Genomic DNA, 57,819 nt, shown 5'->3' on the forward strand with positions numbered 1-57,819 from the left:
AATAGGAATATTTCAATGGAGGACCCAAACTCCCAAGTCCACATAATTCTGGAAGAACCACCTCACCTAACTTGCCTGTTTTACCTTAACCTGTTCATGATTATTTCAACTAAAAAGAAAAATGTCTCTGTTCAAAGTCACTTGAAGATTGTGTGGTTAAAGAGGGAAAGATTGAATGGTAGACTGGTTTTGTGTTAACAAGTAATGAGACAAATAGAGAAATATAAAATCTGCCAGCAGTTGACTCAGGTCAAATGCCACTCAGTTACTTCTTTTGTTCAGATATTCCTCAAGGAGGAAGTTACATGACAGGAAAGAGTTGAGAACTAAGAATTGAGGACACAGAGAAATCCCACTGTGTTCCAGCCCTGTTATGTGCAAAGCCCTTTGTGTGAAGCTGCTTTCAGCTGAAGAAGAATAGAAGAGTACTCTTCATATTAGGCTGATGTCATTAGGAACCCTGAAGGCAGATGGGAAGGGACAATGGGCTGGTCCTAACTGCTCTGTCTCTGCAGAGCTTAGCTTGGAGAGGAGATGGAAAGGGGCGGGGACCTCTAAGGGCTCACTCGGTCACCCAGACTCTTAAAAGAGCATCAAATTTGGCATTGGCTACTCCAAATATGATGCCTACAAAGATTGCTTGACAAATAGATGCTCAATAAGTGTTTGTTTAATGGGTGGATGAAACAAGCTTCCATTCGAATGTCCTGGAAAACTGTGCAGGGAAGGATTCAGAGGCAGCCTCAGAGATCAGCAAGAATGGATGGTGTGACTGCTGACTGGTGTCTGCCATGATGTGAAATAAGGAAGCACAGCCTGAAGACGGAGTCAGAATTTGTATCTTCTTAATGCAGTGGAAATGTCATCTTACATCACAGACTGTGTCCCTCAAACCTACATATGGAAATGGCAAAGAAAAAAGAGCAGAAAGGGAATCGTTGATGAGGATAAAAAGCACTAGAAAAATCGGAAGAGTGGAGGGAAGAGTGTCAACACAGAAAAGAAGGAAAATGGCATAGGCTGCCAAATCCTGGCCTAGCTTTCAGTGGGAATATGCAGAATTTCACACGAGCCTTCCGTTTTTATCAACCAGATTAAAAGGATTTGAGGAACCACAGTGTTCTTATTTTGGGGTCAGACCACAAACAATGCTGGTGAAAACAGTCCCAGAGGGGAAGGAGATGACAAGGCAACTCTCAAAACATCAAGTTAGCAATCAACTGTTCAGGAAAGAAAATGTTGTCACTGTGTTAACTGATACCTCCTGGATTTTCCAGAACCAAGTTTATTCTAGAGTGTATAAAAGTTATTGTTCCCTGATCCGTTCATTTGGTGACCATTTGGCTGGTTTCCTGGCTCCCTGCTAAAAATAAGAAATGGATTGGTCCCTGCAAACACAGCCAGAATTTCCTGCCCGTGTCAGACCACAGGTGAAATGCAGAGGTCGGAAACATCTGGACCAGCTCCAAACCCACACAGAACTGAAGCTCAGACATGAATCATGGTTTGGCTCAGAAAGTTGCACGTGCTCAAACTGAGAAAGAAAGCAGACGTGGGACTTCCCTCTTACCTCTTTCTGGGGGAAGTGAAATCTCTCTTCTGCACAGAGATGCCAGCCTTTGTAGAAAAGTTTCCTTTTTCTTCTATAGACCAAAGTTGCGTTTGTAGGCCCTGGAGAGCAGCGATCTGGAGAGTTTCCGCGATTGCATATGCATTTCAGCACAGGCAAAAGCAGAGGAAGTTGCTGGTGAGCAGAGTAAAGCAAGAAAGGAATGGGTGAACCCCTGTCGTCCAAGTCTCATGGCCACTTCCTCCCACCTGACCACCATGAGCAGCTATTCTTGAAGGTAGCATGCAAATTCAGGCTGTATTGGAATTCCCATCTTTTACACTTCTCTTTTCATTGTTTCCCCGTGAACAGAAAAGAGAACTTCCTCGAACACGGCAAAGAGTCATAGGCTTTAGATCATTACAGGTATATAGAGATTCCAAAAAAAAAATCAGTATCTTTTGTTTCTTAAATGAGTCCTTGTTGCTTATTTTCCTGAGTACAAAAGCAACAATTATTCAATACCCATCCCTGTGTTTGGAACTCAGTAGATTCTCACTAAAAATGTGCCAAATATGTGAAGCTATGCTCATTTTTGAAAACTCAAAAAACACAGAAAAGTAAGAAGGAAATTTTTACATAATCTATAAAACTTACCAGCAAGATATCATCTCTGTCAATGGGTTAATGTATTATCTCTCAAATGGTATCTATGTACATAGTGGAGGTCACACTGAAAGTCTGTTATGCTTTTATCACTTCACTTTACGGCATAAGAATGTCTTTTTTTTTTTAAGTGTATTCATTTATTTTGAGAGAGAGAGTATGAGCAGGGGAGGGGCAGAGAGGGAGAGGGAGAGAGAGAGGGAGAATCCCAAGCAGGCTCAGCATGCTCAGCATAGAGCCAGATGCAGTGCTCAATCCCTGTGAGATCATGACCTGAACCAAAATTAAGAGTTGGACGCTCAGCCGACTGAGCCACCTAGGCACCCCCGGCACAAGAATTTCTTATGTTACTGAAAGTTTTTGAAAATAGGATGATGATGGCTGTAAAATATTTTGTGATAGGGATGCAATCTAATTTCACTCTTATCAGCTCTTTTAGCTATTTTCCACTTTCTGCTATGGTAGAAATGAAGAAGACAGTTCAAACACATGATGGCTGGGTGTTCAGAGATATAGGAACACCTGAATAGAGAATTATCTATATTCACCTTGCTTGTATTCTCATCGCAGAAGAGTGAAAACTCAACAGGATCTATCACCGGGCAAACAGAACGTAACAAATTGTCAGCGTGTCTCCAAAACCGTGTAACATGTGAGGGTTTTCTCATGATGATGAACTAGCTCCATGACAGTCTGGAGAGGAGTGTGTGGGAATTTCAACAGACTTACCAGAAATGCTTGAGGGCACTCAGCTCTAATTTTTCTAGTCCTAGGATCTCCCTACTGAGCTACAAATTTATAACTAATTCATTTATAAATTAGCCAGGACATCCCATGAACAAGCTTTCTTCTCTGACCAAATATAAACCAGACACTCATTCATACATTAATCCCTCTTGGATATAAGTAAATTCCTCCAAGTATGATAACCTAGGCATGAATAAACCCAGAGCATCACCAAGGTTTTAATAATAACTAGTGAAGTTCAACCCGTGAACCTAGACCACTGGCCTCATTCTATCTGAAGACACCTGTCACTGCATCAGCGGCAATATTATGGTCATTCATTTCCCTGAAACCTTTCCCAGGACATGTACAGGTGATAGTGTAGTGATACCTGTAAACTGAAATATGACATTTTCTTTTTTTCTTTTTTCCCAATACTTTTAAAATTGATTTATTTTTATTTTGAGAGAGAATGAGAGAGAGAGAGAGAGAGAGAGCAAGAGGCAGAGGGGTAGAGGGAGAGAGAGAGAGAGAGAGAAAGATTGAGAATCTCAAGCAGGCTCTATGCTCAGTGCAGAGCCCAACTCATCACTCGATCCCACAGCCTTGGGATCATGACCTGAGCAGAAATCAAGAGTCAGACACTCAACCAACAGCCACCCAGGTGCCCTGAAACATGATGTTTTCAACCTCAGCACTGCATCTGGTTTGTGATATGATTTTGGGGGCCACGAGGGTACAATTGTGAGCTTCCTTAGTTCCCTTGGATCCTTTGGCTACCACTGAATGTGCTAAGAGGCACCTTACTGGTCTCAAAGAAGTAATGGAGCTGGGCTTCGATTAATCCTGCTACCAGATCAGTGGGTCTGGAAACACTGTTCCAAAGTATAGAGTCTAACAGACATAGTATTAGCACACAAAAGGAAATTCATGAAATTATGTTCTCCTAATGATAGAATGAATGAATTGTTGCTTTAAAAAATGAGTAATAAAAAAAAAAAAATTAAAAAAAAAATGAGTAATAAAGAGCCACATTCTTTTTTATGCACCTATACTGAGCACATGAACTTAACAGCAGAACAAAAAAGTAAAACTATAACAACAGGTACCAACTTATTGCTAACGATACACACACAGAGGATGTAGAAGTGTGTAAATACATACACATATGTTTCTTGGCCACTGTCTGCTTTTGATAGGTCAAAATCTAGATTATAGTATAGATTTTCTCTTTGTTTTAACATTTCTACCTGAAAGGAAACAACACAGTGTGGGGACCACTTGCCTTCACTCTGAATGCTGAGGACGATGCAGACTGAGGTTCACGGAATCCGCTTCAGGTCCCTTCAGCTCTGCTTCAGGAAATAGCACCTCCAAAGCCTATACTATTAGGCTTGTAACAGTAGAACTCCACAGTCCTTGTGTCCAAGATTTTCAGTCTTTTCTTGTGTGTGAATTGCCTTTACCCTCAGGTGAATGGGAAACCCAGCCCTCAGCCTTGACCTACAGCTACTTGCCTAGGTAAGGCGGAGGCAGTGTGTCTCAGCAAGGATGATGCTACCATTCACCTCTGCATTTACAGTAAAAGGAAACTAGTATTGGAGTCCCAGGGGAGAGCAGTTCAGGAAACTAAAACATCAAGAGAGTGAACAAAAAGCAAAACGAGAGCTTTCTTTCAAAGCCGGAAATCTCCCATGGAGGAAGCACTAAGACATGCGGTCACACTTTTTCTGAGAACCCACCGTGGCTGCAGAGTAATCAGCCTGGGGCTGGGGGCTGTGGGGGGCAGTGAGGGTGGTTAACTGGTAAGGATAAAGCTAGGACAACCTGATCTTCTCAAAGTCCTGATGGACCTTAGTATTCCATTTGATTCTCATTTCCCCATTTTGCAATTAGATCAGCCCAAAGAGGAACTGGTGGCTTTAAGGGAGCTGCTGTATGTGTTTTGTTTCAGCAACTGCCTTCTTTCCCATCTGTTCGGTTTGCACCAAGCTCGCTGGCCGCTCCTTAGGGCTGGCGTGTGGCCGGGGCTTCTGAGCCATGAACAGCCTCAGGGGTGCTATCCTCTTGTGGGCACTGGTGGCATGGGCTAAAACGGATAAGTCTCTGGGTGAGACAGATGAGACCAGATTTCAAAAATGCAAGAATACCTTAAAACTACCTGTTCTGGAAGTCTTACCGGGAGGTGGCTGGGATAACCTGCGGAATGTGGACATGGGACGGGTGATGGACCTGACTTACAGGAGCTGCAGGACCACGGAGGATGGACAGTACATCATCCCCGACCAAGTCATCAGCATCGCCCAGAAACAGACCAATCTGGAGATGAACTCCGAAGTCCTGGAGTCCTGGGTGAATTACCAGAGCAGCACCTCCTACTCCATCAACCTGGAGATCTCCCTTTATTCCAAGGTCAACGGCAAGTTCTCCTCTGATTTCCAGAAGATGAAGACCCTTCAAGTGAAAGACCAAGCCATAACCACCCGGGTGCAGGTGAGAAACCTGATCTACACAGTCAAAATCAACCCGGCTTCAGAACTCAGCTGGGACTTTAAGAAGGAGCTCATGGACATCTGTGACCGCCTGGAGAACAACCAGACACGGATGGCCACCTACCTGGCAGAACTGCTGGTCCTCAACTACGGCACCCACGTCATCACCAGCATGGATGCTGGGGCTGCTCTCATCCAGGAGGACCACATCAGAGCCTCGTTCCTGCAGGACAGCCTGAGCAGCCGTACTGCCCTGACCGCGTCCGCCGGTGCTGCCTTCCAGAACATCGTGAACTTCAAATTTGAGGAGAACTACACTTCGCAGAACACCCTCACCAAGAGCTACCTCTCCAACCGAACCAACTCCATGGTGCAGAGCATTGGAGGGCTTCCTTTTTACCCAGGCATCACCCTCCAGGCCTGGCAGCAGGGCATCACTAACCACCTGGTGGCCATCGACCGTGCCGGCCTGCCTCTGCATTTCTTCATCACCCCCAACATGCTGCCCGAGTTGCCGGGGCCGCTCGTGAAGAAGCTGTCGAGGACGGTGGAGGCTGCCGTGAGACACTATTACACATTCAACACCTACCCTGGGTGCACAGATGTCAATTCACCCAACTTCAATTTCCAGGCCAACACTGATGATGGCTCTTGCGAGGGAAAAATGACCAATTTCTCCTTCGGAGGAGTTTATCAAGAATGCACCCAGCTCTCTGGGAAGGAGTTTGTCCAACTCTGCCAAAACCTGGAGCAGAAGAATCCGCTCACTGGTGATTTCTCATGCCCCTCTGGCTACTCCCCAGTCCACCTGCTGTCCCAGATCCATGAGGAGGGTTACAACCACCTGGAGTGTCTGAGGAAGTGCACCCTCCTCATCTTCTGCAAGACTGTGTGCGAAGATGTGTTCCGGGTGGCAAAGGCTGAATTTAGGGCTTTTTGGTGTGTGGCCAGTGGGCAGATACCGGAAAACTCAGGACTGCTTTTCGGGGGCCTCTTCAGTGGTAAGAGCATAAACCCTTTGACGAATGCACAGTCGTGCCCTGCTGGCTATTTTCCACTGAGACTTTTTGAAAATCTCAAGGTATGTGCCTCTCAGGACTATGAGTTGGGCTATAGGTTTTCAGTCCCCTTTGGCGGGTTCTTCAGCTGTGCAGTGGGGAACCCCTTGGTGAATGCTGCCATATCCGGAGATTTAGAGTCACCTTCTCTAAGAAAGTGTCCCGGGGGCTTCAGCCAACATCTCGCCCTCATCAGTGATGGGTGCCAAGTGTCCTACTGTGTCAAGGCTGGGCTGTTCACAGGAGGGTCTCTGCCCCCTGCCAGACTCCCACCTTACACCAGGCCACCCCTCATGAGTCAGGCTGCCACCAACACTGTCATGGTGACCAATAGCGAGACTGCAAGCTCCTGGATTAAGGATTCCCAGACCCACCAGTGGAGGCTGGGGGAGCCGTTAGAGCTACGCAGGGCCATGAGGGTCATCCATGGGGACAGCAGCGGTCTGTCGGGAGGGGCGGCAGCTGGGGTCACAGTGGCAGTCACTGCTGCCCTGGCAGCCACCGTCACCCTGGCCATCTACGGCACCCGGAAATACAAGAAGAGGGGATACCAGGCATTGGAGGACGAGACGCAGAGTTTGGCTGCGGGCACGGCAGCACCTGGAGATGTCCCCGACCGAGAGCAGGAGCAGAGTCCAGCCTAAATTTCTCCCAGGAAACATTTCTCTCATCTCTGGCCAGAACCACAAGCATGCCTCTCCTTCCTTCTTTCTCCACTTCTGCCTGAGGACTGCAGCAGCAGGTGCAACAAAAGGCAGGTATAACTTTGTGACTTCCTTAGGGCCCTGGGCCAGGAAATGAACAGAGAGCTCTGTGGACAGGGGTTGGGGTGGGGGAGGAGAGCACATGTGACTTTTTAAGCAAAAGTCATCAGGGGTAGGGGCTAAAACACAAAGAGCGTGTCTTTTCTCTGTGTGCATCATGGATTATCTTCATCTGAATATATGTGAAAAGAGAGGAGGGAGCATGTTAATATTTGGATTCGGAGACCCTGCGTTTAATCTGAGGTCAGCCACAGTTTCCAATTCACGAGCTATAAGAATTTCTGCCTGTACGTGTTACCCTCCCTCTGTTCTGTTTTGGTTTTTTTGTTTTGTTTTTAATCTGTCTGGATTTCATGCTCCTGGAGGCTGAATGATCCCCTGGAAGACCCAGGAGGTCCCATGTGACCTCTCATTTTCAGCATAGAGGGCTCTGTACTGATGGACTGGGTCCTTACAACTGTATCTAAACAGAAAGATGTTGTCTCTCCTAAGTCCATGTTTTCCAACTTTCCAACCACAATTCAGGCTTACTCTGACCAGACCACTCTTGGCCTTCATACTAGTGTCATGAAGTCCTCAAAAACAGATTTTAACTTATAATCTTCTATTAGGAGGTCAAGGGAGAAGGGATGGTTTGGAGAAAAGGCATGAAGAAAGAAAGGGTGAAAATTGGAAAAGATCCTGGTGCTCAGGGTAACTGGAATTCTTACCCATAACCACCTACCTGGCTTATGGAGCTGCAGATTTGGGTAACACAAGCATTCCATTTTCTCAGTCTCTGTTACCAGAGTACCGTCCTTTCTTTTTCCATGAGTGGTCCTTCCCCTTCCTGTCCTTGTATCACGGGTACACATCCCCAAATACACACGTGCACATACCTCCACAACCCCCCTCCCCTGGCCTCCTAGCACACACACACACCCCAAACACAACCCCACTCCCAAGTCCCCCAAACACACACACCCCAAACACACACAGAGCCATAGACACACACACACACACACACACACACACACACACACCACATTCCAACAAAAAGTCTGCATTTCTCTAGGGGTGGGAGATAAGGAAAAATGCAAAAAAGTCACAGTAAGCCCACACCCAAGTATTATTTCCTCCCTAAAACCAAAACAGAGTAGAAACTACCAATTATGTATCCTACCTTTGTTTTTTGTTTTTTGTTTTTCCAGCAGAAAAGGGACTGATATGATCAAATCCCTGTTTTTAAATGAAGCAAAAAAAGGCACCCAGCACCCTCTGTGACACATGTATTTCAGTCCCAGGCTGACTTCCCTCAGGCATCTAGAGGGATGCATGCCTGTTACCTGGCATTTGGGGCTTTGCCCAATTTTAATACCAATCTTACTGAATTATAATGAATAGGGTGAGTCTATTAATACTTCTCCGCAACATCTTTTTTTCTAATTTTCTTTTTTATTAAGTAAACTCTACCCTCAATGTGGGACTCCAACTCATGATGCTGAGACCAAGGGTCACGTGCTCTACTGACAGAGCCAGCCCCTTCTCCACAACCTTTTTAATAGTTACACAACTCTTCACCAAATCCAATGTCATTAATGAGCTCATTTCCATGAAGGATAATCTGTCCTCACCTCAACATTCACAGTCGAGAGCTTAGGTTCACATAAGTCCTGAGGAGCCTGAAGATCCCAGCCTGTGGGAAGATGGGAAGGAGGTTCCTTGTCTGCCTCCCACTGTGAATACCAAGCGAATCACAGAAGGTGAGCCCTGCCCCCCCACCCCCCACCGCCAGGCACTGACACTGATTTCTACATCCTCTTCTCTGAACCCTGCCTCTTAAGCATTAAAATATTCTCTTAAACCTCTGGGTGTTTTGTGGGTAAATTTCAGCTGAGCTAACCACTTTTCTGCAAATTCCCCATGAACCCCTTGAAGATTACGGAGCCTGAGAGACAACGGTCCAGCTACAGGCTGCCAGACTTTGCGCTAACTGCCCTTGGAAATAAAAGTTCTTCACAAACTTCTGTTTCTCACAGAGTTGCACATAACCATGCATTAAAAATGTGGACCTAGGGGCGCCTGGGTGGCTCAGTTGGTTGAGAGACTGACTTTGGCTCGGGTCATCATCTCATGGTTTGTGAGTTCGAGCCCCGCGTCGGGCTCTGTGCTGACAGCTCAGAGCCTGGAGCCCACTTCGGATTCTGTGTCTCCCTCTCTCTCTGCCCCTCCTTCACTCATGCTCTGTCTCTCAGAAATAAGTAAACATTAAAAAAATTTTTTTTTTTTTAATGTGGACCTAAGGAACACTGTCCGGCTGCTCATCCACAGGAAATGAGAATGCAGGGCTTTGCAGTTTGCAATCATCCTTTTGCCAAGTCAGCACCTGGAGAGGGGAGTTCACAGGCTCTGTTTTCCTGATCTGTGAGCTCAGACTGGGCGCTGCGGGAAGGCTCACCCCGGCTTCCACCCAAACCACACTCCCCAGACTCTCAGAAATAGAGACACATGTGGGTGACAAAGGCAGCTTTGTGTTTGCATTTTGTGTTTGTGTCTGTGTGAGCATCAGGATGATTAATACTACACATGTATTTGACACACAACAGCCTGTCAACTATTGAAACCTATGCTATATTGGGTGGAGGGCACTGTAAAAAGCAAACATTCATGTTTTTTAAGCCGGTCTTTCCCCCACAGATTCGCTTGCATTTCCCCTGCCATGCGGTCTCTTTCTTGAGAGGAACAGTCAGGTCAGGTCCCTTGGTCAAATGTGTGGGTGGAAAACATATGGGGGGGGGGGGCTGCCGAGAAAGAAGGGAATCCCCTGCCCCCATCAGTGGAAGGACTTGTGGTTGCTCCCAGACTCGGAGAGGTGCCCCAAATGCCTCATAGGCGCCCTGACCTACAAAAAGCAGAAGGGGAACAGCAATTTGTGGTTGTTCATTTGCCATTTATTGTTCTGCACATACACCTCATGAGCACCAGGTGGCGATGTCCTCTCACAGAGCAACACCAAGGACTTCACAACACATCGGTTAGTTTTTACATTAGGGCATTCACCTTCCCTCTCCCAGAAAACCCCCACGCAAATGCCAGTGACCACGGACAAGGATAGGGGACAGGCCCCCTCCTGTACCACGCGGGGTCTCCTCCCTCCCCTCTCATGCACACGACAGTGCAATACCAGGATAAGTACTTTTGACCAAGTGTAAAACCACAGAGAAAGTCCAAGTTCTACAAAAGGGCAAGAGAAAGGGTATGAAACACAAAGGCACGCACAACCACATATACACAATTGACCTCTGAGGGACAGGCATCTGACAGAGTTTGTCTGCAATCCCATTTGTCGTCCCTGGGGACTCAGGAAGGGGAAAACCAGGCAGCTGGTGGTCCGGCCATGACAGGCAAGGCATGGGGTTCCCTGTGCAACCCAGGGAACAGAGCAGGAACAACACTGGTGGGGAAACGTCCCGTGTCCCAGGGATCGGTGCTCAGTACCTCCGCTGGCAGGGTGCTCACTGTGCCTGAGACTGTGCCTTTCTAGGCTGGCACAAAGGGCAAAGGGCTGCCTCCCCCCTGCCCCCCGCCTTGCTTGGCACAGCGTGAAAAGGAAATTCAAGATCCTTCTGCCCAGAAAGTCCCACCGAAGGGCAGCACAAGGAGGAGGTACCCCCTGCTGAGCATCCGCAGGGAGGAAAAGAACGAGGGGTACAGACACGGTCGGCATCCTAGGGGTAAGGTCTTGAAGGCATTAAGACTTACCCTCGAAGTGGTATTACCCCTGGCACACCGCCTGCCTGCCTATCCATTCTCTGAGTCCCTTCCTTCTTTTCTCGGCTGTCCCCTTCCCCACCCATACCTTCTGCCCGAGGCAGGGAAATCAGCCTGTCCCCGCTGCCATGGCCAGTTGTCAAACCTCATTTGCCTTCTTTCCCCACCTCCTGCTCCACAGCTGTGTGTTTCTACCCACTGACCCTCGGTCTGTTTCCTCATCCCTGTGGGTGAGAAGCTCAGCAGACACTTGACCCAGGTGCTGAAGGGCAGAGATGGTACTAGGGGTGCAGTGAGGCTCTTCGATGACCTCTGGGACAGGGTGGCCTGGCAAAGGGCACGGTGGGGGGGAGGGGGGGTAGGATATTAAATGCCTCAGCCATGTCTCTTCCGTTGAGTTCAAGTGTTTCCTCCCGACTGGCAGGAAACTGTGCCCTGTGGTGCAGTGGACTCAGGCCCAATCTCCTGGTCCGCTGGTGAGAGAAGATGGTGGCCGGCTGACCTGAGAGCGGAGTTGTCAGGAAGGATTCCTCTCGTCAGAGCTCCCTCTGCTGGAGCCAGTCAGCAACCCGACAGCCATTCAGAGAATAAGGAAAGGCCCAGCACCAGCACCTCCCAAGGAAATGGGCGACACTCAGGTGCATCCACTGGCCACACCAATGTCAAAATGGCTTCAGGCAAACAGCCAGCAGCCATGGAGCCAGCTCTCAGGAAAGCCTGGCTTCAGGTTCTAACTTAAGTACCATTTTTGAAGGTTCTTTTGTTTCCATTTTTCTAGCATCAAAAACCTTCCAAATATTATGAAATATATATGGATATATATACGTCAAACCCCCAAAACATGAGGTATATAAATTCAAATTAGTATCCAGAGGAACTTCCCCCAAACACATAGTTCAAAGAACCCACTTTCAAAGGGGGAATTGGGTTTCCTTTCTTGATCCCCCTTCTCTCCTCCCTGACCCCCAATTCATTCCTTAAGGGAAGTGAAAAGCAAGAGGAATATTGGGGAGGGGACAGACAGAGTCTTGGGACACAACCCAAATGCAGGTTGGACTGGACCATGATGTGGTCCCAACCCTGTTGGGAATGAGCTAAAAAGTCTGCCTCCATGCTCTAGGTCAATCTGTAATAGATGAGGGGCCCAGCCCCCTCTGGGCTCTGATTAGCAAACGTGCATGGAGACAGATCGAAGCCCTCATAGAAACATGACCGGATAGACTGGTTTAGATACGGTCTTGAAAGAGATATAAAAAGGGGTCAGTCCAGTCCTCACCTGACACATCTCCCCAAGCACTGTTCCCTGGGGGCATCTAGAAAGATGCATGATTGTTACCATTTGGGTCCAAGTTTACTGTGGAAATGGGTTGGCAAAGGGTGAAGAAAGTCAAGGAACCGCAGCCTGGCTGTTTGAGCCCCATCAGAGCTGGAGTTTGACAGTTTGCAAAACAGAATGGGAGAACAGGATGGGACTGTCCACCAACCTGGCCCAGTGGTGCACACTCGCGCGCACACACACACACATATGCGCATACATAGATGGCACAGAACCCAGCCTGGGCTCTACTCACAGTGACTTGATGAAACTCATGGAATCTTTGAGCTGGTCTGGGATGAGTTGGGAAGAAGGCTATGGGCTCCTCTCCCTGAGGACAGTTCAGATGCTAAGTGGGATGCAGACTCTGGTCTGATCAGAGAGGGGCTGGAAACATCATGGGATGCCAACCCAGAGAGGAATCCCAGAGTCCGTCCATCCGCACAAGAGAACCAGATGCCTCTTTGGACAGGTCGAAGATGTGAGGAGGGAGGGCCCAGAGAGGCCAAAGACCATTCTGAGAGCCGAGTGTGCTCCCCGAAGCCTTTGCTTCTCTGACCCTCTTGGTGAGAAGTGCTTCCTCGCTGAACACCGAGGCATCGACATCTGATGTCACAGCAATTTAGCGGTTCACCCCTTTGCCCCCCAATCTTGCACAGTGAGAGCTCCTCACCTCCAGAGGAGGAGAGAAAAGCAGAAACTCCGCTCTCAAAGCAGAGTGGAAGCAGCAAGAAGCCAGCTGAGGCATTGAACCTCAGGCTTCACAAGGCCAAGGTATGGAGTGCCCACGCTCTGTCCATACCCTAAGTGTGCTGACCGTGCCCCTACTCAGGGGGGCGGGGGGGGGGGGGTTCTTGCCTACCCAGCACCGAAAACTCCATGGGAACAGACCGAGGATGGCCCTCATCCCATGTCCCCTTTGTGGTGGGTGAGGTTTATGAATGACATCACCTTATTCATCTCCCTCCCCGCTGTGGCCAGGAGGGATGGGGAATGGGGATAGGACAGAGCGGGAAATGAGGGGATTGGGAGGGCATGGCACCAACTTCCACCTCAATTCTCCCACTTCCTGCCCTGTGGTCCCCGCGGCCCCTCCTGGCTCAAAGACCCTCCAGCTCAGTCCTTCTCCTGGGTAGTGCTGTCCTCGGAAATGCCCTGGGCAGCCAGCTCAGCCAGCACATTATCCAGGTAATTGGCATCTGGGTAGCCGTGACCCGTGAGATTAGAGCCAAACTCTGTCTTGTGGTGGACCTCGTTCCAGATGACGGTGTCTGACTCGCCGGTGGTGCTGGAGGTACCGATGGCAAAGATGAGGCGGCGATCCCAGGCCACAAGCAGCAGCTTCAGCACCTGAGCGAGGGGAGGCAGGAGACCAAAGGCAGCCATTCAGTGTTGGTCAGAAACTATGTCTTGATGGTAGGGTCTTCCCAAGGGTCCATGTCTTCTGGCGTCATGATGCCCCCAGCGGCACAGTGAATAGAAAGAATTTGGGGGTGGAGTCAGGGAGCCGCAAGGTAAAGTCTTGGGTCTGTCACCAACTGTGTGACCTTGGGCATATTCTGTCCCCTCTCTGGGCCTTAATTTCCTTACTTACAAAATGGCAACGCTCTGATCTGCTAAATGGTACGAGGGCTTTCATAGCAGTGCCTGGCACCCACACCTCAACAGATGTTAGCTACAGCAGCCTGGCTAAAAGACAGGATCTAGGAATTCGAGGCACTCGCGATCCCAGAGCTTCTGAAGCGTGTCCCCCATTCCCTCCACCGCCCGAATGCAGCATTAGTGCACCCTCAGCTAGTGGTGTGGCAGAGCTCTCCGGTGACATGGTTGAAGTGGGGTGACCTCTGCCAGGCCATTTCACATTCATTTACTCACCTGGTCCTCATAACCACACACGGAGGCAGATCTGGCGGGGGCTACTATTGTCTCTATTTCATAGGTGAGGCCCAGAGAGGTGTTCGGGCTTGAAGAGTGTTCTCATTCAGCTAAATTTTTAAAAAATGGCTGCGGAGCAAGACAAGGGCCTAACACCCTACCCAGCATGAAGACGGCCGATAAAAGTGACCTGGATTCAAAAAAGAATGGCCGTCGACACGCTGTGGGCTGGAGGTGGGGAACTGTAAGAGTGGTAATACCGGGGCGCCTGGGTGGCGCAGTCGGTTAAGCGTCCGACTTCAGCCAGGTCACGATCTCGCGGTCCGTGAGTTCGAGCCCCGCGTCAGGCTCTGGGCTGATGGCTCAGAGCCTGGAGTCTGTTTCCGATTCTGTGCCTCCCTCTCTCTCTGCCCCTCCCCCGTTCATGCTCTGTGTCTCTCTGTCCCAAAAATAAATAAACGTTGGAAAAAAAAAAAATTAAAAAAAATAAATGAATAAAAAAAATAAAAAAAAAAAAGAGTGGTAATACCAACATGAAGTAATGCACATGGTAGAGATGCGATCGACCCTCCCCCGAGGGTTTACTTACTACATAGCAAGCACTGGGTCACGTACCAGTGACAACAACTCGACAAGACAGGTATTCTCCTTATCTCCTTTCTACACACGAAGAAACTCAGAAGATAAAGACTTGCCCTGTTCGTCCAGCTAGTACATGGCAGAGGGCCTAGACTTCAGGACTGCCTGAACTTACAGTCCGTGGTCTGAGTTACTACTCTGTTGACTCTCAGATGTGGATCCATTCAGAATTCATGGGGGAAGATGCTTCTGAACTGTCGGAGAGGAGGGGGGAGATACAGCTGACCCTGAACAACACGAGTTTGAACTGTGCAGGTGCACTACACGTGGTCTTTTTTTTACAGTATAATATAAAATATAATATATATAATACATAAAAATATAAAATATAAATATTTTCACAGTATGATACTTATGATTTTCCTAATAATATTTTCTTTTGCCTAGCTTACTTTATTGTAAGAATACAGTATATCATACACACAACATACAAAATACGTGTTAACTGGCTGCCTATGTTATTGGCAAGGCTTCTGGTCAACAGTAGACTGTTAGTGGTTAAGTTTTGGGGAAGTCAAAGTTATATGTGGATATCAGCTTTGGGAGGATAGAGGTCAGCACCTCTAACCCCTGAGTTGTTTAAGGGCCAGCTGTCCATTAATAGAAAAGGACATGTAGACACAGTACATGAATATGAGCCAAGGCATGTGTAATTATAACAACAGCTGTCACCATGCTGGGCATTTTACAAATGCTACTTTCACTTAATTCTTAACAACATCCTGTCCACACAGATAGAAATTATAACCACTGTTATATGGATCCAGAAACTAAGACCTCAGAATGTTCATCTTTATGCCAGTCCCCACATCTGGTAAATTGCTAAAGTAGGACTCGAACCCAGGCCAGTTTGTCTCCAAAGCCCAGGCTCTTATTACCTCACTGTGCAAGAGCCCAAGGTTAAGGTCCCAGACCAGCAGATGTGAAGGATAAAGGTGAGGAATTAGTGAGAGGGGAAGGTTCAGACCCCCACCATAGTAGGTCTTGAATGCCAAGCTGAGAAGATCGTACTTTGTAAAGAAGGAAGGGAAAGATATCAGAACAATTTTTTGGGTTTTTTTCTACCTTATTTCTTTTCAACAAAAAAGTTTGGTGGTAGAAACTGTACTTTAAGATACTTAACCTGGTGGCAGGTAAAAGATGAAAGTATTTATGGGGCCCCTGGTGGCTCAGCGGGTTAAGCATCAGACTCTTGATGTCAGCTCAGGTCAAGATCTCATGGTTTGTGAGATCAGGCCCCGTGTCGGGCTCTGTGCTGACAGGGTAAAGGCTGCTCGGGATTCTCTCTCTTTCCCTTTCTCTCTGCCCCTCCCCCTGCTCATGCTCTTTCTCTCTCTCAAAATAAACAGATAAACTTAAAAAAAAAAATGTATTTACTAGGTGGGTATGGCAGGATTAGAAAAGGAGTCACGTGGTTTGGCGGGCAGTTCACTGGGAAACAAGCCAGTGGGGTGGTGGCTCAGAGAGAGAGTCCAAGGAGACTACTGTGTCCAATATGGGTCCCAGGGATTCTGGGTATGTCATTAACAAGAGGAGGGAGGCCTGGAAGAGAGGGGGAGCAGCTCTTGGCAAGAAGATTCAAGTTTTAGCAGTAGGACTTCACAGCAGACATGTTTAGCCAGCGGTTGGGACTGTAGAGCTGGGGCTCAGGCACAGAAATATGGCTTGCTCAGGGCTCAGGATCAGGACTGGTCCTGACTTCTAATCTGAGGACCCTGCACTGGGTACATCTTCACCATGTGGTTGATTTTCTCATTGTTCCGCATGATCTGCTTCCTCCTCTGTAACAGAACACCCATGCCCTTTGCCATGTGACCCAAGGGGCTGCCGTGTAGGCAGTTCATGACCCCGTTCCTTGTGTGGTGTTCATGACTTGCTGGGGCCTGTGAAAGGTGAGTAGGAGCGACAAGCTTCCAGCAGCAGCTGTAGTGGGTTCGCACTATTCCACTCGGATTCTCTCTTGCTCCTCTGCTCCCTTCCAGGAGAAGGGCAGAGACCACAGAAAGGCTGCTCCTTCAGCCTGGATTCCAGGACACGGAGCCCCACGGAGCAGACAGAGTGGACTCATAGCAGCCAAACAAGCCATAGCCACTGGCATGCACAGTGCATGAGAGTCAGCATTTGTTGATGTCAGCCTCTGAGACCAAGGTTGTTACCCAGCAGGACCTAGAGAAAGCTAGCTAAAACCCACTTCCGGTCCAGCACTGCACCCCACAAAAAGGGGCATGACACCCCCTTAGATCAATGGTTCTTTTCCTTTTTGAGATAAGGGAAGGTTTGGAAATCCAATCGTTTTCTGGCCTTAGCCACAGAAAAATGAACATAAAGATTTTCATTCTAATTTTACAATTCATAGAACCACTGAGGCTTGAACCATGAATCACTGGGGATCCAGAAACCCAATGATTTTTCCCTCTGTCTTTTGGGAAAGTCATAGAATACAGAAGTACATTAAAAGAAAAGAAAAAAGGTAATCTCCCACAGATTAGGATCCCTGCCCTGGAGCAGTGCCTCTGAAGCTTTAATGTACTGTCAGATCACCTGGGATCTTGTTAAAATGAAGGAGTTTCTAAGGTTCTGCATTTTTTAAAAAAGTGTATTTACCCATTTTAAGAGAGACAGAGAGAGTGCAAGTGGGGGAGGGGTAGAGAGAGAGAGACAGACAGACAGAGAATCCCAAGAAGGCTCCATTCTGTCAGTGCAGAGCCCAATGCGGGGCTTGAACCCACGAAGTCATGAAATCATGACCTGAGCCGAAGCCGGATGCTTAACCAACTGAGCCACCCAGGTGCCCCGAGGTTTGGGCTTCAGTGGTTCTACAAATTGTAAAATTAGAATAAAATCTTTATGTTCATTTTTCTGTGGCTAAGGCCAGAAAATGATTGGATTTTCAAAACCTTCCCTGATCTCAACACCAAGCTTCTAGGTGTTGTCACTGGTGCTGGTCCCAGGACCATCTGCTAAGCAGCAAAGGCCCCTGGGAAAGGATCCTAAAATAGATAAATTATTGCCAGTGCTATCCAGGAGAGGAAAAAGCCCTGCCCCAACTATCCTGCAAAAGAAAACATTCTAATCGTCCCCACCTTAACCTACAGTTGACTCAAATATGACCTTGTTACCATGTGCGTCTGTGGTAAAAAGAGACTCAGCTCTTTAGCCTGTGCACAGCAGGAAGCAAAACTTGGGGCCCTGACACAGAAGCAAATCCTACCCCCAAGCCCCCCAAACCCCCGTTCTTACTTTTCTCCCTTTCTCGCTGTCTGGAAGGTAACAATGTCTTGGGAAGCCACGGGCGCTGAAACTCTTCCCAGGATTCGGGTGTTCCGGCCCCTGAAAGCAGAAAGGAAGTCAGCGAAGGGCATTTTTCAAGATGTTTTTAATGAAGGGGTGCAGACCATGCGTGACTAATTCAAATAATGATGACAATAATAACGGTCAAAGCGTCTGGACAGAGAACAGATCCCAAAGCAGTGATAGCAGTGGTTTCCCGCCTGTTTTGGAGTCATTAGACCTGCGTTTGGACCCAGAGCGGCCACCTCCCGATGTGTCAGCTGGGGCCCTCTCTTGGGGTGTGGGTTCCCCCATCCATCGAATGGGGAGAGTGTGAAGGCTAAAGTGAGCTTGGCACCGCAGTGCATAGTAAGAGCTCAGTAAACGTTCATCATCATCATCACCGGGGGGGGGGGGGGGGGGGGGGGAGGGGGGGGCTCTGGCCACGGGCTCTTTTGTTTTACAAAAGAGGAAAACTTCAGCCTAGAGAGGTTACAGGGCTTCTCCAATGTCAATGGCTTTGCCAAAATTTAAGCCCAGGCTTCCTGAGGCACATGATGAACTTTTTCCCTCTAAAGTACTCAGAATAACAAAAGTGCCTCTGAGCCAGGAGCCTTGGAGTCATCTTTATCCATTCATCCACTGATGTGCATGTAGGGTCTTGGCTATTGTGAATAATGCTGCAGTGAACTCGGGGGTGCACTGATACCCCAATTCAGCAAGCAAGCAGGGACAGAAACTGATGCAGAATTTAGCCAGAAGCCAGGCTTCCTAATCAGGATCCACAGGCCCCCATGAGAAGCTCATGAAAAGTGAGGGATTTTTCTCCCAGAACCAATGCATCTATCCCCCACCCCAACCCCTTCCCACCCCAAACAGAAATGTTTGTCTATAATTTCTGAGCATCCCTGACCCCCTGAGGGTCTGTGGAGCCATTTAAAAAATCCCTTCTAGATGAAGCCAATCTAATATTGATAATTCCATGCAGCTCCTAGCACAAGCTCTCACACAAATGGTAACTGTGCTGTGGCTGAAAAAAATGAGTCAAGGAGTGAATGAGTGCATGAATGAATGAAGAAACTATAAGAAAACACAGACTTTTCATTTTTTTTCTTATAGTGGATGGTGGTTCCAGACTGATTTTTTAGAAGTTTATTTATTTATTTTGAGAGAGAGAGAGGGAGAGCAGGGGAGGGTCAGAGAGAGAGAGAAAATCCCAAGCAGACCCTGCATGTCAGTGCAGAGCCTGATGCAGGGCTCAAACTCTGGAACTGCGAGATCATGACCTGAGCTGAAACCAAGAGTCAGACACTTAACTAACTGAACTTACCCAGGCACCCATCCTTCCCAAACTGAGTTTTAAATCCTGTGATTTAAAAAGATTTTTAATAGCATGGCTCAAGATCATCTATCCTTTCCAAATTGAACATCTTAAGCGCAATACAGGAGAAGGGAAATATACCCCTGGGCTGAGAGAGGTAACAACGTCTTCTTGGAGATGCAGGACGTGACAGTTCTGAATTTCATAGTCCCATGAAATCAAAGCACATTTACAACACGCTCACGGCCACAGCTGTTTGTAAGCCAGACTGCCCAACTCCAGAGATGATTCCCAGCACGGCTCTGCCTGCGCCTCACCCTCCTGGGACTTGCCCGTCTGCAACACAGACACCCGCCTGGCGCTGACTCCAGGAGGCTGTCTGCTCCCTGCACGTCGCCAAGTGGAGCAGTCACGACTCTGCCTCCTCTAGATTGGAGACTCGTTCTCTGAAGTGAAGGCAGAACTCCAAGTTCTCGATTCCTCTTGGAAACCCCAAGCCCTTGTGGTCTCTGGAGTCTCCAGGGACAGGGACGGACACAGCACTGAGGGGTCCTGCTACTGACTCGCAAGGGGTGGTCTACAGAGTGGCTGCACTGACTGCAGAGAGATGCGTTTCCCTTGGTGTAAGCTTGAGTTTTCCTGGACGATCCGTGATCCATGGCGTCTACACAGGCAGCAAGCGGCCCCTCAACACCACCCCTCCCACCCCCTCAACCCCCGTGCTGGCTCTCCATTCTTTAGTCCCAGAGGCTGGGAAAAGAATCTCCTGCAAAATGGTTGCCCCGCCCTGATCTTTGCCCTACTTCTCACCAGGGATCAGACACCGGCTGTCTCTCCCGACTCCCCGACTCCCATATTGTCAGTCTTGTCCCTACCATCCCAACTGGCTGCCTCCAGTCATTCCAGAAGGTCGCAGCTGCCCCCACCTCCAACCACATCTCCCTCTCCCTCATCCTCCGCACCCTCCTTGTTCAGGCCCCATGACCAGAATGGTCTCCTAACTGGTCTATCAGGTCACCCCTCACTCCTCCGCCAGGCTGACCTTCCCAAAGTGCAGTCCCAACTACACAACTTCCCAAAATGCTGGTCGCGTCCAGCAGTGAGCTGGACAAACAAAGCCTGACAAATAAAGCTGCAGCCCTCACCATGCTGGCGTCCTTCCATGGCCTGCCCACAGTCCTCCTTCACTCTCTGCTCCTTCAAGCACCCTCCTCCCATCCCCCACCGTCGCAAGTACCCAAATTAAACTCTTCCTTGTGGCCCACCAACACCCCTGCTTCCTCTCCGCCACAACTCTGCTGTGTCCTCCCACTAAAAACCTTCTCCTCCATTTCTTTATGGCTCTCAAGGTTCAACTACTGGTGCCCTGCACCAGAAAGTCTCCTCAGACCCTCCCAGACAGACAGACATAAGCCTTCTTCTTCTTTACCCGGACAAGTAGCTTGCTCACATAATGCCAGTCACCGGGCACTGAGCCCCTGACCACCGTGCCCAATACCACAGCATGCACATACAAATGTTCACTCCCATTCTTACAAAGCCCCCTGCACAGGAGGTTCCCAGCTGTAGGGATGAAAAAACCAAGGGGCACCCGGGTGGCTCAGCTGGTTAAGCATCCAGCTTTGGCTCAGGTCACGATCTCATGGTTTATGAGTTTGAGCCACGCATTGGGCTCTGTGCTGACAGCTTGGAGCCTGGAGCCTGCTTCAGATTCTATGTACCCCCTCTCTGTCTGCCCCTCCCCCGCTCAGGCTCTGTCTTTCTCTGTCTCTCAAAAATAAACGTTAAAAAAAATTAAAAAAAGAAAAAAGAAACCGAGCTCAGAGAGGTCTGGTGGTTGTCCAAAGTCCCAGCCAATACAGAGTCAGCCAGGATTCAGAACCCAAGTGTCTTCAGACTTTGAAGACCTCTTGTGTTGCCCCCCCGACCCCCCACAGCGTTTATCTATGGTGCACATTATGTTGTGTTCTATAGTTCGGTGATGTAGACTTATTTTCTCTGACTGGCTGGTAAGTCCCTCCAGGAATAACCATATTTTTCTTTAAATTATTTTACAGACTATCTCACCTGCTCCGGTTTATTTCTGCCACATCTCTTATCGCTAGCTGGCAATACCTTGCTTATGTATCTGGGCATTGACTTCCTCATCCCGCTAGAATGGGGGCCTCCGAGGAGAAAAGACTGTGTCTGCTTTGCTCACCTTTGCTTCTCCAGCACCTAGAACATGCCTGGCCCATAATCCATCCTCCAATGTTTGTTAAATAAGAGACAAAATGGAAGAAGGCAAGGAGGAGGGAGGAAGGAAGGGTGAACTGATAAATAGTTGCCAAATAAACGAATCCTAGATCAGTTAAAAAATCTTCAATGTGTGAAGGAAGGGGCACATTTGTATTTACTGTCAGGAATAAGGTTCAATTTGTTCCTTAGGGCTGTCTTTCAAAGAATCAAAAGAGGAAAGAAATGCCCACAAAAATCAAAGCCAAGGGACATCTATCGAATTATAAATGCAAATATCATTTGACAAAGAAATTCTACTTCTGGAAAATTATTCTACAGATATACTCACATGCATACAAGGTTATCTGTTACAGTATTATTTGTTGTAGTAAAAAGATTGGAAGCAATCCATATGCCCATCAAGTGGAGACTGCTGAATATAAATTAGGGTGCACATATACTATGGATTCTCACCCAGAGCCAAGAAGGAACGAAGAAGCTCCCTCTATACCAACATGGGAAGATCTACAAACTATATTGTTAATTGAAAAATCCATGGTGCAGAACAATGTCTAAACTGTCCCCCTCTGTGTACCAATGGGAGAGGTGCAAACAGTCTTTGCTGCACATGCACGGAGAATCCTGGGGGACACGTAAGAAGGTAAGAACAATGGTGGAACGCGGGGGCAGGAGGTGAAACCGGGTGGACGGAGAAAAGGAAACTTTTCACAGTATAAAATTATCTTATTTCTCTCCGGCTGCTGTAATGAGACACCACAGACTGGGTGGCTTAAACAACAGAGATCTATTTCTCACAGTTCTGGAGGCTGGGAAGTCCAAGGTACCAGCAGATCCAGTGTCGGGTGGGCGCCCACTTCCTGGTTCATAGACTGCTGTCTTCTCCCTGTGGCCTCGATTCGGGAAGGGATGCGGGGCCTCTCCGGGGGCTCTTTTACAAGGGCACCCATCCTGTTCACGAGGGCCCCACCACATAACCTGTTCAGTTTCACGGAGTCCCAGCTGGAGAGGAACTTGTACATGGGGGTCTCTCCCACCTCTGATTTAGATGGTATGTAGGTGAGTCCTCGGATTTAGACTTTAAAGTTGATGCTGGAATGAGTTGAGACTTTGGGGACTATTGGAACAGAATGTATTTTGCAAGCAAGAAGTACAAGAAGTAATGGACTGCTATAAACTGAGAGTCTGTATCCCTCGGAAATTAACAAGTTGAAATCTAACCCCCAAGATGATGGTATTTGGAGGTTGGGTCTTGGGTGGGTGATAAGGTCATGAAGGTGAGCCCTCATGAATGGGATTAGTGCCCTCGTAAGAGAGACCCCAGAGAGCTCCCTCACCCCTTCTGCCATGAGGACACAGCATAAAGATGTCCGTGACCTAGGAAGCAGGGGCTTACCAGATAGTGAATCTGCCAGCACCTTGAGCTTGGACTTCCCAGCCTCCAGAACTGTGGGAAATAACTTTCTGTTGTTTAAAAGCTACCCAGTCTGTGATATTTTCTTGCAGCAGCCTGAACAGATTAAGACAAACATATTACCGGGGCACCTGTACAGCTTAGTTAGTTAAGTGTCCAACTTCGGCTCAGGTCATGATCTCACAGTCCGTGGGTTCGAGCCCCGCATCGGGCTCTGTGCTGACAGCTCGGAGCCTGGAGCCTGCTTTGGATTCTGTGTCTCCCTCTCTCTCTGCCCCTCCCCCCTCGTGCTCTGTCTCTGTCTCTCAAAAATAAATAAACATTAAAGAAAAAAGACAAACCTATTGCCTGCAAACACTGAAACTTAAAAAATAAGTAAATAAAAGCCCGTGGCTGACTCGGGAGCACCTGAATGCCAGGAGGGATGCTGTAGATGATCCGGATGGTTTTGCAGTCGGGGTGGCCGGGCAGGGAGTGAGGGATGAGGTGGTACTCCATCTTCCCCGGAGGCTGGGTGCCTGTCTTCACCCCATAAATGGTCTTACAGGTTGGACACTGCAAACTTCCGTCCTGAGGGCACAAGGCAGGAACAGCCAGGTTGGGAAACAGTTTTGGCAACACACCCCTAACCCCACCTAACCCTGGAAGGGGACAAAGATAAAAGGCCAGGGGGACAAAATGCACCCAAATAAGTAAATTCCACAAATTAGCTCCATACTAAGGGCCATGCAAGAGAGACCCCCCATCCTTGAAAGGCAGAGCAGCTCATGTGGGCAGGGAACATACACAGGGAGTCATTATCCAACCATGAAGTACCAAACAACAAAGCACTAGGGAGCAGCCTCTGCCCAACTGCTGAGCATCACAATCCTGATGAAGCTTGCTGGCAACAAAGATGCTTGGACCCCACCCCAGGCCACCAAACTGGATGGGGCGGGGGGGGGGGGTGCTACAGAAAGTAGCAGTGAAGATTGAGAACTTTGGATTGGATTCTCAGCTCTACCATCTACCTGCTGGGAGACCTGGAGCAAATCGCTTAACCTCTCTGGGTCTCGGCTTTGTAACAGAACAAGGAAAATAATAGTATCTATCTCACTGGGTTGTTGGAAGGATTGAATTAGAGAACCCACAGGAAGTGCTGACCACTAAGTCGTGTCTCTAACTGTTATTAGTACTTTTATGACCCCTAAGGCTCATACAGGTTTAGAAACCACTGCTCTGAAAAGAGAAAGTGGGTGTCGTGTGCCCGAGTAGATGAAGCTGACTTTAAGAAAATGGTCCTTAAAGAAGAGCTCTGGACTGGTTTTGAAGGATTGAGGACAAGGTCTGCACAAGCAACGAGGGAGGGAATGAGTTGTTAGGGAAGGTGTTTTAAATCTTACAACAGACTTTACATCTTGTTTCACATAGGCCTTGCCTGATATCAGCTTTAAAGGAATATTAGCCTTAGTATTTATTATTAGCCCTAAAAATGATTCCCGGGGCGCCTGGGTGGCTCAGTTGGTTGAGCGTCCAACTTCAGCTCAGGTCATGATCTCACAGTTTGTGAGTTTGAGCTCCGCATCGGGCTCTGTGCTGGCAGCTCAGAGCCTGGAGCTTGCTTTGGATTCTGTCTCCTTCTCTCTCTGCCCCTCCCCACTTGTGCTCTGTCTCTCAAAAATAAATAAATATAAAAAAAATTTTGTTTTAAATGGTTCCCATTTTGGGGCGCCTGAGCAGTTGAGGTCATGATCTCCTGGTTTGTGAGTTCAAGTCCCACCTCTGTCTCCCTCCCTCTCTGCCCCTCCCTCCCCCTCAAATAAATAAATATTTAAAAAAAATTATTCCCTTTTACAGAGAAGAAAACTGAGGCACAGCACCATTAAAGGACTTGGACACTAGTTAGGGCTTGGTCCTCAGCGGTCTGTACAAAGCCCACGGCTCAGTGGCTGTGTTGGGGCGCAGGACAAGACTCTGGATGCAGATATATAAGGGGCCTTGGCTTCACACTGGGACCCAGTGAGGCGTGGCCTGCACGGCTGGGAGGAGACCTTGTTCCCAGGCTTTCCAGAAGAAAGTGGGTGAGAAGGAAGGCGTGGGCAGGGAGCCATGTGTGCAGAAAAGGCTGTCACACAGCCAGGAGAGAAGTTCTCCAGGACATCTGCACCATTTCAGGAGGACAGCGATCCTCTGTGGAGCTATTTGGGGACCTTCAGCTCAAGCTCTACTAATGTTAAAGGAGTAACTTGCATTCAGGGCAATGGAGAAGGTTACTTCATGTGGTCAACGGGACAGGAACCCAAGGCTTGGGGCCAAGAACCAGGGTTCCACCTTCTGCTCTCGCCTTAACTTGCTTCATGGCCTTGGGAGAACCACTGCGTTTCTCTCTGGGTCCTTTCGTTTCCTCTTCTGTGTGAAGAAAATTTTAAACGGCATGCTTCAAAGTATTAGTGCAAAGAGGAGCTAGATTGTTCTTGAAAATAGTCGTCAAAAGGAGAATGAACGTGCTAAAAAATCCCTTTAAATCCAAAATAACCTCTTAAAATACAAAGCCCCAATGAAACCTTTTAACCTAGGGTCAGGAAAGTGAAAACCAGTTCAGACCGCATCATCCATCAGTGACTGAGCATGGGCTCTCTGAGACAAAGGTCCCAAGGTCAGCCCAAGGTCAGCACTCTGGGAACTTCAATCACAGGGCTATATAAAGATGAAGGGAAAAAAAATTATACCTATAATACCAAGGAGATATCCATTTGACTAATAATGGTAATAATGCCCTGGAAAGTAGGTATTGTTTTATCTCCATTTTCCAGATGGAAAATGAAATCTCAGAGAGATTGAAAATCTTGCCCACAATCACTCAGTTACTAGAGCCAGGGTTCAAGCTTGGGTCTGCTGACTCTCTCCTCTCCTCTTTCCCACAGCAGGAGAAGTACAGAGCAGACCACGAAAGGCAGACTTTTTGGGGGGAGGGGATGAGTAAGAAGCTGGGGACATCAGGGAAACCTCAAATTCTGCTGCGATCCAAGCAGGGTCTGGAGAAGCAAGTAGGATTTGAATTCGTGGGGAGAGGGGAGTGATGGTTATTCCAGGCACAGCAAAGGACATGAGGGATGTCAGTGGCTTAGTAAAAGCTCGGACAGTGTAAAGAGAGAGTTAGCATCTAAGGAGACTCGCAGATTCCTGGAATCCAGCTTCATGGAGGAACACTGCTCTGCCGTCAGTATGGACCAGGTGAGCATCACAGACAGCCTTCCCCTCCTCCAACAGTGAGCTTCGAAGGGACTAGAAACCTGCCCACACTGGGAGTAATGAACGCTCACTATGGGCACACTGTCAACCCCCCTTCCCCCCAAGAACTCTCATGGACTGAAGTCTACACCTCTCAGACCATCACACCCACTGTAGAGATGGGGGAGGGGAGCAGTTGGGTAAGACAGGTTTTGCGAACGTTATAATTGTGTGGACGCTGACCCTGCTGAGAACAGCCAAGATCCTCACTCCTGCTGCCCCCAGGGTGCCTCTCAGACACCCCAAATCACCCCAACAGGGCCTTCACGCTTTTGCTCCTCCAGGGCCCATGGCGGGCGGGGGCCAGCCCCGCGGGCGGGGGCCAGCCCCGCAGGCTGGCACTAACCTTGTTGCCATTGTTGTACATGGCGACCAGACAATAGATGTGGTAGATGTGGCCGCATCTGGACAGCCTTCCCACCAGGTCAGGCTTGACTGTTGGCTGCAGGCCCTTGTAGCCCGAGGGGGCCGTGAGGCGCTCCATACAGATGGTGCAGTCCTGGGGGTGGGAGGGGACAGAGCAGAGAGGCCTTCAGCGCTGGCCCAGCCTGGGAGGCCAGAGGATCTCCGCAGTGATTCTCGCATGATCAGACGTCTGGTGAGGTGTCCCTGTTCCTCTTCTAGAAAACCCACAAACCAGGATATATACAGACATGCCTTTGGGAATCGAAATCTAGGTTTATCTCACTTTACACAGCAGAAAAGTTCCTGGAATAATCGCTGCTGGTGGCACAGGCCACCTGGGGCTCACCACCAAAACTGTCCTCTCCTTTAGGGCGATGATGAGACACTGTCCTTCCTTGGTGTTCTCCAATGGCTTGCGGAGGAAACAGACACTTGCTGACAGACCCTTTATTTAAGCTGAACGTTTGCAAAGCAATTGTATCTCAAGTGTACCAGAAGGGCTGCTGTTTAAATAAGTCAACAAGAGGCACGCCTGGGTGGCTGGGTCAGCTCAGCGTCTGACTTTGGCTCAGGTCATGATCTCACCGTTTGTGAGACGGAGCCCTGAATGGGGCTCCGTGCTGACAGCCTGGAGCCTGCTTTGGATCCTGTGTCTTCCTCTCTCTGCCACCCCTCCCTCACTGCATATGCTCCCTCCCTCTCCCCACCCTCAAAAATAAAATAAATACTGGGGTGCCTGGGTGGCTCAGTCGGTTAAGCATCCAACTTCAGCTCAGGTCACGATCTCACAGTGCATGAGTTCGAGCCCCATGTTAAGCTCTGTGCTGACAGCTCAGAGCCTGCAGCCTGCTTGGGATTCTGTCTCTCTCTCTCCCTCTGTCTCTCCCCCACTCAACGCTCTGTCTCTCTCTCTCAAAAATAAATGAACATGAAAAAACTTTTTCAATAAGAAAATAAACATTAAGGATAAATAAATCAATAAGCCTACAAGAGGATTTCTCAACCTTGGCACTATTGACATTTGGGGTTGGTAATTCTTTGCTGAGGGGGCTGTCCTGGGCACGGTGGCTATTTAGCACCCTTGGCCTCGGCCCATTAGCAGTTCCCTCCCCCACGCCCCTCCCCACCCCCCCATGCAGAACTCCCTCTGGCTGAGAACCACCAGACTATATCAAGCCCATTTAAAAGTCAGTTCCCATGGGGCGCCCGGCTGACTCAGTTGGTTAAGTATCCGGCTCTTGATCTCAGGGTCATGAGTTCAAGCCTCCTTAAAAAAATAATAATAAGTAGAAGAAGAAGAAGAAATAAACGTCAGTTCCCAGGGCTTGTCATGCCGTTTTTGCTACATTCAGACTGTTAACGGGAAGGTGGTTTAGAATGCAGCCTCGGTCTGCGGCTCCAGACCGCCAACCTTGGAGCCCTGTGTCAGCTCTGAGCGGCTCTGTAGCAGCCAGGACGCAGAAATCCGCTCCTGCTGCAACCTGTGGAAAACCCCGGCGGAGGAGAAGCTGTGGGTGAACCCTGCCCTGCCTCCCCCCTGCGCTCACCTCATCTGGCGGGTGCCGGACTTTCTGCAGATACTTCTTGAGCACTTCCTCTGGGGTTTTACCTGTGGGGGGACAGGGTGGTCGGTGGGCCACCAAGACAGAGGTAAGGGATCAAACGGCCTCATCAGGCTGGGCATGCGGACAGGGGAGCCAGCAGCCAGGCTCAAAGCAGGCAGGGGGAGGAATTCATTCTGCAACCACATTTAAGAATCTGAAAGGGAATCGGCAGGAGGAGGAAGGAGCTAGGTGTCTGGGAAGGTGGGAGGTGTGCCTGCCTGTCTTTCCCTCCCGCAGTCTTTTTCCTGACAGTCCCCCCCCCACCCCGCCCCGGGCCTGTTTTCACCAAACCCACTTTTTTTTTTTTTTTTTTTTTTCAACATTTATTTATTTTTGGGACAGAGAGAGACAGAGCATGAACGGGGGAGGGGCAGAGAGAGATGGAGACACAGAATCGGAAACAGGCTCCAGGCTCTGAACCATCAGCCCAGAGCCTGACGCGGGGCTCGAACCCACGGACCGCGAGATCGTGACCTGGCTGAAGTCGGACGCTTAACCGACTGCGCCACCCAGGCGCCCCTCCAAACCCACTTTTTAACTGAGATGGGTGGTGTGGGGCTCTCTTCCGTGTAATCAAAGAGCCTGGGCATGCCCAAACGATGAGGCGAGGTAGCAGAAGACAGCACTGTGTAAACTGTTACGCGTTAAAAAAAAAAAAAAAAAAAAAATGAGGTAGGCTTATCACATGCTTTTTACAGTGTGCCGAGTACTGTCTCGGTCTGTAATGTGGTGTCAAAGTGATTTTATTTTCATGGGAAAGCAGGAAGCTATGCCCACAGCTTCCTTGGCCGCTGACGGTGCGGGAGACCAGCAGCAGGGAAGCATCCTGACAGGCTGCAGCGATTCTGGAATTTCTCTGGGGGCTGGACCTCTAGGAGGCAGCCCAGTCTGAAGGCAGGAGACAGGATGATACAACCTTAAAAGGGACCAGTTCCTCCCTGGGGACCCCTCTTAGCTTCTCTCAGCTTCTATTTTCTCACCTGTGAGATCAGGCAAAGCAAGAGTGCCCACTCAAAGGGCTGCTTTGACAATTAAAGAAGCTAATGGACGCATAGACCTTTAGTACTTTTCCAGCTAAGGGTCCAACATGTGCTATTAATAATCACAGGAAGCGCGGGAAAGTGTGAAATCCTGTCATTTCCTATCAGACTATGAACAGGGCAATTGAGTTCATTTAAGCAGAGAACTTTTGATGGAGTAGAAAAGTAGGGCAAGGGTTTGAGGAAGCAGATCATGCAACCGCCAAAACCCAGGATGCAGGCCCTTCCTTCCCACCAGCCCGCTTCTAAGAATGAAGCTTCTGTTCATTGAGAGCCTCTTGCTTGCCAGGCCCTGGGCCCAGTTACAATATACATGAGATCTCACGGACCCTTCAAAACAAGGTTGTAAGGTGGGGGCCTGGGGTGACGGTCAAGACATTTAACAACCAACACCAGCAGCCAGAAAGACCGGCCGCAGAGCTGAGACAGGGTAGACACACATCTGGACCCCCTGGTGACGGGACTGTGCACAGGGAGGAAGGAGTGCCTGAAGGAAGGTTCGAATGGTCAGCCTAGGGGCTCTGGGGGGACACAGGGCAGTGGTCACTCCCTGTCATGGATGCGTTCTGGGGCACACCTGCCCCATACTTGTTGTGAGCATTTTTTACCCCATTGTAAAGGAAAGAAAAAGGGCTCTCTGCGGTCACATGACTTGGAAGTGTCACAGTCAGGACTGGAACCCAGGCTGTTCTGGCTCCAGGGCCACAGTGACAGTCCCCTGTATCGTATTTTATGCGTCACGTTTGGTGGTTCTGTGTCTCTATATTTCCGGACCGTGTTTTTGCACTTCTTAAGGTGCCTCCCTCTCACGCACAATCCACTTTGGTGCAATCAGCAGAACAGGGGTAGTTGGGCCCGCTTAGCAGACGCAGAAACGAAGGCACAGAGGGTGAAGCCACGGGTATGACCTTGGGTGATGGCGGCAAAGCCACGGCCGAGGCCCACGCCTTTGACTCCCACACCCCCTAAGACAAGGAGGCTGATACCTTTCTTGGCCTGCTTTTTGGTGGTCTTGCGGCTCGTGTTGGAAACCCCCGGGATGGATTTGATTTCGCTCTTGCTGACCGGGGGCGGGTGGAGAACCAGCTTGGGCGGCCTGGTGAGGCACACGGGCAGCCCGGCTGCACTCATGAGAATCCCGGTGATTCCTGGAAGGGCAGGGCGTGAGCTCGGACTGCAGAGTTAGTTCCCAGCATCCCACCAACCGCCCTCCCCGGGAACCCGCCCCCCTGTTTCCCCGGCACAAGCTCTCGTGACTCACTCAGCCTCCCCTGGCCCTCGCTGCCTGCCCCAGAAATGTGTGCGTTTGCTCCTCTCCAACAGAAGCTGTGCTTCTTCCCGCCCTCCCCACCCCGCTCCCAACATCCACATTTGCTTTCATTCAATTCTTTCTTTGCGGTAAATGCTCACCACCTCCTTGGCCCGAGCTTTCCTTTTCCCCCGCCTGCCGTAAAGCAAGCGCTTACCTGCCAGGGCCGGATTAACAGGACTGGACCCATTGAGGTTCTTAACTGGCACAGTGGGGACCCTGTGGAAGGAAAGGGCAGACACATTACGGTTTTGACAAGTGGGGTGGGGTTGGAACCCCCAAAATCCCCTCACTGAGGGGTCCCTTTTCCGACAGAAACTCCTTATCTCTATTCAAGGCAGAGTCGGTTCTTAGCACCACAAGCAGGAAATGTTAACGTTTAAAATCTAAGTACGACCATGTCACCCCTCCCCTCGGAACCCCCCAAATTCGCAATGGCTCCTTAAGTCTCTCGAGGTCCCGGCAAAGCCCACACAGCTCTGTGTGACCTGCCAACGTCCCCCCCCACCGTGCTCAACCCTCATCTTCCTGGTCTCCTCACATATCCCTCACCATTTTATCCTGCTCCATCTGGGCCACACTGCTGCCTCAGGGCCTTTGCCTATGTGGCTCCTTCTGCCTGAAATGCTCTCTCTGCCTCACCTCCTCCTACAGATCCTTTGGTCTCGGCTCACCTTTTTGTGAGGTTCCTGAGACCATCTCATTTAATACCAAGATCCACCCCTCCATCCCACCCCGGGACTCTCAAGCCCTCTTGCCTTACTCTTTCGTTTTTGTTTTGTTTCCCCCAGGGAACGGACGGTTTAAAAAAATTTTTTTAAGTTTATTTATTTTGAGAGAGAGAGAATGAGCGGGGGAGGCACAGAAAGAGAGGGAGACAGAGAATCCCAAGGAGGCTCTGGGCTGTAGCATGGAGCCTGACCCGGGGCTCGAACTCACGAACCGCGAGATCATCACCCGAGCCGACACCAAGAGTCGGAGGCTCAACCGACTGAGCCACTCAGGTGCCCTGGAACTGATGGTTTTTAAAAAATAAGCTGTTGCTTTACTCTCGCCCCCTCCAGAATCAAAACTCCACACGGACAAATATCCTCACAGCCTGACACTAGCAGGCATTCAGTGAGTGTTTGTGGAGCGAATGAAAAATGGAGAGACAAGTTCAAGCCCGGGTGGGTATACCAAGTGGCTCCTGAGAAGCTTTTAAAAAGACAGAGCCCCAGGCCTGAATCAGAATTCCCATGGGGGGGGGGGGGGAGGGGGCACGGAACCTGCATTTTCTCTCGCTTCTGGAGAGGACCCAGATAAGGTTGATCCCAGCCTGACATTGGGAAACCACTGCTCCAACAGCTGTTACCCCTCCTTTTTGCTGAGAAATCTAAATACCAGGCAAAGCCTCCTCCTCTTTCTGTCCTTCTCCCCAGAAACCCGAGCCAGGCTCTGGAGAGGAGTCCGCACAGCTGCCTGGAAAGGCGAGGCCTCCCACGACGCCAAATAGAAAAACATGGGGACACGTGGGGGTGGGTTGTGCGCCATCGCCCCTGCCACCCAGGCTTCCACAGATGGGCTCGGAGGGGGAAAGGGAGCTCGAGGACGTCAATGGACTAGGTCACAGATGACTCCAGGGGCCAGAGGGCCTGAGAAGCCAGCAGATCTGCTATGGGGGGTTGGGGGGTAGGGTGGTGCTGGGAATACAGGAGGGGAAGGGGCGTGTTCAGTTGTTTCTTTGCAGTGTTCGTTATTTGCTTACATGCTCATTCATACAGAGCCCTCCTTCCAGTTGGACTCGCCCCTAGAGCCTGCGGACACGGCGGTGAACAAGACAGCCTGTGGCCCTTCGTCCGTGTGTGACCCTGAAGAGCCCACCTGGTACCAGGCACGGTTCTAACCGCTCACATCGCACAAATCCATCTAAGACTTCCAACAACCTCCACAGGAGGTGCCGTTATCATTAGCTCCAATTTAATGGGCAAGGAGGTTGAGGCACAGAGAGGGTGAGCAAACCCGATGGAGGTCACACAGCTAAGGATTCAAACCCAGGAAATCTGGCTCCGGAGCCCGCTGTTGTAGCCACTCGCCGTGCTGGGCTCTTGTGTCTCTGCGACCCCTCTGTCACCCCACGTGGCAGACAGAGGACATGGGGAACAAAGAGCGTGTGGAATAAATCTAGGACTACGAGAGAGGGGCTGGAATGGGGGGCCTCAAGGCTGAGGACAAGGTCTGCCTGTCCCCCACATGCCCACAGGGATGGGTGCTTCCCCCGCTACGCTGAGTCTTCCGGGGCCCCTGTCCCTTCCCCGGGATGATGACACGTGCACCAGGGCTGTGGGAAGGATGTGAAAGAACACATGTGGGAGCGTTCGTGTCTCAACAGACCACCGCAGCCTGCTTTCCACCCCCAGGATAAATCAAACCCGGATGGGGAGAGGGGAAAGCTGAATTCAACACAAAGGAAAGCTGGCCAAGAAGAGAGGCCCAGCCTTGCTTCTGGACTCTATGGCCTGCCCCCCAGGGCGAGGCACGGCACGGTGGACTGGAGTCAGGGAAACCAGACTGGAGCCCCAAACCTGCCAGTAACTCCTCACAACCTCACCTGTGAACTTGTGAGGGTCTGGAGTTAGCAGGTGCCAGGGGGATGGACTTCTTGAAGATTCCCTGCCCCAATGCCTAAGAGCAAGGCAGCCGCCTAAGCCCTGGGTCCCCTGCGGGGATTGATTGGCCTCCCCACTGCTGGTCTGGAAAAGGAGTGAAGCAGTCTGGCGGCCTGTGTCTGTTCGCTGGCTCCCCACCAGGGGGCAACGCTCACAGCCCAGCCCTGCGCCTACCTTCCCACCCCCTCACCAGCTCCGAGCAACCCCCCCCCCACTGCCCCCACCAGGAGATAAGTAGCTGTGATCTGGGTGACAAAAGCCACCTTTGTTCCCACAAACTGGACTGGCAGGTTTCCACACCCAATCTGGTTAACCAGGAAAGAGTCCCCCTAGCACACCCTGGGCAGCCCAGGGACCCAGGGACGGGGCCAGGTCTGAAGAGAGGGAGGGTCCATATGAGGACCCAGGACTCCCGGGAATACCGTGGTGGGGGGCCATGCCAGGAAAGGGAAAACTTGTCAGCAGGCTCTGGATGGTGGCAGTGGACTTGAGGAGGAAGAGATCTGCTGACAAAATACAGAAGGGTACAGTGGAAGGAGGCTTGCACAGGGGTCAGGAGACCTGCCTTCCAGCTTGGCACTGACCTTGTTCCTTTGGGAGAGCCCCATGGCCCCTCTGCACTTCAGTGACCACATCCAAGTTACCACACCCAAGAGCAGGGCCACCCTACATCTCTGTCCATGGTGTCCCTGTGAGGATTCAGGATCTAGGTCAAATACTCTATAAACCGGCCAGCCCCATGCAAATTGGGGGGTTGTTTACATTTTTGTTTCTCAACTGGAAGAGGAAGTCAGGCTTGATAAAGCCTTTTCCTGCTGGAATAGTCCAATTTTCTGATTCTTGAGGACACGGAGGGCAAAGTGCAAAGCGGAGCCCCGGGCAGTGCACAGGATTGTTGAGGTGGCAACACCTGATCAGCCCTCCCTCTCGGTGACTGGTTAAAATGAAAGCGGTGGAGGCGGCTGGCCGTGGAGGTGGCCCATGGAGTCCCCACCGGTCACACACACCCCCCTCCACCATTCCCCTCCCGCCGGTACATGCCTGAGCCCTCCTTCCAGAAATCAGCAGGCCAATCACTGGCATGCCTCTCACATCCTCCAGCTCGGCCAAAGCTGTCTGGCCTCAGCATCGGAAGACACCCCCTCCCCATTCTGCTGGGCTGTTCTCAGTTTCCATTTCTGTCCCTCACATATAAAACTAAGAAAAGACAAGAGCTGGCACGGTGGCAGAGAAGGGGGCTGATGGCAGGAGAAAAGCTCTGCAGATACCATGGTGAGAAACAGTGGGGTGTTTTTGGAGTTGTGAGCCAACCCAGGAATCCTCCTACAGGACAATGGTCTCGTCTCTCCAGCAACCGAAGTCTCGCTGGAGATAGAGAAGCCTCGATTCTGGAGGAGAGGGCCAGAGGGGCGACTCCCGCCCCCCACTACACAGCCCCCCTCTTTTCTCTTTACAAACCCCCTGCTTGTGTGTCTGAATAATTCACAGGGTCTTTTGTTCCCCCTCAAACCCTTCTCTTCAGCCCACCTCTCCCGCCCTCCCCGGTCTTCCTTTTTTCCGTGGGAAAGTTGCTTGAAGAGCTCACGGACAGGGAGGGCGGAGGGAAGGGGCCATTCCACGACAGAAGGTGGACGGCAATGCCAGACAAAGGGAATAAGCACGCTAATTAAATGGCCAAGAAAGACTGGAGGAGAAAATGGTGGTGGGGGTGAGGGTGGTGGTAAGAGGTGAAAAGGGAAGGGGCTGGAAGATAGAAGGGTAGGGCGGGGCCTCCCCTGTCAGGAAAACAGAGCGGAGAAAAAAGCGTGTTTCTATAGGCCTTTTGAAACAGCACTGCCCCGGACCTCCACTCCATTCTCCACTCCATTCTCCGGCTCCGATTCCGCTGGGCTGGCGGGCAGGGGGAATAGAGTGGAGATAAAGAGCTGTCGGCTTCCTCAGTGAGGTTTAAAGTGAGCAGGGCGTCCTTGCCCCCAATTATGGCACGAGGTCACTTGGCTTTTGCCAAGGGCGCCAGAAATGAGGTGGGGCGTTAGAGGCTGCTCAGCTTTGACTTCAGTTCGACTACACAGCACACATTCAATAGATACACATTAACAACAACAATAATAGCAGCTAATACTGACCAAACTCTTACTACTGCCGAGCGTTGGGCTAAATCCACACGCTGAGCACTGCCTTTAATCCTCATGACAGCCCTGATAAGGAAGGTACTATGACTGTCCCCACTTTCCAGAGGAGCAAGCTGAAGACAGAGGGTGCAAAACTTGCCCCAAGTTGCACATGAAGGAACTTGGGTTCCAGCCCGGGGCAGTCAGGTGCTGGAGGCTGGGTTTCTCATCCAGTATATGAGCCTCCCTCTGCCGCACAAATAATTACCCTGGTACTCTGTCAGAGGCCCCCAGGACGCTGCTGTGTGGCCTTGGGGAGAAACTGAGCAGTGGTGTGGTTTAGGTGCCCATTCCCCTCTACCAAATATTCTGCCAGTTCAGAAGGAGTCATGTGAAAACCCCACACATCTGACCTGCACTTGACCATTTATAAACTGCCTTCACATACGGCGAGGAGCTGAGCTTTAGCCAAAAGGACAGAGGACTAGAGGACTAAACCCTGGGCCCCAACCCCCACTCTGTGACACATGGGCCGTGTGGCCCTCCTTGGGAAGTGAATTCTGAGCCGCGTGCCCGAGCCTGATACTGGGTGCACCAGGTCAGAGAATGAGATAATACTGGCAGGTGCATCTGGTAAATTCTCCAGGGATGCACTCCCTTAGTGGAGGTTTCCACAAGGACTCCATGGGGCAGGCAAGGCAAGCGTGAGGTTCCCCATTTCGCACACGAGGAAATTGGACCTTGCAGACTCTGGCTTAGCTTAGGCAGAGACCCAAGGGAAGGCCGGGCCTCTCCCTCCCCAGTACACCTGCCTCTCCTTGTCTCCCAGCACTGAACCTCTGTGTGCAGATGGCCTCCCCTGGGCAGCCTGAATTTCCCACTTGGGTGTACAACCTCAGTCCAAACCACCCGGACAGTCTGGGGCTCAGGGGTCACAGGCAGGGCCAGGCCCCTCTGGAGGAAAGGAAGATGGGGCTGGCGTGAGAGGCCAATCTCACAAGAAATCGGGAGCTGGCAGGCAAAGGCCGTGGGCACCATGCGGACCTGGGTCTCCCCCGTTTGACGATTAGGGGGACCAAGAAGATCATAAAAAGCAGTGATCACAGAACCGACAACACTGGGCTGTCACGGGAAGAATTGAGACAACGCACGGAAGGTGCCTGGCACACATAGTAAGTGCTTACTAAATATGGGCTCTTAGCTCCAAACTGGAGTTCCAGAGAGACCAGAGGAAAGGAGCTAAGTCTCATCCGGCACCTGCTGTATGCCGGGCATTGTGACAGAGAAGCAGGATGGCAGTCAGAAAAGAGTCTGGCTCTGGCATCAGCCTTCCTGAAGTTTGAATTTTGATCTCAGCCAATGATTAGTTCTCTGCCCTTGAGCGAGGGAACCTCTGATTTCTTCCTGGGTAAAAGGGGATCCAAATGCCTACTTCAAAGAGTTTCTGTAATCGGGACACCTGGGTGGCTCAGTCGGTTGACCATCCGACTTCAGCTCAGGTCATGATCTCACAGTCTGTGAGTTCGAGCCCCGCATCCAGCTCTGTGCTGACAGCTCAGAGTCTGGAGCCTACTTGGGATTCTCTCTCTCTCCCTCTCTCTCTCTCGGCCCTCCCCTGCTCACATTCTGTCTCTGTCTCTCAAAAATAAATACATGGTAAAAAGAAAAAAAAAAAAAAAAAAAGAGTTGCTGTAAGGATTCAATGAGGTGATAAAGCCCCCAACCTAGATCCTGGTGGGAGCCCCCTTAATACTGCCTGTTAGGACATGGTGTGCATAACCTTCAACCCTCAGCAGTGACCCTAACGGGGAGGATTATCGAAGGCATTTACGGAGGAGGAAGTTAGGACTCTGGGATGTTAGGCACGTGTCCCAAATCACACAGCTGTGGCAGCGTCTCCATTAGAAGCCAGATCCGGTGGACCCCAAAGGCCAAGCCCACCCTTACCCACCACACCGTGCTGCCTTCCACCTGCAGCCGGAGGCTCAGGACAAGAGGACAGGGAGCTTAAGTCCTGGCAGGCAGCCCCCTTTCACCTCTGGCCCAGGTCAGTCGGGTCTGTGCCCTAAACGCTCACAGGCATCAGGTGAAAGTACCTACCCAGAGGCGATCAGCACCCGGGACTGGGCGATGGCCAGTCGCTGCAGGTTGGTCCGATTTAAGGTCGCCAGGGCCACCCTTCCCGTCTTGCCGTTGGCTCCGGGGGGGCTGGCAGGAGAGCCCATGGTCACCCCAGCCGGCGTGCCGGAGGCCTGTCGCCGGATCGCCTGCGACGGGACGGGCTTCACCGGGCCTCGGATGGTGCCCGTGCTGTCCAGCGGCTTGGCCGCAGGGCCTGGTGGGGGGGGCAGCCTGGCCGCCCCAGACGGGGGCATGTGCTTGCGGGCGGCCGGGGGCTGCAGCGGCCCCGCGCTCCCCCCGTTGGCCACGGCGGCCTTGACGCTCATCACCAGGACGCACTGTGGGCAGGAGCAGGGCGGGGCCGCGGGCGAGGCGGCCGACGCGGGGCTGGCCGGCCAGGACTGGGCCTTGGGCAGGGCGCCCGTGACCATGGGGTAGACGAGATCCAGGCGCCGGCGGACGCGGCGTTGGCGCTGCGTCTGCCGGTTGATCTGGCCCATGGTGCTGAAGTCGATGACGTAGCTGAAGCCGACAGAAGTGAGGTCGATCCAGGGGTGCTGCTTCTCGTAGGCGTGCTGGATGGTGATGCCCACCTCCATGTCGTAGGGCGTCCAAGAGCCGTTGTCATTCTCCCACTCCCACACCACGCCCTTCCCGGGCGCCGAGGACGGGTCGTAGTAGTTGCGGCGAACTGGGCGCAGGGTCCCTGGCAGAGGGGGACGGAGCACAGGGTAGGGGTCAGCAGGGAATGAAACCGGATTTGGTTAGTCCCGGCGGGCACTGGGCTGCCTGTTGGGGTATCAGCTTTGAGGTGGGGTGGGAGCATCTGAGTGACAGCGTGAAGGGTGTGGGGTTAGTGTGGGGTACCAGAAAAAAGCACCTGCCGGTTTGCAGTCCCGAGACCTTGGTTTGCAGCCAAATTCATTCACTTCCCAGTTTACGTAGAAATCCCCAACATCCTTTCCTTCCCGGAGAAACAAGGACTCCTTTGCAGAGTTTTTGTGAAAATAAATGCGATCTGCTTATTCATCTAACAAACAAATATGTATTGGAATATGGATGCCACGTCCTGGATCTCTCCTGCGCCCTGCAATTTGCACTAAGGCCCATAAAGCCCTTGACACACAGTAGGCGCTCAGAAATAGCCTGTCACTTGTCCCCTACCCTGCAAATGCCCCTGCCCAGAGGGTTATGAGGAAAAGAACAAAGAGTCAGGATAGCCTAGAGGGCAGAGGAAGAAGATGAGACCCCCAGGAAGCCAGCCCAGCCTGGTGGAGTGAGAGCTCCCTCTCTGTCCCTTTAAGGGTGCAGCAAAAACAAAAATAGAAAATCAGGTTGCCAGAACTCTTACACTTTCGAGCATTAAATCTTCTATCAAAACAGTAATAATGATCATGATTATTTTCTATTTCTCTAACACTTTTCTTTCCCAAAGCTCAAGCCATCCTAAAGATAGGATTGTCTTGATTTTTAGTCTCACTGGGGGAAGGGAGAGCAGGGAAGAGGCCAGGATTATTTCAGGGAAGCAATACAGAAGAAATGAACCTACAGGTTCAAAGGGACTCGAAGGAAAAGGAAGTCTATAACTGTTGCCTCTTTCTCCCCGACCCACCCTAAGACTGAATTCAGACTCATGCCCAATCAGGGCTCATTTCATGGCTATCAACATCAAGGCCGAAGATGCCTGGGTCAAGGCAGGGTGAGGGGACCTGGGAGGGCTCCAAGAGTGCCTGAATCTCGCATCTGTCAGCTTAGGCCTTATCCATCAGTGGTGGGAAAAGGCTCCCCTTTACAGGCCTCTGACCCATCCCCTCCTCCAACCCAGAGGGAGACACCAAGGCCGGGGACAGAATTCCATTCAAGGGGGGAAGAAAAGGAACAATGTCTATTCAGTCCTTTTCCAGGGTCATAACCCGCCCCCCACCCCAACTCCAAGCCCCTTAATGACCCAAAACATCAACATTCAGAGGCAGGAGGGTGAAGAAAACAATCCCCTATTCAGCACCAGGACGCTGCTGGGGGATCTGGGGAGGGGGGAGCTGGATGGGAGGAAGAGAGGAGGAAGAAGGGGGGTGGGCAGTAGTTCCCCGGTTTGCCTCCATTTCCTTCGTAAGTAGCCAGCTCACTGGGGGACAAAGAGCACAGGCTCTGGGTCCAACAGCAGAGGCTCTGTCCCTTCCAGCTGTGCGACTGAGCCTCAGTTTCCTCGTCTGCATCTGCCTGGGTCCTGGGGAGCTACTTCAAAGGGTGGATTTGAGGATTAAAGGAAGGAATGAATAGAAGGGGTTGAAATCGCACCTGCCCCATGCCAAGAGCTCACTAAAAGTTGGTTGATTATCATTGTAATTTATTTTCTATTATATGTCCAAGCGGGATGGAGAAGTCATGGTAAGTTTAGTTCAGAGGATATCTGTGGGGTGTGGGGTGTGTGTGTGTGGGGGGGGGGGGAGTTTGCATATAACCCCTTATACAATCTTTCTTATTTAGAAAGCCCCTATCTCATCCCATATGATCAATGAAACGAAGGAGATGAAGTTTCGAGAGCTTAAATGACCCTATTCTATCTTCTCTCCAGCGAAGCGGGGGCAATTCACGTGTCCGATTCTCACAAATATGCTTAAGAGGCTTTTTTTTTACAACAGTGGTATCAATCCCAATAGCTGTGGCTCTCCCATACCCTTCCAGGTTTATGTCCCCCCACCCCCAACCGCCCCCATGCTGCTCTTTTCCTGGACTCCAGGCAGACGCATGGCCTTTTATCGTCCTGCACTCCCTCACAGGTCTCTGACCCCCCTCCCCTACTACTCCCCAGGTCCCGTGCACGGAAATGCCCTCCTTTGCCATTTCTACCTATCGAGACTGTGCTCATTTGGGTCCTGTGCCATTTGCCATCCATTTCCTGAAATGCTCTCCCAGCCCAGGCCCCCCTCAGGAGGTCTGGGGTGCAGATCTGCCTGTGCCCCATGTGGACCAGGGTCTTGGCGTTTTTTCCTACGGTGCCTCGAGTGCAGGCAGAGTCACAACCCTCCAGCTCTGCTCTGGCGCCCAAGGCGGCAGTAATGAGGACTCCACAAAGGCACGGTAGACTTCTGGCTACTTCGGCATTTAGTCATTTGTCACATGTTGCCGGGTCCCCACTGGCTGCCTTGGGGAATGCAGGCACTACTCAAACAGCTTACAGTCTAAAACTAGACAAGGGGGGCGAATGACTATTTATGAGGCCGAATATGCCCGGGAAGGGTGCCAACAAAATGCACGTGGGCTGAGGAAACCTGCCCACATCCCCACTGTGCGTGAATCCCTTCCGTGCACTCCCCTTAGGTCAAAACCTGACCCTCTCCACTCCCTCCCATCTCTGCAGCCGCCTCACACCCTAATAACTCTGCTTACATTTCTGCCACACTGGCCCTTCCAGTCCCTCCCCACTGCCATGTTTCTCCTCGTTGGGCCTTTGCACAATGCTGGACTCCCCCCCACCCCACAAGGCACTCTGGCATCCTCTTTGCTGCCCATAGTTCAGATTTCCACTCCTTTCCTCCAGGAAACTTCTCTGGACTGCCCTGACCAGATCAGATTCTCATTCTTGCCTTTTTTTTGCAGCATTTATCTTGATGTGCAGTTACACATTTGCTGGTGTGGTTAATTTGGTAAATGTCTGTATCTCTTCACCGGACTCCCAAATGCTACGAGAGTGGGCACCCAGGTGTTTGCTCGTGGTTTCACCGCCCCCCCCCCATGCCCAACATTTCCTAGGGGCTCCATAAATACCGACCGGATAAAGGAAGCAATGATGGTTCGGAGGACATTTCAAGAAATGGATGAGGCTTGAATGAGAAGGAGAATTTCAACAGGCGAAAGTGGCAAAGAAGGGCGTTTCAGTAGAAGGGACTTTGTGAATAGTTCGGGGAGGGGGTGTCAGAGAACTCTGATGCAGGAGGATAAAAGGGACATCCGTTCGTCAGGAATTGAGGAAGATACAAGGCAGAGAGGAAGATAAACCTGGAAAGTTATGTCAGAGCCAAGGCTTAGACAGTCTGGAACACCAGGCTGTGAAGGTTTTATTTGTAGGCAATGAGGAGCCAGTGAAGTCTGTGACACAGAGAAGTGACAAGACTAGAGTTGCTCTGTTAATGAGTTCCAAGTGAGAAGTAATGAGGGTATGGGCAGTGGAGATGAAAAGGAGGTGACAGACTGGAGGGACCCTGCAGAGAAGAAATGGGTAGGAAGTGACCATGAGTAGCTGAATTCAATGCTTTCCAAGAGAGTTTCCAGAATCACCGGCTTCAGAATCTCCTGGGGGTACTTAACACCTTCTAGTGTACCCACTGGCTGCCATGAGGAATCACCAGCATCTCCAGGGCCTGGGCCTGGGCATCTGCATGCAAACAACCATCCCGGATCTTCACCATGCACACTAATTTCAACAGCTGGCCACACGGTCTACGTTGCCTTACACACTGGGCACGAGAACAACACTGTGACAGAGTCAAAGAATCCTGAGGTCTCGACCACGGGCGAGGGGTAAAATGGGGACACCATTTGCCGGCAGAGGGGTTTCAAGAGGAAGAGCCAGTTTTTGGAGGGAAAGACGCTGAGTTCAGTTCAGCCCCAGCAGGTTATTTAGAGACAGAAGGCAGACTTCAGAACCAACGCCGTGGTACAAAAGAATTTCATCGCGGGATTTCGTGTCTCTGATTATTTTCAGAGTCCGCTCTGTCTGGAATGTGCTAGTCCCGGCCTCCTCTATAGTCAGGCCCACGAACTAGATGATCTGAGAAATCCATTTAGTCCTTGAGTGCAGTGACCCAAAGAAAAGGCCGCTAATGGGATAGGAATAAAGAATGTTCATAAACCAAGCGGGGAGAAAGAGAGGGAAGATCAGTTTTTCCTGGCAGCTCAGACACCTGCATTCCGAAGCACCAGAGATGTTTTGGCTCCTGGGAAAAGGGAGAAACACCTTCCAGGCATGAGCCAGTCTCGAAGGCACTTTACCCGCATCTGTACATCGCTGTGTCAGAGAGATCCCGGGCCTCTCCCACAAGCGCCCCACAGCCCCACTGGAATGTCCTGTGGGGGCAAAGCCCTGGAAGTTTCGCCATTTGCTACATCCCACATGCCTGGAACAGCGCCTGCATGAAGTAGGCGCTCCAGAAGCGTTCACTGATGACAGAGTAGAGCGTGGGACACTTCATTTGGAATCTCAGCTCTGCCATGGACTAGCCGTAAAACTCAGAGCAACTCAGTCTCTTCCAGATTGTTTCCTTTCCTATAAAATGGGGACAATAGGTCCTTCCTAAGATCACTGTGAGGATCAAACAAGACAATGTGTGTGTGCAAGGGGCCTGGGGCATCCTCCATATTGTATCACGACACCTGCCTCTTCCGCTCCGGTGCTCACACAGGGCAGAGGGTATTGTGGGGCCCAAAGAATCAGCTTCTGTCAAAACCTGTCATCTCTCTCCATCTGACCTTTGTCACCACATTAAAGACATAGAAAAGGCAAAAGTTGCAGAGAACACTCTTGAGCTGGGAAGGACACTCCCTCACACCAGGCCAGTTCCAAGCAGCATCCTCACAGGTACGGGGGCCAAACCCATTCGCCTGCCCATCTGAATGATGACAGGAAAGGAGCCAGGGGACTCTCAAGGCTGCTCTTCCTTCTACAGAGAAAAAAACGTGGACCGAGCAGCTAAGGGACTTGCTCAAGGTCACACAGAAGCCAGCGAGGCTGGGATGACAGCCTGAGTCACTCTCCCCACTCACAGCCTGGACTCCCCACGTCCTGCTGCTGGAGCCCTGGAGGTGGTGGCAATCAGGTGTCCCGGAAGATACAAGGGACGGCGATGCTGAAGGACAGCACTCCAGTCACTTGCCTGTGACAGAAAAGGTGAGCCCCATCAAGGCAAATGACCGTACAGGCACAGGGCCCAAGCAAGGCTCTGGAAGCAGCCAAGACTGTCACCTCTACCTCGCTTCATCTCCTCCCTTCTTCCAGATTTCCTAGCCGGAAACACAGAAACACGATGACCAGAGACCAGCAGAGTGCAAATAAGCTGGAACCCAGAGGCCGTGTGGGGAGGAAGGGCCCGGGGCAAACAAAGGCGGCAGAGGGCCCATGTACCCTCCCGGCCATCTCCCTGGAGACGGGGTGGGTGAGGCTGGAGCCCAGGGGAGCCGAGGGTCTGAGGCCTCACTTGCAGCAAGCCAGGCAACTTGTGAAAAAAAACAAAGCTCCCATGTCAGGAAATGTCCCCACATAGAGGAGGCAAAAAAAAAAAAAAAAAAAAAAGAGGACTCAGTCTCTAGGCAGGGGGACTTCCAGCTCTTCTTTGTTTCTGGGGATGTTTCTGGTTCCCAGCTTCAAACCGTGGCTTGGGGATGGCGGGTAATTTAATTAAACATTGCCAGGGCTTGGCTGAGGTTGCCTGGGCGCCCGCAGTATGAAGTTCCTACCCTGTCATGGCCTCATCAATGAGCTACATTGAGAGGAGCTGCGTGTCTGTTGGTGGAGAAGGGAGAGGAGGGGGTTCCAAGCCCAGAAGCCCAGAGATTCTATTCTGCTTTGACAAGCTCCTTGACAGCCCAGCATTCCTGGGAATTCAGCCCAGTGCCTTCAGCAGCCAGCGCAGGGCCTGGCACCGGGAGGAAGGCCGTCGGGATCATTCATCGACTGACCATTAGAAGCAGCCTGAGTCGTGAGCCTCTAAGACAGGCAAGAATGTAAAACACACCCCGAGGCAGTCTTTAAAATGATCCGGGCTACTAGCTCTCTGCCTCTGGTCTAAAATCTGAGAAGCCCCAGCCTCGGACTGAACTGCTAACCACCAGGCCATGGTCAGCCTGTCTTCAGGCTGGACCTGGGAGGGGGACACGGCTTCCGTCCCTTAACCCAGTTTTCTCCATAATTTCACATCTGATGGTAGAAAGGGCGTTTCAAGCCATGACTCTTCATTCCCCTCTTTAAGATACCCCTAAACACTGATTAAATTCACCCCTACCCAAATGTGGGACAGGGGCTGGGACAAGCATGTCACCAGGGTGTTTCTCTCTATGCTGCAGAGATTTAGACTGAAATAGAGAAGCTAACACCTGCCTGTTTATTCTGAGTAGGACTGGAATTCTGGGTCAGGTGTCTTAACTGCTAATCTCCCAGGTCCCACTTCCGGGGCTCAGCGCACCAACCCCCCCTCCTCCCCGCCCCCCAACAGTCGGTTGCCTCCACCCTCACTTCCACAACCTTTACCCCAATTGCCCAGTTACATTCTCTTCCCTCCCCTTGGCCACATTTAATCCTCTTTCTCAATCTCCTAACATTCCTCCCCATTCCCTCCTCCCTCCCAGTGGCTCTCAGTTCCACCTCCCTGCCTTTCCCACCACCGGGGTTTAAGCGAGCCCCTCCAGATGCTAACACTTCTGGAATCCTTTCCCCAGAAGGCTTTACTCAGTTGGCCGGTGTCTGCAAAGTCCCTGGCAAAGAAGCCATTGGGAGTTAGGACTGAAGATGGGGACGCAAGGGTGGAAAGACACCCCTTTCCCATGACAATCCTAATTAGCACACAGGATGTGGGGGCTTTCCAAGGAGGCTGGGATGCCCTGCTCAAGCAGCTGTTCTCTGATCCCCTGGGACTCCCCCCCCTCCCCATCCTCTCTAGCCCCTCCCCACCACACCTGCTTCACCAGGCTCCTGGGTCACAATCTCCGGAAAGCCGGGCCAGAATTCCAGAAACAACCTCCCACCCCCAAGAAGACAGAGGCTCCTGGAGAGGAGGCAGACTTGTCCCAGGTCCTCAGTTAAGCCTGGACACCCCGATCCGAGCAAAGTCAAGCAGCTGGGTCCTGCCCCTCCCACCACTGACCCACCACCCTGAGCCCCTCTTCTTTGCTCTGACCTGCAAAGCCTGGTCAGGGGGGAAGTGGGATTGTGGTGGCCACAGTGGCAACCTGATTCTCACGAAAAGATGGGGGGGTTAGTGCTCTGGAAGACCAGCGTGTCAGTTTCAGGAGGAAGCTTGGGGACCCTTTCTCCTTAGGAATCCACCTCCTCCTACGCGGACAAAGGGAGCGGCTTTCCTGCCAGGCATTCCGGAGCCGCGGCCCTCCCCCTCCTCTCTCCATCTGCTCTGGCCTGTTGCTTCAAGCACTTGGAGTGCACAGGCGGTACTGGCCAATGCCACAGCATCCGGGGTGTTTCATGTCCTGGAATCCCCCAGCAGCTCCAGGCTCTCCTCCCAGGGCGCCCGCCCTTCCCCTGCTAGACCACAGCGAATGCCTCCAGGGAACCCCTTCTTCCTTCCCCCCAGCCCCCCTCCCCCCCGCAGGACCCAGCTGCGGGAATGCAACCCACAGAAGGCAAGCCACACAGAAGGGGCAGAGGCAGTAAGGTGGGTGGTGAGGGGGACAGGTGGCGGCCCCGTGGGTGCCTGAGGCAAAGCAGGGTCAGCCAACGTGTGAGGATGCAGGAAACCTTTCCCAGCGGCTGGGATTGCATGTGGGCTGGGCCGGCCCTGGAATTTCTACATCGGAGGACTTGGGGCCACCAAGCGCTTAAAGGGGGGCGCGAGATGGAACGGGGGGACGGTTCTTAGGGGCTCGGTTGAAGCTCGATTTGCACAAGCAGAACACGGATACTACTTGCATGGACGTTTATTGCTGAGGCAATCTTAAGAGGATGGCGGGGAGTAAAGCGCCCCCTCCACGACCACCTCCTGGTGACACGCCGCACGGAGTTGCGGACTGGGTGGGTCCGGGTGGGCTCCCGAGGCGGGAGATCCCAGGGCAGGGAGGGGAGGTGGGCGCGGGCGGGGCAGGGGCGCCGGCTCACCGGTATCCTGGCGGAACTGGTTCATGGACTGCAGGTCGATGATGTAGGGCGCGAGACGGCTGTCCACCTGGCCCAGCACCACGCTGCCCCCGGCGCGGGGGCCGGCGCGGACCACCGCCTCGATGTGGTGGCTCACGGCCGGGCTGTAGGGACGCCAGCGGCCGTGCTCGTTCAGCCATTCCCAGACCACCACGGCCGAGGCCAGGAGCATGGCGAGCCCCGGGCCGCGGCGGCAGCGCCGCGCCGCCTGCCTCCCGGGCCCCGCGCGCCGGTCCTCCTCCGCTTCCTCCTGCGCCGCCGCCCGCGGGCCTCGGCCGCGCCCCCCGCCCCGCGCCCCGCCGCCCCGGGCAGCCTCAGCTCCGGCCCATGGGCCGCTCCCCAGCCGCGCATCCACCGGGGCCCGGGCACCCGGGCCGCCCGGCTCCGACCGCGCGCCGCCGCCGCCGCCGGGGTCCGCCGCTGCCGCCGCCGCCGCTCCGTGGGGTCGAGCGGCTTCATGCAAAGCCCCGGCCCTGCGCAGACAGGCCCCCGCCTCGCGAAGCCCCGGCGGGCGCGCGGCCGGAGCCCCGGCTGCCCGAGCTGGGCTGGCGGCGACGCGAGCCCCGGGCCCTCGCACCAGTTGCGCCTCGGGCTCTGCGGGCGGCGGGGTGGGAGCTCGCCGCGCGCTCGCGCTCGGAAAGGCACGCCGGGCTCCCCTCCCCGCGCGCCCCTCCCTGCCCACCCTCCGGCCGCGCGGACGCGGTGGCCGCCGCGGCGAGAGCTCCCCCTCCCTGCGGCTCTGCTCAGTCGCCTCCAGAATGGAGCGCCCCTCCCGAGCGGGGCGCTAAGGCAAACGCGCGCCCGCGGGGGTTTCCCGCGTCCCCAGGCGCCCCAAAGCGGCCGGCCATGACGCGGCCCCGGGACCGCAGCTGTCGCGCGCCGCCGCTCTGCAGCCTCCCTCCCAGAAACGGAATGGTCTTTCTCTCCGCGTTTAATTCAGCGCGATCGGGGTCCGCAGCGCCAGCGCCGAGACACGCGGTGTCTCCGGCTCGCGCACGCACTCACACTCACACACTCGCACACACTCGCGCGCCCGCACCCCCACGCCCTCCTTGCTCCGGCTCCTATTACCTCATCTTCGCCCGCATCCTCAGCTGTCCGTCAAGGATGCGGAGCCACGCCCCCGGCGGCCCGGGCCCCGGAGGGGGGCGCCCGCGGCTCACACGCCCCCTGCTGGCCCGGGGCGACGCGTGCGGGCCAGTGGCCACGCACGGCCGCTCGCCTCTAACCTCTGCTCCTGAGACCCGGTGCAAAGGGTTGCAGCGATTTGGAGGGTGATGGGTTTATATCGTCCGCCTAGAGGGCAAATGTGTTTTTTTCTGGTCTGGTTCAACGTTACTGTAGTCCGGGAGATACAGGCTAAATTGAGTTATTCTGCAGGGTTTCTGGGACCAAAATATTGGGAGAGTAGGACAGACACGAGCTAGACTTGGCTATTTTCGTCATCGCTCGTTAATAGGAAAATAACCCAGAAGGGCAGATTAACATCAGGATTTCACGGTAATTTTGCCAGAGAACGCAAACTTCGTTTTGCTGAGGTGGCTGGCGACCGCATACATGAATTCATATGATCAGGAAGATCCAGGATACCATACAGAAATAAAAACAGTTTGTGTTAGGGGCTGGGATTAAGAATCTCTTTGAAATAACCATTTTCTTTCATAATGTCATGAGCTTTGTCTTTTGTTTCGGAAGATTTGCTTTCCCTCTCTTGCTCCCTCTTGAATTACAGCCACCTGTTCTATCGTTAGCATTTCCCATTTCTTCTTCATCCTTCTTCCCTCGTCTCCCTGTTCACAGGGTTCTAGATAAGAAGCAAAAGAAAAAAACAATCATATATGTTCTTCGTCCAGCCTCCAAAAAGGTCTAGGATGCAGGCTGCCTCTGAGCTTCACTCTTGATGATGCCCCCGCGCCAAAATCTCCCTAGCATGACTTCTGGAGATCCGGTTAGTCTCTCCCTAAGGCCAGTCTCCCAATCCAACTCAGTCAATACCTTCATTAAGACATCAAATTTCAGGGTTTCAAGGACGAAAGAGAAAGGAGTAAAGGATATCTCAATTTATCCTACCATGAGCCATTGTTATTCCCATTTTACAAATGAGACTTAGGACATTTGAGGATTTTGACCCAGTTTACCTATATAGCCAGAAGGGAAACTGGTATTCAAAACTTAGTTGGACTCAAAAAAAAAAAGAAAAGAAAAGAAAAGAAAAGAAAAAGACAAAGAAAAAAATCCTATTGCGTCATACATGTTATGTGACCAGGGGGTAGTATATAGTAAGAATCAAGGTATGTGGCAAATAAATAAATAAATAAATAAATAAATAAAAGTGCCTCAATGTGAAAGAAGGGAAGGGAGAACACGAGGATAGGGTGTTCTGGAAGAACAAAGGTAGAGGTGAAGTAAAAGGAACCTAAAGCTTTATTGAGCTATTTTTATTTCCAATCATAAGACCAAGAGTTCGAAGACTCTGGAAACTTCCTTGTGGTCTGGGTAAGTATGGATCCAGAAACTGTCAGTAATGATCTAAGAGAATGCTGAAAGTACCAGGGAGAAAACAGCACCTGACCAGCCCAACCAGGCATTCTCAAGTGGAAAAAGCCCAAACCAGAGAAGAGGGCTATCACCAAATGTTAGACCGGCCGCTTGAAAGATGAACGGTTGTTTGAACGATGAATACGAAGTAGGAAGACACTTGCTCTTACCTATGTCCAGCTTGATCCTGTATCTGGTCTTCTTGTGTCTGTACAACAGGACAAAAAATGCCTGATGACATAAGAGAGGGTTTGTACGTAGCCTGATTCATGTGTAAGAGGAAGCCAAGATATAGATCAGCTGATGTTAGTAATCAATTACAGTTGTGTATTTTTGATAAGCTACACCCATAAGTGGCATAATAATCTCTAACCAAGTGAGGTGCCTAATTTGTGATTTGGAAGATGGCAGGTATAATAAAACCTCACCAATTGAGACTGATTGGAATGAAGCCAGTCTGAATTGTTCAAAGGTTTAATTTGATGATATTTCAAAAAAAAAAAAAAATGCCAATCATCACTTGACACCAAGGTTCAAGGGAAAAGACATACTCCTTGTCTGTGACATGTTCAGAGGCAAAGTCGTTCTTTTTTCCAGTTACCTATTGCTCTGTATCAAACATCCTAAAATTAGTGGCTGAAAACGGCAACAAGGATTTATGTTGTACATGAATCTGCAGCTTGGCGAAGGCTTGATGAGGACAGCTAGTGTCTGCTCTGGGAGGGTGAAGGATGGCTGGGGGCTGAAATCACGTGCAGGCTTGTTCATTCACTTGTCTAGTGTTTGATGCTGGCTGTCAGCTGGGAACTCAGGTAGGGCTATCCACCCACTCACCTACAAGTGGACTATGTTGTCCTACAAGTGGCACCTACAAGCACCTACAAGTGGCTTCTTCATAGCATGGAGGTTTGGTTCCAAATGTGTGTGACCCAACAGAAAGAGTCAGACAGAAGCTGCATCACCTTCTCTTTAAATTACGTTTTTTATTTTCAAATAATTGTAGGTTCACAGGTAGTTGTAAGAATCCAGAGAGATCTCCTGTACCCTTTTCCTCCATGTTACCCAATGGTAACAGCTTATAAAACTATACTTGCAAAAGTATTGTACAGTATCACTACTGACATTGACACAGTCAAAATAAGGAATAATTGTGATTCTGCTCCTTTATTGATACAGTAGCACTGTATCATATATCATACAAGATACACTTTGTATACAAGTGTAAACAACACATATTTCTATTACCACAGGTTCCACGATGTGGTCCTTTTATAGCCATAACCGATCTTTCCCCTCCCATCCTCTCCTTAACCCCTAGAAATCACTAATAGATTCTCCATATCTATAATTTTGTCATTTCAGGAATGTTATGTAAATGGAATCATAGACTACGTAACCTTTGGGGACTAGCTTTTTCTACTCAGTGTGATTCTCTAAAGATTCATCCAGATTGTTATGTATACCAAGAGTTTGTTCCTTGTATTCCACAGTACAAATGTACTGTATTGCCCACCCACTGCAGGACATAGAGTTGTTTCTAGTTTGGGCTTTTACAAATATAGCTGCTGTGAGCATTCATATACCAGTTTTTGCATGAATGTAAAGTTTCCTTTTCTTTGTGATAAATGCCCAGGAGTACAATTGTAAGGTCATACGTTTAGGTTTTTTTTTGGCATCTATATATCCTTTTTTTTTTATTCCTTAAAAATTTTTTTTCATGTTTATTTATTTTGAGAGACAGAGTGTGAGTGAGCGAGGGGCAGAGAGGAGGGAGACACAGAATCCAAAGCAGGCTTCCAGCTCCGAACTGTCTGCACAGAGCCTGACAGGGGGCTTGAATTCACCTAGAGATTATGACCTGAGCTGAAGCCAGATGCTTAACTGACTGAGCCACCCAGGTGACCTTCCTCCTTTCTGATCTTTATGCTTTTTATTTCCCTTTCTTGCCATAGAATAATTCTTAGAATTTCCAGTGCTGTGTTGAATATGGTAGTGAGAATGGGCATTCTTGCCTTGTTCCTGATCATAGGGAGATAGCATTTAGTCTTTCATCATTAAATATATCAGCTATAGTGGTTTATTTCAAATGTTATTTACCAAGTTCTTCTATTCCTAATTTTCTGAGACTTTTTTTGTCATGAACATTTATTTTTACCAAATGCTTTTTCTGCATTAATTGGTGTGATCATGTGATTTGTCTTCCTTAGTCTGTTAATATGGAAGATTGCATTGATTGATTTTCAAATAATGAACCAGATTTATATCCCTGAAATAAACTCCACTTAGTCATCAGGTGTAATTTTTAAAAATATTGCTGGATTCTAATTGTTAATAGTTTGAGGCTTTGGAGGTATAAAATTATGAAAGATATTGGTTTGTACTTCTCTCTCTCTCTCTCTCTCTACTATCTTTATATGGTTTTGGTATCAAAATAATACTAGCTTTATGAAATGAACTCTCTCTTATTTTCCAGAAAACATTTTGTAGTATTGATGTTAATTCTTCTTTAAATGTTTGGTAGAATTCTCCAGTTTATTAGTGAACTGTATTATGTTTTAAATTTCAAATTTCAATTTGTATAAGATGATAAGAAAGCAGGTGACTTCTGTATAGTAATTGTGTGCCCTGCAACCTGTTACAATTTCTTATTCCTTCCAGGTGGTTTGCTGTTGTTGATTCTTTGGAATTTTACACATAGTACATAGATAATCATGTCATCTGTGAATAAAGATAATGTTATATCTTTCTTCTTAATTAGTATCACTTTTGCACCTTTTTTTTTCTTTTTGTCAAATTGCATTAGCTAGGATTTTCATTATGATAGTAAATAGGTGAGAGCAGACATCCTTGCCTTGTTTCTGATCCTAGCGGGGAAGCATCCAGTTTCTCACCATGAAGTATGATATTAGCGGTAGGTTTTGTAGATATTCTTTATCAACCTGTGGAAGTTCTCCTCTATTCCTAGTTTGCTGAGAGTTTTTATAAGTGGGTGTTGGAATTTGTCGAATGCTTTTTCTGCATCTGTTGATATAATCATGTCTTTTATTCTTTACCCTGCTCATGTGTCATTACATCAATAAATTATATCAAATAATTTTTTAAGGTTGAATCAGCCTTGGATGCCTAGAATAAATCCCCTCTGCTGATTTTAATCTGTATTTTTTTCACTGTAAGAAACCAAAACCACGAACATAAGTTTTCTGACTTCTGTGAATCTTTTACAAAATTACTGAACCTGAAGGCAGTTTTTGAGACCTCCTGAACTTGTGCCCTGTAACAGTGTTGGCCAACAGGGAGCTCAGAAGCTAAAATGGCCAATTAGAGATGGCCCACCTTTGCCCTTTGCCATGTAATTTAACATACTCACAGGGTCCAGGAATTAGGATGTGGATGTCTTTGTACGGATGCAGTCCACATTGTCCATGTGACTCACTCATGATCTTTTGTCCTGCTCATACTGCCCTGGATGCATCACTTCTATAAGAGACAGTGTCTTATAAGAGACAGTGTTTGGCTGCAGCCGACATTGTGACTTCAGAAATCTGAGAGAACCCACTACATAATGGGCAGTTTTCTGGATGCATGGTCACCTGATATCTCAAGATCGGGTGTTCCATTGTTAATGGGGGCCAGTAACACACCAGGATTTGCTATGCAAAAGGCATACAACTTTGCACTGCACATGGCATGATATGGCTTCAGAACCCCAGGAGTCTGCATTGTGATTCTCTCACTTGTGTTTGCCATAAACGCCACATGGTATCTTTTTAAAAAATGTTTAATTATTTATGTATTTAGAGAGTGCATTCGAATAAGAGTGGGGGAGGGGCAGAGGGAGAGGGAGAGAAAGAATCCTAGGCAGGCTCCATGCTGAGCGTGGTCGATCCCATGACCGTGAGGTCACAACCTGAGCTGATATCAAGAGTTGGATAGCTAACCGATTGAACCGGCCAGGCACTCCAACTCCACACGGTATCTTTGCCCTCATCTGACACTTGTGATATAGAGTCAGCCAGGAGGATGCACCATCCAAGTGACAGCACTGTTTTCCTTTGTTTGCTTTTGTTTCATTTTTCCATAACCAGAGTCTACAGAACCTTTATTTATTTATTTATTTATTTATTTATTTATTTATTTATTTATTTATTTATTTAGAGAGCACATGAGAGCAAGAGCAGGGGAGGGACAGACTGAGAAGGAGAGAGAGAATCCCAAGCAGACTCCATGCTGTCAGTAAGGATCCCGACGCAGGGGATCAAACTTTGAGGGCTCAAACTCACAAACCCTGAGATCATGACTTGAGCTGAAACCAAGAGTCGGGGCACTTAACCGACCAAGCCACCTTATTTTTTTTTTTTAAGTAATCTCTACATCCAACGTGGGGCTTGAACCCACAACCCCAAGATCAAGAGTCATACACTCTACTGAATGAGCCAGCCAGGAGCCCCTGCAGAACCTTTTTGTAATCTGAGCCTGATTTAAAGCCGGCACCTGTCACCCTATAAATGGGCTAAAGCAGTATACCCAGGTATGGACCATGCTACCTTCAGAAACCAAAGAGGCAGTGTATCTCCTTCTTCATAGTGAGGAACACAGGATTCAACAGTTTATCTCTTACTTTGGGTGAGATGTCCTGGCACATCCCTGATTTAGTGGGCTGCTGATTCTTCATAGAGTCGATCTCCGTTGGCTACTTGTCGCTCCTCTGGCCTGATTAGCATGATGTCATTGACAGAGTGGATTGATGTGATGGTCAGCAGGACGCACAAACAGTCCAGACTTTTCCTATCTATATTGTATCAAACAGAGTGCTAATATAGTCTTGGGCAAAACTGAAAAAACATGCCATTGTCTAGTCCATGTGAGTTGAACGGCTTATGATGCCCTTTTCTGATAGTGGCACAAAAGAGCACATTAATCCAGTCAATGGCCGAATACCATGTACTTGGGGCAGTGCTGATTTACTCTAGCAAAGATACCACATGTGGCACTGTGGCTGCAACTGGGCCTACCACTCAACTCGGTTTGACTTGGCAGCTGTCAACTGCTGTCCTTCAGACTCACTAGCTTCCCACAGGGGTCAACTGATAAATTAAACGTATGTATGATAAGGCCTTTATTTCTATATTCTTCAGATCCTTAAGGGTCACATTTATTTATTTACTTACTTATTAAAATTTTTTTTTATTTGAGAGAGAGAGAGAGGGAGGGCACACGACCTGGGAAGAGGGGCAGAGGGAAAGAAAGAGAGAATCTTAAGCAGGCTCCATGTTCAGTGTGGAGCCCAATGCAGGCTGGATCCCACCACCCTGGGATCATGACCTGAGCCGAATTCAAGAGTCAGATGCTCAACCGACCGAGCCACCCAGGGTCCCCACGCACTAATTTATTTTCATGCCCCCTATACATCAATGAAAAATGGGGACAGGGTCCTCTAAAAACTTATAGTGCTGATGAGGTACAAGTAGGACTTCAGGATTTGATACGGGACACAGCACTAGTAAACATCCCTAGCTGCTGGCTGGGACACTCGGAGAACGTTCTGGAAGTGGTGCACACCAGAGGTAGACAGCCTTCTGTGACTCGGTCTGCAGTCACTTTTGTCCCTGACCACGTTTAGATGATCTGATTGCATTCTGTCAGAAGCTAGGGAGACCCCCTGGAGGAAAACAACAAAATCCAGGTGATACGTAGGTGATAATGCAATTTCTACTTTTTCATGTAAAATGCAAGGATGATGCCTAAGCCAGGCCGGCTAAGCTCCTGAATATACATACCATTAGTATTTGACTTCCAAGGCCTTTGGATCCTTCCTTTGTTAGTAAATGAGTCTGAGTGGAACTGCCTTAAAAAGGAGATGCCAGATGAAAAAGACCTCCTGACTCCTGAGGTCAGTTTCCATGCAGGTTGGTTTAGCAACAGGTCAATGGCAGCCTTTGTTTAGAAGGGGTGCGCTAGTGGCTGCGTCCAGCAGGTGGCGACGTTGTACCAGGAAGTGGCTTTTCTGAGTGCTCCAGTTGCCTGTTTTTAACCCAAATTGGGATTTTCCTTTCTTCTTTGGAAGTTTTATATTATTTTTGCTGGAATATTAGGAGGGGACAGGGAAGTGGTTTGGGGACAGGCTATATGTCCAACACGAAGCAGTTCCTTAACAGGAGAATCTTCCGTGGCACTTCGGAGATAGGAAGTCCATCATTCCACAACACATCAACTCTACAACAGCAATCATTGAATCCACTCAAAGTTAACCATCCACAGGATCACTTCAGCTTTCCTTCCCCACCTCAATCTTGCCTAAACCCCATTACTTGAATTAGAGTGCCTTTCTTCCCATACAAGTGCAATGAAAAGCAAAGGTTCCATGCAGGAGCCCAGGGAAGCTCAGGGTGGTGATCGGGGGTCACGCTAGGGAGGATGGGGAAGGAGGAGAGAACGAACAGCTGTCAGTCTTTTTCCCTTCTTTCTTCTCGCTCCAAAGTCAGCACCTAAACCCTGGAGCTAGGTCCTCTCCCTGTACCTCTCAGTGCCTGATAAGCATCAAGGCCCAGGGACCACTTTCTGCCCCTACGCAAGCTGCCTGAGCTCCACCAATCAGTCCTTGGGGCCTTTAATCACTCCTGTGCCCAGAACCTTTTCCTCTTCTGGGACAGGGTAGTTTGGTGATTTGGGCACCTGAGTTCAACAGGGCCATAAATTTGGGTCCTCCCTCCCGGATTCACACACGTGTATATGGACTTTGGTCCCCCTTGGGGGCGGGGTGAGCTCAGCTCCATCTCCAATGATTTCTCCAAAATCAGCTGAGGTTTTGGTAGAGAGGAAAAGCATCAGGGGTGAGGAGGGTGAGGAGAGTCACTATATGCTTCTAAATTTGTTTTCAGTAGCTGCCGGTGGTTTGGGTGGACCAAATAAACTTTTAACGTGTTAGTTGTTCCCAAAGCTAGTTGCAGTGAGCATCCTGGACAGAGTCCGGGGGTTGAGTGGACGCAGTGAAGGAACCGGAGAGCCCTGGGGGCTGGCAAACACGTGACGAAGTCGGCCCCTGCTGGGTAAGGAGTGAGGGAGGTGAAGGCAAAAGAGACACAGCTCTGAAACGGGCTGCAGCCTGGAGGGAAACTGATCGGCTGGATGCTTCTTTCCCCTCATTCCTTTGGCCCACTACCCCAACTGTCCCATCCGGGGCTTTTCAGATCAGCACGTCTTCCTTTCCTTCTTCTCCTCCACCACCTCCTGCTCCTCCTTCTTTTTCGCCCCACACAGCCTTCCTTCTGGTGTACATGAAACCTCTCTCTCCTTTCCCTTATATGGACCTCAGTCATTGGTTTTCCAGTCCACCCTAAATCCAGGATGGTCTCACCTAGAGATCCTAAAGTTACCAGCAGTTAGGAGTTGGACATATCTTTTTGGGAAACACAGTTCAAGCCACTCCAGCTTCTTTTTCTGTTATGTCACTTAAATATCAATATATTTCTTCCCACAGAGTCCTGGTTCATATTTCCCTATGTTTCTGGTCTCCTCTCTCGATTTCAGAAGTTCAGAGCTCATAAGTACTATGAGGATAATTCAGTGGCATTATTCTGCTGACAGAATCCAGACTGATACTAAAGGTACGTACAGGGGCACCTGGGTAGCTCAGTTGGTTAGGCATCCAACTTTGGCTCAGGTAACGATCTCATGATCTCACGGTTGGGGAGTTCCAGCACTGCGTGGGGCTCTGTGCAGCCTGGAGCCTGCTTGGGATTCTGTGTCTCCTCTCTCTGCCCCCCCCCCCCACTCTTGCTGTCTCTTTCTCTCTCTCTCAAAAATAAACACTATTTTTTTTTTAATTAAAAAGAAACTGATAACACAAAATGCTAGTGAGGATGTGAAGCGATGTGAACTTGCATTCACTGCCGGTGGGAATGCCAAACGGTCCGGCCACATTGGAAGATAGTTTGGCAGATACTTACAAAGTTAAACATAATTTTACCATACAGTCCAGTAATCACACTCTGAAGTATTTACCCAATGGAGTTGAGAACTTATGTTCACACAAACATTTGTACACAAATACTTACAGCAGCTTTATTCATATACACCAAACACTGAAGCAAAAGATATCTTTCAAAAGGTGAATGAATACACAACCTGTGGTATATCCATAGAACAGAATATTATCCAGTGGCAAAAAAATAAATGAGCTATCAAGCCACGAAAAGATGCAGAGGAACCTTAGTGGAATATTGTTCAGTGCAAGAAGTCAAGCTGAAAAGGCTACATACTATCTGATTCCACTTAAGTGACATTCTGGCAAAGGCAAGCCTATGAAGACAGTAAAAGGATCAGTGATCACCACTGGTTCAGGGGAGTGGCAGGGTTGAGCAGCTGAAGCAGAGGGGACTTTTAGGCTGGTAAAATGATTCCGTATAATATCATAATGCTGCATACATGACATTATGCACTTGTTAAGACCCACAGAACATACAGCATGAAGAGTGAACCTTAATGTATGCAAATTTTAAAAGTCACTTAGGTTGAGCGATGAAAGAATGGAGACTTTGACAAGAGAATCTAACTGCACTACAAATGTACAAAAACACCTCACTGAAGGGCGTGGCAGGAAAGGTGCTGACCCCAGGAACTTTGGAAGTGAGCCTGTAAGACTAAACACACACTGTACTCACTTTTTCCTGTCCTGCTGCAGGTGAACAACTCTGATACCGCCATGCATGAAAACTGAATTAAGCAATTAAGTAAATGGGTGGGGGATGGTAGGAGCCACGTTTCTCACTGTTGGACTAGGTCATTCATAGATGACCAAGGCAGGAGGCAAAAATGATCCAGGTGGTACTGGGGTTGGAGA

The 57,819-nt window shown here is 50.2% G+C and overlaps 2 protein-coding genes across 3 annotated transcripts; one reads left to right on the forward strand and one right to left on the reverse strand.

Annotated features, from left to right (window-relative positions):
* The first annotated feature begins 4,843 nt into the window (after window positions 1-4,843).
* On the forward strand, window positions 4,844-9,257 carry MPEG1 (macrophage expressed 1). Its single transcript, XM_025929113.2, has one exon. It carries the CDS (start codon window positions 4,982-4,984, stop codon window positions 7,133-7,135), a length of 2,154 nt encoding a protein of 717 aa, XP_025784898.1. The 5' UTR covers window positions 4,844-4,981; the 3' UTR covers window positions 7,136-9,257.
* A 906-nt stretch (window positions 9,258-10,163) lies between these two features.
* Window positions 10,164-47,567, reverse strand: DTX4 (deltex E3 ubiquitin ligase 4). Of its 2 annotated transcripts, none has more exons than XM_086677325.1 (9): window positions 47,514-47,567; window positions 37,562-38,288; window positions 30,860-30,921; window positions 30,380-30,541; window positions 28,297-28,358; window positions 26,691-26,843; window positions 23,483-23,644; window positions 18,075-18,164; window positions 10,164-13,670 (listed from the first exon to the last, which is right to left on the reverse strand). In XM_086677325.1, the coding sequence occupies exons 2-9, from the start codon at window positions 38,179-38,181 to the stop codon at window positions 13,437-13,439; spliced, it is 1,545 nt and encodes a 514-aa protein (XP_086533451.1). In that variant the 5' UTR covers window positions 38,182-38,288; window positions 47,514-47,567; the 3' UTR covers window positions 10,164-13,436. The 2 variants fall into 2 exon arrangements, with proteins under 2 accessions (XP_086533451.1, XP_086533450.1); XM_086677324.1 differs by lacking the exon at window positions 47,514-47,567 and adding an exon at window positions 46,404-47,498.
* Between the last annotated feature and the right edge of the window lie 10,252 nt (window positions 47,568-57,819).

This window comes from Puma concolor, chromosome D1, assembly GCF_028749965.1.
Source record: "Puma concolor isolate L17-30 chromosome D1, mPumCon1.1.hap2, whole genome shotgun sequence".
Taxonomy (NCBI): domain Eukaryota; kingdom Metazoa; phylum Chordata; class Mammalia; order Carnivora; family Felidae; genus Puma; species Puma concolor.

Bases quoted from the DNA above. Each gene is read 5' to 3' on its own strand.
- DTX4 (XM_086677324.1), bottom strand. From the start codon at position 46,614: ATGCTCCTGGCCTCGGCCGTGGTGGTCTGGGAATGGCTGAACGAGCAC. The intron at 30,922-37,561 runs GTAGGTACTTTC...TTCCTTCCACAG, and splicing joins CGGGTGCTGATCGCCTCTGG to GGTCCCCACTGTGCCAGTTA. The intron at 18,165-23,482 runs GTGCTCCCGAGT...TTCTGCTTTCAG, and splicing joins GCATCCCTCCTGGCATTCAG to GGGCCGGAACACCCGAATCC.
- MPEG1 (XM_025929113.2), top strand. From the start codon at position 4,982: ATGAACAGCCTCAGGGGTGCTATCCTCTTGTGGGCACTGGTGGCATGG.